This window comes from Primulina eburnea, chromosome 4 (assembly GCF_022965805.1).
Source record: "Primulina eburnea isolate SZY01 chromosome 4, ASM2296580v1, whole genome shotgun sequence".
Lineage (NCBI taxonomy): Eukaryota > Viridiplantae > Streptophyta > Magnoliopsida > Lamiales > Gesneriaceae > Primulina > Primulina eburnea.
Window position 1 is genome coordinate 405,740 of NC_133104.1, and position 71,326 is coordinate 477,065.

At 37.5% G+C, this 71,326-nt stretch overlaps 7 protein-coding genes and 1 long non-coding RNA gene across 8 annotated transcripts in view; 1 reads left to right on the plus strand and 7 right to left on the minus strand.

Annotated features, from left to right (window-relative positions):
* LOC140829575 (uncharacterized) overlaps positions 1-1,012 on the minus strand; it is a 1,366-nt gene extending 354 nt beyond the window's left edge. The window contains exons 1-2 of the mRNA XM_073192888.1: positions 983-1,012; positions 1-356 (exon numbers count right to left, since the gene is read on the minus strand). The exon at positions 1-356 is cut by the window's left edge and continues 354 nt beyond it. Coding sequence (XP_073048989.1) covers positions 1-356; positions 983-1,012 — 386 coding nt within the window. The remainder of the gene's footprint in view (positions 357-982) is intronic.
* Positions 1,013-4,993: 3,981 nt separating this feature from the next.
* On the minus strand, positions 4,994-20,003 carry LOC140830391 (small COPII coat GTPase SAR1A-like). The gene is made up of 3 exons (XM_073193664.1): positions 19,759-20,003; positions 19,532-19,663; positions 4,994-5,593 (listed from the first exon to the last, which is right to left on the minus strand). The coding sequence occupies exons 1-3, from the start codon at positions 19,885-19,887 to the stop codon at positions 5,273-5,275; spliced, it is 582 nt and encodes a 193-aa protein (XP_073049765.1). The 5' UTR covers positions 19,888-20,003; the 3' UTR covers positions 4,994-5,272.
* Positions 20,004-26,734: 6,731 nt separating this feature from the next.
* On the plus strand, positions 26,735-28,918 carry LOC140830393 (uncharacterized). The gene is made up of 7 exons (XM_073193666.1): positions 26,735-27,005; positions 27,092-27,163; positions 27,821-27,891; positions 28,002-28,128; positions 28,209-28,295; positions 28,382-28,480; positions 28,660-28,918. Exons 1-7 carry the CDS (start codon positions 26,868-26,870, stop codon positions 28,735-28,737), a joined length of 672 nt encoding a protein of 223 aa, XP_073049767.1. The 5' UTR covers positions 26,735-26,867; the 3' UTR covers positions 28,738-28,918.
* A 51-nt stretch (positions 28,919-28,969) lies between these two features.
* LOC140830392 (DNA replication licensing factor MCM7-like) lies at positions 28,970-35,106 on the minus strand. The gene is made up of 15 exons (XM_073193665.1): positions 34,948-35,106; positions 34,798-34,865; positions 34,585-34,644; positions 34,276-34,499; positions 33,816-33,993; positions 33,620-33,742; positions 33,451-33,540; positions 32,800-32,942; positions 31,533-31,710; positions 31,097-31,288; positions 30,843-31,015; positions 30,433-30,636; positions 30,010-30,175; positions 29,499-29,720; positions 28,970-29,261 (listed from the first exon to the last, which is right to left on the minus strand). The coding sequence occupies exons 1-15, from the start codon at positions 34,976-34,978 to the stop codon at positions 29,157-29,159; spliced, it is 2,157 nt and encodes a 718-aa protein (XP_073049766.1). The 5' UTR covers positions 34,979-35,106; the 3' UTR covers positions 28,970-29,156.
* Positions 35,107-37,173: 2,067 nt separating this feature from the next.
* Positions 37,174-37,768, minus strand: LOC140830394 (calvin cycle protein CP12-2, chloroplastic-like). The gene is made up of 2 exons (XM_073193667.1): positions 37,316-37,768; positions 37,174-37,220 (listed from the first exon to the last, which is right to left on the minus strand). Exon 1 carries the CDS (start codon positions 37,751-37,753, stop codon positions 37,319-37,321), a length of 435 nt encoding a protein of 144 aa, XP_073049768.1. The 5' UTR covers positions 37,754-37,768; the 3' UTR covers positions 37,174-37,220; positions 37,316-37,318.
* A 4,458-nt stretch (positions 37,769-42,226) lies between these two features.
* On the minus strand, positions 42,227-43,540 carry LOC140830396 (uncharacterized). The gene is made up of 3 exons (XR_012117611.1): positions 43,350-43,540; positions 43,189-43,212; positions 42,227-42,989 (listed from the first exon to the last, which is right to left on the minus strand). It is a non-coding gene; the product is annotated as an uncharacterized lncRNA (long non-coding RNA).
* Positions 43,541-45,292: 1,752 nt separating this feature from the next.
* Positions 45,293-50,352, minus strand: LOC140830395 (uncharacterized). The gene is made up of 3 exons (XM_073193668.1): positions 50,329-50,352; positions 49,252-49,359; positions 45,293-48,702 (listed from the first exon to the last, which is right to left on the minus strand). The coding sequence occupies exon 3, from the start codon at positions 48,699-48,701 to the stop codon at positions 47,211-47,213; it is 1,491 nt and encodes a 496-aa protein (XP_073049769.1). The 5' UTR covers position 48,702; positions 49,252-49,359; positions 50,329-50,352; the 3' UTR covers positions 45,293-47,210.
* A 5,922-nt stretch (positions 50,353-56,274) lies between these two features.
* On the minus strand, positions 56,275-59,028 carry LOC140829639 (protein indeterminate-domain 12-like). Its single transcript, XM_073192945.1, has 3 exons — positions 58,502-59,028; positions 58,004-58,403; positions 56,275-57,119 (listed from the first exon to the last, which is right to left on the minus strand). Exons 1-3 carry the CDS (start codon positions 58,674-58,676, stop codon positions 56,489-56,491), a joined length of 1,206 nt encoding a protein of 401 aa, XP_073049046.1. The 5' UTR covers positions 58,677-59,028; the 3' UTR covers positions 56,275-56,488.
* Between the last annotated feature and the right edge of the window lie 12,298 nt (positions 59,029-71,326).

Below are 71,326 nucleotides of genomic sequence, written 5' to 3' on the forward strand. Positions count from 1 at the left end.
GGCTTTCTTGTATCGGCAAACTCGATTTCCGATAACGGGGAAGCTTTGCGATGCTTAAAGTACTCTCTGTCATCATCAACCGCATCGTCCATCTGTAGTTTACCATCAGCTTTCCGATTTTCGGCTGGCCATGGGCTGCCATCCAACCCGGCGCAGCTCACATCGTCCAACGGAAGGGTGGTGGCGCTGTTGGAGCTCCGCCGCGTTTGTTGTGCGATGGGTTCTTTCCGGGGCCCCACCGCCGGATGTTCCAGCTTAGGTGACGACTCGATTGGTGATTTCGGAGGGGTGTACGTGTCGTTCTCTTTCCTAGGTTCATTTTCGGGTAGGTGGCGAAGTTTTTCATCCCTTGTCGCCTATGTTGCACCTACTTCCTGCGACGAATCATTAATTTATGTGGAAGTACAATATCGAGGAGTATAATATCAATACACCACTCGAATCAAATCTGTTCTGCTCAATACTTAACCTAATTCAATATCGATGGCATAACGGTATAATATCAATATACCCAACAATACCATATCAGTCAGATATTAATTCTAATATCTCATACTCGATAATACTCCAATCCTGATATCAATTCTCAATCAACTCAACTCTAAACATCATAACAATTTCATATGGTATCTGTTCATCGGTCCAATTTCAATTATACGATATCTAACATGCCAAGAACATCATATATGAATCACATCAGATTCTGACAATACCATAATTTCAAATCATATCAAAACGTAGCAAAACTTACGTCCGATTGTAGCCTACGTCGATAGGAACACAATACCGCAGTCAGATTCAAAATCAGATAGACGGATTCCTCACAAAAAGCGTAAGGATTTTTCACACTTTTCTCGGCCCTTTTTTTTCGATTTCCTTCTCGTTCTGATTCTGAAGAATTCGAGCAATTCAATGTGTATATATATATATATATATATATATATATATATATATATATATATATATATATACATACACTTACATGCAGCAAGGCAAATGGCACACCCCGCATGCAACACGTCTCGCGCATATGCGCGACATCATTGGCGCATATGCGCGAGACCTACTGGTCTCCGCTATAAGCTTCTCGGCAGCTCGCGCATATGCGCGACTCATCTCCGCGCATATGCGCGAGGTCCTCTGGACTTCACTTGTACAGTCTCGCGCATATGCGCGACTCACTTCGCGCATATGCGCGAGGTCCTCTGCCCACGTCGCGCATATGCGCGCATCTATGCCGCGCATATGCGCGAGGGCTACTGTTCCTCGCACATGTTCAAGCATTTTCTCGTCTTTCCCGGTCCGATCCGTTCTGTTTATAATCATCTCAATTAATCCAGGAATCATCCCAGATTAATCTCAGATTACGGTAATCCAATTCTCGGGCCTTACATCATTGGGACAAGAATTTGGTTTCATCTATTTTCTAGGATATTTCTTGTTATATCAACTCGGATTGTGGCTGGGTCGATACATATTCTTATTTACAATTTCTCAGAGTTCTGTTGATATATCTGAAATGGAAAAACTATAAAATTTTTTGTACCAACCTTAGATTTTTCCTTGTCGAGTTGAAGTCTAAGGTCGATCTCTCCTTCTTCGATCCCCAATGTGAATAATTGACTTGAAGGCTTGAAATAAAGATCCGGAGCTTCAATTTTTGCTTGGACCGATTCATTTAAAAAATGATCCCGACTTAACACTTGTGGTAGAGGTACTTGAATCCCCTGTTCCAGGTGTAAAGCCCTACACTCGGAAACTCTTCTTTTAAGAAGCCAATGGTTTCTCCACAGCCCGGAAGATCGACTCTTGCCATACAGACCATAGCTAAGTATAATCTTGTAGACAACATGTTATTCGATCAGAGACAATTATCTTATAAACTTGTTGTAGCCTACCCGCAAATTTTGCATTTAGGGAAAATTGTTAAACTCGGTTTGGAACATTCCAATGTGTTCCATCAAAATCTCTCTATTTTAATGATGAAATTATCATTAGTTTTTGCTAGATCATAGTGGATGATGGACATTCATATGGTTGTATCATTATCAGGAAATCTGTTCATGACTCTCAAGTGATTTCCATTAAAAAAAGGTCTTTATTATTTTCCAGGGATGAAGTTTTTACAGATTATTCACCTATGTCAGAATGAGATCAGTTCTCCGCAGGCAGAGAGTGTCCCAACTAGTCCCATAAACTTTTACCAAGTCACATCAAACTCGTCATCGAGGTACATATGCAGAGTGCAGAGTGTCGATTCCCATCATCGTGCGGTGACATCTGCCATCTGGCTGATTTAAGAAAGGCTGCGCTCCTACAATCCGTGCAAATGAAGACATGGCCTGTGGTTGAAGAAAGAGCAGTAATATACCAGGTTGATAATTTCGGCATGGCAGAAGATGAGAAGCAGAAATCTTGAGTAACAGTCATCATGAATTTGAAGGGGAGCTAGGTGAATGATTCTTTAGGGTGGGTCTTAAATGTTTTTAGAATTTGCACCTCGCTTTGTATGTATTAGTGTAATGTGCCACCGAAAATCAAGAACTTGGATACCCGAACCAAAGCAGTAGCACTACCACAGCCCATGGAAAGAAAGTCTTTTGAGACTGACATGAGAGATTTATGTAACGAGAGTATGTCAATTATGTACTTGCATAACAATATTCGATTAATCTTAACAAGGATGGAAAAAAACATGTGGTATCGTCTTCTTTATGACGAATAAAGAAGTGATGCCAGCATGAGAACGACCATTTCTTTAGCAGCAAGAAAATACAAGATGCTTTCTGTAATTATGAAGTTATAAAATTAGGCTGGTGTCAGAAAAAGCATTGCATCTTTCTATTCTAGCTATGTTCAAATTTTACGTGTAATGTTCAGCATGCATTTGATTCTACGTTGTCCTGTTCAGAAGTTTCTAAATTTACTCTTCTTGGTTAAATATATATTTACCGTGTACTGCGCGTGTGTATTTGATTCCTTCCGGATTGACAGAAAATTGATTTATGGGTTGCACGTGAACTGTGAGAAAGCATCTTTCTTTTTCTTCCACAATCCAAACAACGTAACGGTGAATAATCCACACACACATATATTCTATTCATCAAGCATTTTCAACTTATTCCCACTATTTCCAAAGTTGGGTCGTTCCAAAATCTGCGTAAATTCAGGTCATTATTAACACTAACTAAGAATAAGGACCACAAAGAAAACAAATCCTGGGTCTGAATGATATCCCAATGGTATTGTTGCACAAAATCATGAAATTGTACGTCAGAATTCAGATCATCATATTGGGGAGGAGTTGTCACACTGTGGCTGTCCCATAAACATCTTAAGCTACGTTTGGTTGGAAAGATAGGATAAACTAATGATTAGTATGTAAATGATAAAGAAAATGATTGTGGTAGGATGGATTAATATGGGGTAAAATAATATTATGTTTGGTAAGATTTTTAAGTGTAGGATAATTTTGAATTTTTTGATGAAAAGACGAAATTGCCCTTCCTCTTCGCGGCAGCGGCGACGGCCGGCCGGAAATGGTCCGCCGGAAACGGCCGGCGGGGGGCTGCGGCCGGAAACAACCGGCCGGAAATGGTCGGCCGGCGCCGGCGGTCGGCCGTTGCTCGGCGGGCGGCGGGCGGCGGCGGTCGTTGCGGTGAGTTTGAATTTAGGAGAAGGGTAAAATTGGAAAAATATGATGGATTAAGAGGGATAAATAATCCTAGGAGGTGAGGAGATATTATTTTAACATATCTAATATAACCTAATCATTCATAAGAGGGATAAGGTGGGTTAAATAATCACGCGTACCAAACGAGGGATAAAGTAGGTTAAATAATATAAACCTACTTTATCCCTCAAACCAAACGGAGCCTTACAATCAATTAGTCGGAAAAAATCAAATGACAAAATGTGTTGTCTATCTGTCTAATTTCCACATTAAAGCAGAAAGAAAACGCTTGGCAGGTTTTCGATAAAGACAAATCATGCCATACATATATGATATTTGCAATGTTCTAAATTTCGGCCCAGGCGACCGTCTAGGCGGTTAGGTGCCGGCTGACCACACCGAAAATGTGTTAGTCGGCAGTCTAGTCGTAGTCTGGGAAGTTATATATTTAACATGAAAATCATATTTTCCTGACAAATAAACACAGGATTCGGACAGTTATATATTTAACCTAGACTAGATTCAAGTTACAGACCCCAACGACACAAAAACAGAAAATCAATTCCATTTAACAGCAAGCATATTAGACAAAAACAGTATTATAATCAATTCAAAACACAAACAGATCCATCAGGTAACGGAACTTATTAGTTGGCATTGAACAATAAACATATAGAATGTATTAAAATCAGGAATTGGGAAAGTGAAATTACAAAGTGAACGGATGGATTGTTAAAATCGATCCCAAATCATCAAAAAAATCAATAAAAACTAAACTTGAGCAAAAGAAAAAACAAATCCTGACACCGAACACAATGAAGGGATTGACATACATTAGAATGCTTGAATGTGAAACTGAATTTACAAATTGAATAGATGGATTGTTAAATTCCCAAGTTATCGAAAGTTAAAACTTGTAAATAGAATAACGGTTAATTGGAAAATGAAAACTTGACAATAAATACATTAAAAAGAAAGAAAGCCAACGTAAAAATCAAAAACAAAGTAGAATGCTGTTCGATGGAAGAAAGACGCACGTGTAATGTTAATTTCTAATAACATTTGTATCGTTTCCGCATATTTTATTATTTTTTTATAATAAGAATAATATATTAAGTGTCAACAAATACATCATTACGGCCAAACACAATCTTGCTTAACACTAAGAACGTGCCTAGGCTACAGTATGTGCTACCATGTTAGATGAGCGAGGGGTATACTATACTGGATTAAGCCATCAAGATGTTGGCATCGTCTTTCCGCAAACAATCTGGTAGAGAGATTCGTCGTTTATCCTTCCTATGCCACTTTGCTGGAAAATTAAGATTTTCAAAAATCATATTGAAAATGAGAAATGTTTTCAGGAAAAAGAAAACAAACATTACGTGGTCACTTCCAGGGCTCTTCATAAATTTGGCTCGGTCCAGCTAAATTACTTCAGCAGACCGACCAAATTTTCACTTCACATTACAAACCCAAACCACGAAGCATACAAGGTTTTATCAACGACACAACATAAATGAATGATTCTTGTCATCTTGTCACCATATCTTTTTCGTTCTTCAAACAACAATCATAAGCATCCTATGGATAACCATCTTATTTTATGTATTGAGACACCCACTTGAAGCCGTCACCATACCCCATTTTGCGCACAATACTGCACATGAAAACTTCCAATGGCCGTGCGTTAGAATCAGCAAGATTTACCTTCCCTTTTCCTGTGGTTATGCCAGTGAGGCCGAGGTGATATCGCAGCTCATCTTCCGAGGCAGCATATGGTATGTCGATCTTGTTCCCCAAAATGAGAAATGGGACACTGGCAAGGGACTCGTCAGAAAGAAGAGCGTCTAATTCCTTTTTGGATTCTGCAAACCGTTCCTTGTCATAGGCATCCACCAGATACACTACAGCATCAACCTGTAAAATAATCAAGGAAAGAATTTCAATATTTCAAGATGCTCCCGGTGACAGACGTGGGGAAATTTATAGAAACTTGAAATGATAGCAAAAGGTCGGAGCCAAACCAAAAGCAGCAATATTAGGGGACCTCAGGTTTCTATCTCATTGACATTCATACATCAGCAACCCAATAGACACATTTCTTGAAACACGCTCGTATACATACAGGCAAATGCTGGATCATAACTCAGGAAAAAAAACCGGATGGATGCAAGAGTTGGCTAATCCAAAACCATACGGTCATACGGGTTAATAAGTATTTGGATGTGCCACTAGCTGAGTCAACAAAAACATGTCACTGTACATAGATAATATGACAAATATTACACTGATGCAGCCAAACAAGAAAATCAAAATTGCAGCCAACCCCAATGATACCCCTATAAGGGCTCGGGTCCTGGAGGACCCGGGAAATGTCATTGAGTAGCCCCTATAGAAACCGGGAGGGCGATTGTTACCCACGCGACTGGGCGCTTCATGCATGACCGGGTATTTACTTACCTCCCGAGCAACTAGGGACCGGGCTTTCATGCTGAAGCCGAGGGCTCAATACTCGAGTAACTTACTTAGAGAATCTTACAGATTGTAAGGCAGAAAGCGACTGGGCGGGAAGTCAACGTCTTCCGCCTGAACGTATCCCCGAAAATATGGAGAAGAAAGGGACTGGACATGCAGTCAACGTCCCTTATTCTTGGAGTACCCACGAAGCTATCGGATAGAAAAGGACCCGACAGGCCGTCAACGTCCGAGGGTACAGGTAGTAGGTGAGCACGCGCATCAAGGTAACCCTAGCTTCTCTTCAAATAGCAGGTATCGTTGACATTCTACAGGTCTGAAATTTCTTCACTCTCAAGCATCCATACATATTGCTTTAAGTTCCCTCTCGACAACCCTGCTGACTTAAGCATCGGAGTGGTCACGCCGGACACCCTTCCGGCGCCCATTCACGAGTTCCTTTCATTGTTTGCAGGTCACGATCGAAGCCATCTACCTTGCTCATTTTCCTAAACAACACTATAAATTCTTGATTTGACCCGGTGGAGCACCCGACCCTGCTCATCCATTTTACCCGGATCACATCATTGGCGCCGTCTGTGGGAAATTGAAACTAAGGCGTTGATATGGCTCACACGAGGAAAACTAACCAGAACACTTCCCGGGTCCAAGGAGTTGACGCGAATCATTCAAGACAAGAGGACGCCCCTCCCGATCTTATCACTATGACTCCAGCGGAGTTTGATAGACGCATTAACGAAGCCATAGAGAGAGCTATGGCCAGGCGGGAAGCTTCCCACCATGATATACCACTCGAGAAAGAACCAGAAAAAGAGCAGGAGCAGCAGCAAGAATTGAGGGAGGAGGAGAAAAGGGGAGAAGTGGAGGAATCCTCTGCTGGTTCTAAGTCACCAACGATGGTCGAGGAAATGCTGGAGTTAAAACAGAAAATGAAAGTCCTGGAAGGACAGCTGGAAAATCGTGGTTCTTCTCGGACGTCTGTCAAAGGACGCCCGTTTGCTGAGGCTATCGTCCGGGAACCTCTTCCTGGAAACTTTAAATCTGCTAAAGTAATGGCGTATGATGGAAACGAGGACCCGGAAGAACACCTGGCCAGGTTCGAGAATATGGCTATGCTGCACTGTTACACTGATAGGATCAAGTGTAAAGTGTTTTTAACCACGCTGGTGGACTCAGCTCAGAGATGGTTTGATGGATTGGCTCCATTGAGTATTAAATCATTTGAGGATTTTCAGAAAGCCTTCTTACACCATTTCAGCAGCAGTAAGAAGTATAAGAAAACTGCTTTCAGTTTGTTCGAAGTGAGACAGGGACCGGAGGAAAGTTTGAGGATGTATATCAAGAGGTTTAACAAAGTGGCCTTGGATGTGCCAACTTGTGCTGCAGAGACAAAAACTACTGCCTTCACTCAAGGCCTAAAAGAGAGTGAGTTCTTCAAGTCATTAACGAAAAAAGTGCCTGAAGATTTTGAGGATTTGCTGTCTAGGGCAGAGAAGTATATCAATATGGAAGAAGCCTAGAAACAAAAGAGGGAAGCCATCAAGAAGGAAAGAGGGGACCGGGCACCTAAGCCCGAGGAGAGGGGACCACGGCGGGGTAATCCAGGGCACTTTTCCCCGCATGTGCCTTTGAAAATTATCCGAGAAAGAGAAGTGCAGGAATGCAGTAGGGATCCGATTCCCAGTCATCAGCTGTCCCAACCCGGGAAAAGTGGATTTTGCACCAGGCATGGTGTGTGTCAGCATAACACCGAGAATTGTAAGGCTTTGAAAAGAAGTTATGTCCCACCCACCAACCAGGGGTATGACCAGTACACCAAAAGGTCGAGAGGTCCACCTTGGACCCCCCGGCCGCCAGTATCTCATGCTCGAGTAGACTCAAGAAACAACCCGGGAAACCATATGGGTAGGAGGAGGGAGCCAGAACCTGAGAAGAGGAGCCCTTCGTCCCCTGTTGCTGGAGTGATTAAGATGATATCGGGAGGATCCACCGATGGAGATTCAAATCGGGCCAGGAAATCAAGAAGTAGGCGGGAGTGTCTGGAGGTGGAGGGATATAGGAGGAACGAGGCCGTGATCAGTTTTGACCCGGAGGACCTGAAGGGAATAAACATGCCCCACAATGACGCTTTGGTTATCCAAGCCCGGGTGGCCAATTACGACATCCTGAGAGTCTTCGTGGATTCCGACAGTTCAGTCAATGTGATTTTCAAAGATGCCTTAGTACAGATGGATTTGCAAGGGTTTAAGTTGGAAGCTGTGGAGACTGCCCTTTTTGGTTTTGCGGGACATGCAGTTTATCCGGAGGGAGAAATTGTTCTGCCACTCACTCTAGGCTCCCGGGACATCAAGAAAACGGTCATGACCACCTTCACAGTGGTGGACTCCCCATCATCTTACAATATCATTCTGGGGAGGCCGGCCATGAATGAGTTGAGGGCAGTAGCATCTACTTATCATCAAAAGATCAAATTTCCAGTGAGGAACCAGGTGGGAGAAGTTCGTGGAGTCAACCCTCTTCCCGAAAATGTTATGTGGAAGGTATCCGGGCAGATCAGGGCAAATCAAAAAAGGAGGGGAAGAAACCCAGGGTGGAGGAAGTTTGGAAGGGTGGAGTGGAGAAAGGAGAAGTCCACTTTGTGGCAGAGGAAGAACAGGAAGCTGTGGAGATAGGACCAGGCCGACAGATGCGGGTGGCCCGAGACCTCGATATATCCACCCGGGTCAGTTTACTTAACTGTTTAAAGACTAATATTCATGTGTTTGCCTGGTCCCAGCAGGAACTAACAGGGATTTCACCCCTGATATCTGAGCATCAATTAAACATTCTCCCAGGAGCTCACCCGATCAAACAGAAGAAGAGACACTTTGGTCCCGAGAAAGACAAAGTTATTGAGGAGCAGGTGAAAGAGTTGCTGCAAGCCGGCCACATCCGGGAGGTACAATTTCCTACATGGCTCTCGAATGTGGTGCTGGTACCCAAAGCTGCCGGGAAATAGAGGATGTGTGTTGATTTTCGGGACCTCAATAAGGCTTATCCCAAGGATCATTACCCATTGCCCCGGATTGACCAGTTGGTGGATTCCACCTCGGGCTTCGAGCTGCTCAGTTTCATGGACGCCTATCAGGGATATCATCAAATCCCCTTAGCAAAAAATGATCAAGATAAGGCCAGTTTCATCACCTCGGGAGGTACATTTTGTTATGTTGTGATGCCTTTCGGGTTGAAAAATGCAGGGGCCACATATCAGCGTTTAATGGATAAAGTCTTTGAGAAGCAGCTGGGAAGGAATCTGGAGGTTTATGTGGACGTTATTTTGGGAAAGTCAAAAGAGGTGATGAATTTTATCGATGATTTGGAAGAAACCTTTACCACTCTGACATCTTATGGGATCAAGCTCAATCCCGCTAAATGTATTTTCGGAGTCAAAGAGTGGTAAGTTCTTGGGCTTTATAGGACAGAGCGGGGGATCGAGGTCAACCAAGAAAAAGTGAAGTCCGTCTTATGTATGCCTTCTACCCGATCTGTCAAAGAAGTGCAGAAGCTGACCGGGAGGATTGCCTCCCTATCTCGGTTTATATCTCGCTCAGCCCACAGAAGTTATCCTTTTTTTCAGGTTCTCAGAAAAGCCCAAAAATTCGGATGGGATGACAAGTGCGAGCAGGCTTTCCAAGATCTTAAAAAGCATCTAGCTGAGCTTCCAGTTCTGGTAAAGCCTGAGCCCGGGGATAAATTGTTTGTCTATTTATCCACTACTGAATATGCTGTCAGCTCTGTCCTAATAAAGGAAGAAGGCTCGGATCAAAAGCCTGTCTATTATGTCAGTCACGCCCTAAGAGGTCCCGAGCTGCGGTATAGTGAAGTGGAGAAGATGGCCTTGGCTTTAGTTGTGACTGCCCGGAAATTGCGGCCTTATTTTCTATCGCATCCTATTATCGTTCTTACTAACAGCCCGCTTGGAAGAATTATGACACATTCTGAAGTATCCGGGCGGATGATCAAATGGAATGTGGAATTGGGGGAATACGATATTGAGTATAAGCCCCGGTTGGCCATAAAAGCGCAGGCTTTATCCGATTTCCTATCTGAGATGATTCAACCTGCTGAGGAAGAAAGATGGAGGGTGTTTGTAGACGGGGCTTCTTGCCTGGTTGGATGTGGAGTAGGAGTCGTGATAATCTCCCCATCGGGAGAGAAGATTAAATTGGCAGTCAAAATTGGTTCCAGGGTAACAAATAATGAAGCAGAATATGAGGCTGTTCTAGCCGGCGTCCGGGCTGCCCGAGAAATTGGTGCGGCTAGGATTATATTGTATTCCGATTCACAGTTGATTACTCAGCAGATCAAGGGCACGTATGAGGTCAAGGACGACAAAATGCTCAAATATTTGCATCTCATCAAAGCCCAGGCAGTAGTGTTTGTGGATTGGAGCATCGAACAGATACCCCGAGAAGAAAATGGAGAGGCTGATGCCCTAGCAAAAATGGCTGCTTCTTTGTCGGAAGACAGCACCCGGGAGGTTTTATTTGTTTCCCGAGCAGTTTTAACTATTGAAGAAGAAGAAATGTTGACGATACCCGAGGATTCTTGGATGACCCCTCTGATCAAATTCATTCGGGACAATGAATTGCCCGAGGAGAGAGCTCGAGCACAGAAAATAAAAAGACAAGCCCCCAGGTTTGTTCTCTTAAATAATATCTTATACAGGAGATCATTCCAGGGACCATTGTTGAAGTGTTTGAGCGGGAAGGAAGAGATTTATGTTCTTCAAGAGATTCATGAAGGATGCTGTGGTGAGCATTTGGGGGGGACATCTTTAGCTCGGAAAGCGATGCTAGCCGGGTTCTGGTGGCCGACTCTTCACCATGATTCAGCTCGAGTGGTCCGGACTTGTGAAAGCTGTCAACATCATTCCAACTTTCAGCACAGCCCAGCCACTCCTATGAAGCCTATTTGGGCGTCTTGTCCTTTTGATCAGTGGGGTATGGATATAGTCGGCCCATTGCCAGTTGCTCGGGCCCAGAAAAAATTCCTGTTGGTGGCTGTGGATTACTTCTCCAAATGGGTGGAAGCCGAGCCCTTGGCTAAAATCACCGAGCAAGAGGTTTTGAAATTCTTATGGAAGAATATAGTATGTCGCTTCGGCATACCCCGGCGATTGATTTCGGATAATGGGAGACAGTTTCAAGGAAAAGAAATAACGTCTTGGTGCCAGGAAATGAAGATCACCCAGTCCTTCACTTCCGTTGCGTACCCTCAGGCCAATGGGCAGACAAAAGTTGTAAACAGAATCATTGTGCAGGCTTTAAAGACCAGACTGCAAAGCAAAGGGAAGGACTGGGTAGAAGAATTACCCAGCGTACTATGGGCATACAGGACTACTCCTCGGACACCTACCCAAGAAACTCCATTCAGCTTGGTGTATGGATCTGAGGCCATCCTTCCTGTTGAGATCGGTCAAACATCTGCCCGGGTAGAATCTTACCCGAGCAACAATGAGGGTAGCCGTGCATTGGAACTGGATCTATTAGAAGAAAAGAGGGACCAAGCCATGATCCGGATGGAGGCATATCGAAACCGGGTCATGAAATCCTACAACAAAAAGGTCCGAGTTCGAGACTTGCAGATAGGGGACTTGGTGATGAAGAAGGTTAATCCAGCTGGGGACGTGGGCAAGCTCGAAGCTCGATGGGAGGGGCCTTACAAAATCATTAAGAGAGTCAGTTCAGGATCCTTTTACCTAGAATATGCTCAGGGTAAACTTCTTAAGAGACCTTGGAATGTACTTCATTTGAAGAAATATTACGCTTAGCCAATGAACAGCTGTAATTTTCACTTTGAAGAAATAATAAAGGATCGTTTTCCTCATTCTTTTGCCTACTATAAGTGATATTGTGTAAAACTGAGGAGACATAAGCCCAGGGTTCTACTCCCTGGCTCGGGGCTCCGTACCTCGACCATTCCAAAGTCCCGGGACCTGTTCCCCGGCCTAAGGTTCCGTACCTTAGTTCTACATAAGCCCAGGGTTCTACTCCCTGGCTCGGGGCTCCGTACCTCGACCATTCCAAAGTCCCGGGACCTGTTCCCCGGCCTAAGGTTCCGTACCTTAGTTCTACATAAGTCCAGGGTTCTACTCCCTGGCTCGGGGCTCCGTACCTCGACCATTCCAAAGTCCCGGGACCTGTTCCCCGGCCTAAGGTTCCGTACCTTAGTTCTACATAAGCCCAGGGTTCTACTCCCTGGCTCGGGGCTCCGTACCTCGACCATTCCAAAGTCCCGGGACCTGTTCCCCGGCCTAAGGTTCCGTACCTTAGTTCTACATAAGCCCAGGGTTCTACTCCCTGGCTCGGGGCTCCGTACCTCGACCATTCCAAAGTCCCGGGACCTGTTCCCCGGCCTAAGGTTCCGTACCTTAGTTCTACATAAGCCCAGGGTTCTACTCCCTGGCTCGGGGCTCCGTACCTCGACCATTCCAAAGTCCCGGGACCTGTTCCCCGGCCTAAGGTTCCGTACCTTAGTTCTACATAAGCCCAGGGTTCTACTCCCTGGCTCGGGGCTCCGTACCTCGACCATTCCAAAATCCCGGGACCTGTTCCCCGGTCTAAGGTTCCGTACCTTAGTTCTACATAAGCCCAGGGTTCTACTCCCTGGCTCGGAGCTCCGTACCTCGACCATTCCAAAGCCCCGGGACCTGTTCCCCGGCTTAAAGTTCCGCACCTTGGCTCCTCATAAACCCAGAGCACTACATCCTGTTAAGTGTCCGTTCGTTCCAGGCATTCACATCACAGATATCCATTTAAAGTGCGGAAGGCTAATACCCGTTCACATGATTTGGTATCTTAGTTAGTTCTCAACACTTGGAAAATTGTTAGATTTGTTAGAACGAGAATGTCCTGATCATATAAGGAACGAGTACTGAATTTTTGTAAATATTGCGAAGAAGGATAAAAGGAAAGAAAATATTCCATTACTACAAAGCCCGAAGGCAGGGAGTGAACTTAAAAATGAAAAGAGGACAAGCCTATTCTATATCAGCAGAGGGCTGTTTTCTGGCTCTTTCGCCTCCTCTGTCGGCTTCTCTATTTGCCCTGCTTCTCCCTCTCCAGGTTTTTCTTCTTCCTCCCCCTCTACGGACTCCTCCTGTTTCTCCTCCTCTACCGGTTCCTCTCCGTCCTCCTCTTCGGATGTACCCTCGTTGCCTCCCACCCCGGCTCCTGCAAGAGATGCAATGGCTAGCCCGAAGTCTGGAAAGTTGGCTCTATCCTTGGGGATAAGCTCGGCTTCCTGGAATTGTTGAAGGCATTTTTTGAAGCCAGTCTTAAAGAAAGGATAAGCTCGATCCTCAACGGCCGCCTTGAATTCTGAGGATTCCAGGAAGGAAGTCCGCAGTTGCTCTTTTTGGCGCTCAGACTCGGCTAGAGCCTTCTCGGCTCTTTCAGCCCGGGACATTTGTTCTTCTATGACATCTATCAGGGAGGCGTTCTTGCGATCAAGAATCGATTGATGCCTTTGAAGAGTTTCCTCCCTGATATGACTTTCATTTAATTCCTCCCTGGCTTTGGCCAGCTCCGCCTGAGCAGACTCCACAGAGCCTTGAAAGGTTGCCACTGTCTCCGAATGGAATCCCTTCAATTGAGCAAGCTCCGCTTGAATAAGCTCGTTCGTCTCTTGGAAGACCCGGAGTTGGGGAGCCTGGTGGTTGGCTAAGGAGGACACCTCTTCATAGGCTGACATTAACATATGTGCACCCTATTTTTCAGAGAGAAGGCAGGGTTGGCAAGGTCATATAAAAAAAAAAAAAAAAAAAAGGGGGGAGAGAAGATAGGGGAAGAAAGAAGCTTACAGCCAGAAGTTTGTTCAAGCCACCCAGGCATCGAGGGGTTGGCGGCATGCTCTTCAGGAAGGCCTGGTCAGTAGGAAGGAGCATTCGCTTGAGGAAGTCTGCCCCAACCGGGAGGCTCCCTCGGTGGAGAAGACAGACCCGCTGGGCTGCGAAGGGAGGAAGGGCCCCTGGAAAAATTCTGGGAGAGGCCCCTGGAAGGATTCTGGGAGAGGCCCTTGGAGAGGTTCCTGTGAAGGTTCTTGGAGGGGTGCCTGGTCATCGCGCATAAGGGGAGGCGTGTCTGACTGAATCGCTTGAAAGGAAGCCTGGCCTCCCGCTTGATCATCCTCGCTGAGAGTCACCACCGGGATGGTCGTAACTCTTCTTGGCCTTTGGCTAAGGGGGAGGAGGTCCTCATCATCTTCCCTGGATTCAGGCGCCGTTCTCTTAAGTTCAAATTGCACCCGGGCCGTCTCCTTCGCCCGGGCAGCCACATCCTCCGCTCTCTTTTCAGCAGCGGCCTTTCGGGCTGCCTTTTTCTTCTCCTTGGCCGCCTTCTCGGCTGCCCATCTTTTGGCAAAAGCCTCTTCCATTAAATCTGCATAAGGAGCAGGCAAGGGTAAAATCCAAATGCAAATACAAAGTCAGGGAGCAATCGCACAACATGTAAAGGAAAGTTACCAGGTTGATGGCCCGAGCCAGCAACTTCATCAATCACTTGGTCAATCGGGTCCTCAACCCGGGCACTTAAATGATAAGCAACCAGTTGTTCTTAGGCAATAAGGACGGAGGAAGAAAACTTTCTACCCTCTACCAGGGCGAGGCTTCGGATGTAAAATTCTTCAGATTTGTACGCCTGAGGAAGTTCTGGCTGTTGAGGAAGAGAAGGGAGGAACTCGGTTGAACAATCAAGAGAACCCGGGAGACGAATGAAAAAATATCTTCCTTTCCACCCCTTTTGAGAGGAAGGGATGTCATCAAGAAAGCGGGCATTAAGCCGAGCAGAAAGGGAAAAGGCGTTATCTCCTAATCTACAAATAAAGAAATAATGCAGAACTTTGGAATTTATTACCAGATCATGCGTACGGAAGAGAACAAAAACCGAAGCCATGATCCGGAAAGAGTTGGGATGAAATTGATTGATAGGTACACCAAAAAATTTGGCAACCTCGACGTAGAACGGAGCAATGGGAAATCGAAGACCGTTGCGGAGTTGGTCTCGAAAAAAAGTAATATAACCCGAGGGGGGTTGATCCGCCCGGTCAGAAGGTCCGGGTATAAGAATAGGATAAGAAGAAGGAATGACCCCTAGGGTTCGAAGTTCTTTTTCTGCTCCGGGTCGCAGGGAGCTTTACAGAGAAGAGAACCATGGAATCTCGGGGGCCTCGGTTAAAGGGTGGTCGGAAGCCCGGGCTTTACCCTTACCCTTATCCTTTTTTGGGATCCGGGATATGCCCGAAGAAGAAGGTTTAGAAGGTCTCGAGGAAGATTGGGGTTTTAAGATTATAGGTTTTTGGACAGTCTGGGTAGAAGGGCGACGAGAAGTAGGAGAAGGAGACGAATCAGAACGAAGGGCTGCGGATTCATACCCTGACGAACCTCGAGCATTGGCCCCGGAAGTAGAAGAAGTAGAATTAGACATAAGGGAAAGAAAAAACTTACAAATGCGGTGGAAGATCGTCGGAGCAAGGAAACTTTGAATGCCGGAACTGCGAGAAGAGAATTTGCAAGGGCTTCGCCGAGAATGCTGATTTGAAAGTGATTTTTGGGAAAACCTAGGGTCGCTATATATAGGAGATGGGGAATGATCGGAACCGTCGATTGAGTGAACGCGTGTGCGGTTTCGATGCGCCTCGAAAGTTGCGACGGGCAGAACGAAAAGACAGTTACACAGATCGAGATGTCATGATGTTTTATCTCCTCGGAATACGAAACATTACTAGCCGTCGGGATAGATGAACACGTGTCGTTGTAGTAACGTGTGGATAGGCCGGGAGGTTTAGGAGAACTCGGCAAGTTCGTTTCATAGCTCGGGAACCTAGAGACCCAGGACGGAGATTTCTAAGTCCGAATAATCCGAGACCCCGGCATCTTGTTATAGTCAAAAGGTTCGATAGCCCGGGATTATATTTTAAGTTCGGGGGGATCAGGTTATTGCAAATAACTGTAAGTCTATTGATTCGGTCCGCATAAATTCGCACAAGATTTATTTGCAGAAGAGTAAAGCGATAGAAGTCGATAAAATTTCCATTACATAAAATAGCGGCGAAAAGTTATGGGATCCATTATGTTAGATACAGAATCCTGCCACTCCGTTATCCAATTAGTTAATTCGTGAATGCGGAGGTCAATGAAGAATTCATTCTTCATTATCTTGTCCAGGGCATGCCACTCTTTCCACAGCATCATGTGCAGCAGAACTTCATCGTCAAATAGATCGGTCACCCGGTCTACTACAAATTCTCGGATATACTTCCTCGCTCTGGCTCTTTGCGCTCGAGTAGTGGCCAAGCGATTGCGATAAGTATAATCCAAGTCATGAACCTTGTCCCGCACGGCCATGACCTTCGCCCATATATGTTCCTCGATTTCCCTCTTCAGTTCCTCCACATGAGGACGCATCTCCGGGGTCACTAGGACATGTGTACTGCTGCAGGCACTGGAACCGCTTGAATTCGACATTTTGAATTGAGAGTCACTTTACATCTATCCCCCCTTATTTATAGGTGAACGTTTTTAAATGTGGAGGAAATACAAGGGTCCCAGCCAGCGGAATCGTCCCCTCTATGGGTCAAAGGAAAAAGTTAATCGAAGCCATCGAATCTAAACACGTGGGCGGTCAGGATATTCCTTGAAAATTGTACTAAGAAGGTGAAGGGGCATTGACGGTTACCAAGGCGCCCGACTGATACATCTGGGAATACGGAACGTTCTCATTCGGTGAGAGTTTTAATGATGAGCTGTATATCATCCGGATACCACGTGAATAGTCCGGGAGGTTTGAGGCCCCGGCATATTATTCTAAGTCCGGGAGGTTCGAGGCCCCGACATATTATTCTAAGTCCGGGAGGTTTGAGGCCCCGGCATATCATTCTAAGTCCGGGAGGTTTGAGGCCCCGGCATATTATTCTAAGTCCGGGAGGTTTGAGGCCCCGGCATATTATTCTAAGTCCGGGAGGTTTGAGGCCCCGGCATATCATTCTAAGTCCGGGAGGTTTGAGGCCCCGGCATATTATTCTAAGTCCGGGAGGTTTGAGGCCCCGGCATATTATCTTAAGACCGGGAGATTCGAGGTCCCAGCATATTGTTGTAAACCCGAGAAATGCGGAGCTCGGGCGCCCTTTTTGTTTTATTAGTACGAAATCCTCACGTCTCCGTTCGTTACTTATTAGTAGTTAATCTTGTCAGTCGAGTTAGACAGTCCGTGAGATATGCATCAGATAAAATAGTAAAAGACAGTAAACTCGGATGATAATTTTATTTAACGAAATTACTTCGAATTACATCGAAATATGCCTCCTCTACGAAGGCTTTCCACAAGAACATCCAACGTCTCACTTCTCGTGTAGCCCTTCCTTCATAGCCCTTGGCGTCAGTGATATCGTTGAGAGTGTTCCTCTCTTTTCGAAGCATCAGTTCGTACATGCGGTCCTCTTCAAAAGGATCCCCCAACTCGGAAATATTTAGATACTCCCGATACTTCTCCAATTTCGCTAGAAGCCGAGGAGTATTAGCCTCACCGCAGTAGTAGAGAAGATGTAACTCCTGCAGTGCCTCCCAGAAGGCGAGAATTTTGTGAAAGACCTCCTCCTCTATTTCCGTCTTATGCCTCTCTGAGGATGCATTCATGAACTCTTCTGCCAGATCAGGGACGCTGGGATTGCAAGCACCTGCCATTGTATCTTCCTAACAACACTTTGCTGGTATGATGACGGATCGGTAAGGCCCTATTTATAATAAGAACAAATTAATGATGACCGCTGATCTTCAAGATGCCTGAACGGTTGAGATAAGTTTTGGAAATTGTGCCGGGAGGGGGAAAGACGTGCACAGTTGTCGAGGTGTCAGACTTATCCATTTCTCGAGATGTGGAGCGTTTTCTAGTAGGAATTAATTGTGGGTGCATCTCATTATAACGAATGCAACATCCAGAGGGGCTGGATAACAATTCATTAGGGTCCGGGAGACAAATCATCCAGGCGTGACATCTCTTCTACGGGATATTTAAAGGCTCCGATGCTATTATACACCGTGAATTATTTCACACCAATCGGGACAGCGAGTGAGACTCCAGCCCGACTATTTTAGGGATGGGTGGTGATACCCCTATAAGGGCTCGGGTCCTGGAGGACCCGGGAAATGTCATTGAGTAGCCCCTATAGAAACCGGGAGGGCGATTGTTACCCACGCGACTGGGCGCTTCATGCATGACCGGGTATTTACTTACCTCCCGAGCAACTAGGGACCGGGCTTTCATGCTGAAGCCGAGGGCTCAATACTCGAGTAACTTACTCAGAGAATCTTACAGATTGTAAGGCAGAAAGCGACTGGGCGGGAAGTCAACGTCTTCCGCCTGAACGTATCCCCGAAAATATGGAGAAGAAAGGGACTGTACATGCAGTCAACGTCCCTTATTCTTGGAGTACCCACGAAGCTATCGGATAGAAAGGGACCCGACAGGCCGTCAACGTCCGAGGGTACAGGTAGTAGGTGAGCACGCGCATCAAGGTAACCCTAGCTTCTCTTCAAATAGCAGGTATCGTTGACATTCTACAGGTCTGAAATTTCTTCTCTCAAGCATCCATACATATTGCTTTAAGTTCCCTCTTGACAACCCTGCTGACTTAAGCATCGGAGTGGTCACGCCGGACACCCTTCCGGCGCCCATTCACGAGTTCCTTTCATTGTTTGCAGGTCACGATCGAAGCCATCTACCTTGCTCATTTTCCTAAACAACACTATAAATTCTTGATTTGACCCGGTGGAACACCCGACCCTGCTCATCCATTTTACCCGGATCACATCACCCAACAACTGTTCAAACATCCATTTATATTATTTTTGGAATACAGACTGACAGGAGAATAAATACGCCGGATTCCAGGAGCTATATCCCCTTCCATCTTTCAGCCAAAAATGCCAGCAGTACACTACAACTAGGGGTCTAAAAATAAAAGAATATCCAACAATCAAACATATGAAATAAAAATACCACTCCACAAGATGATTACCAACCAATTTAGCACAACCGAATCACTTATTAGAACACGGGAAACATTAGCAAAAGCTGGGAGTATAGCCAAAGTTAAGGCAGGGACGACAGACCCAAATGCACGAGCATTGGAGTCACCTAAAATACACAATCGGTAAGTTAAATTTCAAGTTCTCCCCCTTCCCAGAGCAATCGATTTATGTATACACAATAAAAATAAATTAAAGGCTTTCCTTAAAAGTAAAAATTTCATTAAACTTGATAAACACAAAAATTGAAATTACACAATCACCACAAAACTACAGGACACAACAAATTTCACACATATCATCCATATATGACCTACCTTGGCATAGTAATCCTTCCAAACTCTGCGGGCGATCTGATGCCCTCCCAAATCAAAAGCCTTAAACTTTATCTTCCCAATACTCAGCTCTTCAGATGTCGGATATTGGGTCGGTTGATGCTGCACTAATCTCTGCATCAATCAATCAATCAATGAATCACCGAATCCAATTACTAAGCATAAAGCAACAAAATCATCAATTTTCACAAATCTTGATAGATATATACCTCGTCCTTGAGCATATGGAGCAGGGTGGTTTTGCCGGCATTGTCGAGGCCAAGAAACAAGATCTTCGCCTCTTTCTGCCACAATCCTAGGGATGCCAACACGCCATAAAACCAGTCCAACAGGAACATTTCGCCACGCAAACTAGACCGCGATTCCCACAGATCTGGACTGGATTTTCTCAAGATCGTAGAAATTGTTCGACGTTTTTCAAACGGGATTTTAATTAAAAAATAAAAAATATATATATAAATTTACCAAAATATCAAATAGATTTTCAGAAAATAATTTGTAATAAGATGGGCCGGTTTTTGTTTTTTATTTTATAATTGTTCGAGTTTGAAATCTCTACATTCCCAGAACGAAATTATGCAAGTCTAAGATATAATATGCATAATACATATGAGCCGCAAATGTTAATTCTTGTCTTTTCAATTCCCCTTGGGCTTATGTTTGATAATAAGAGAGAATAATATTAGTTTTGCATCCAAGATTTCTCTCGTCGTTTCTCTCCTAGGGCTTCGACGTGAGTAGTTTTCCTATCAAGGGTAGGTTTCTTCCGGGTTTTCTTATCAGGATCTTTCTACTATGGATGCTGAAGAAATCTCCAGAAGGGTGACCAAGTTGAAATTGTCTGCTAATAGCTCTGAAGACATGATAACAATTCCTGACGAGCTGGAATCTATTGGCCATCTTCGTTTGGAATCTTGCCTTGTGGGTAAGGTTTTCTCCCCCAAATCAATTAATCGGGAGACCTTTAAAACCCAAATGCCTCGAATCCTTCAGGCCAAGAAAAAGGTGCGTATCGAGGTTATAGGAGAGAACATCTTTCTGTTGGATTTTGCTTCACCTATTGACCGTCGTCATGCACTGTTGGACGGGCCTTGGACTTTCTTCAAAGACTTAATTGTGTTCAAAGCTCCTACGGGTCTACAAAAAACTGCTGATATAGTGTTTGATGAAATTCCTATTTGGATTCAATGTCATAATGTTCCACTAGCTTATATGTATTCAGACATTCTGCGCAACATTGGCTCGAAAATAGGACAGGTTATCGAAGTGGATGAGGCTCATGATGGACAATGCACGGGGAGGTATGCTAGAATTCGAGTATTGTTGAATATTACAAAACCTTTGAAACAGGGTATATGGATTCAAGCAGACAACTCCAGGGAAGAAATCTGTATTATTCTTGTCTATGAGAAATTACCTAATTTCTGCTTCAAATGTGGGCTAATTGGTCATGTGAATCGTGATTGTATTGAAAAGGCAGGGGATGACTCAGAGTTCAAATTCGGAAATTGGCTTAGAGCATCATCGGTTGGGGGGGACAGAACATCTTATCCAACGAAATCGAGAAATACTCAAGGTGGGGAATCAAAAGATGATCATGTAACAGACAAAGCTGGCATGATTGAGAATATAGATAAAAATCTTCATAATATGATCTCAGCAGATTCTGACTCTTCTCGAGATAGAAGTGAGACTGATGAAAACTTGGTTTTAACGATAACTCAGCAACAACAGAACACACTTGTTCCTATCGTGAATTCCCCTATTTTGATGATGGAGATAGGAGTTGATGAAGGCAAAAAAAGTGGATCAACCAAGGCAGTGGCCAGTAAAAATCCTAAGAAAAACTGGAAACGGTTGGCAAGGAATTCCAATAATAGTCTTGTCAGTGGGGATGAGATTAACCTTCCATTGATTACTAGTAAACGAGCCTTGAATAACCAAGATGATTCAGCCAATCCAGTGAAGCGATTGAAGACATGTGTTGCGATAGATGCAGTTATCGATGATTTAACAGCGGAGGCTGCGATGCAGCCCCGCCGATCTCAATGAGTTGTTTGATTTGGAATGCACGTGGGCTTGGGAACCCACGTGCAATCCGCAATCTCCAGTGTCTTTTGACAGAAAGAAACCCATCTTTATTTTTCAATTGTGAATCAAAACTTACTTCTTCTCAAAGTCGGTATTGGTCTAGCCGTTTCAAGTTTGATGGTGTCTTTGCTGTTGATAGTAAGAAGCGCAGGGGTGGTCTTATATTATTGTGGCGTGATCCATGTTCAGTCACTATCCATTCCTTTTCTGATGGGCATATTGATTGTACTGTTAAGAATGGTCCAAATTTTTGGCGTTTTACGGGATTCTATGGACATCCGACAGTAGCATTCAGACATCAATCGTGGCAGCTTCTCAGACGTCTTGCAGGCATCAACGAACTCAGTATGCTTCCCTGGTTAGTAGGAGGGGATTTTAACGAAATTTTGTATGATTCGGAGAAGGTTGGAGGGTTATTAAGGGCTATGCCCCAGATGGTGGCTTTTTCTGACGTCTTGGCAGATTGTGGCTTATTCGATATACAAGCTCGTGGGGATCCTTTCACATGGTGCAATCAGAGATTGGGTGCTGAGAACATTGTGGCTAGACTTGATCGTTTTGTGTGTAGTTCGGAATGGCAATCTCAGTTTCCTACAGCAGAGGTTGAACATCTAGCTTACTGTGGGTCTGATCACAGACCAATCTACTTGACTTTTCAATCAGGCCCATTACAAAACTTGAGGAAAAGCCCAAAAAGATTTACTTTTGAACATAAGTGGCTTTTGGAAGAAGACTTTACTGATATCTTTAGTCAGAGTTGGCAAGCTCTCAAAGGTAATCAAAATCTTATCTTTTGTTTAGCTCAATGCAGAGAGGTACTAAAATCTTGGGCTGGCACACGGTTTAATCATTTACATCGGAAGATTGGTACTCTTCGTAAAAAATTGGATTATCTTACGAGATATCAAGAAATCAAGGACAATATCATTTACATTCGGGAGATTGAATCTCAAATTGAAAAATTATCTGAGCAAGAGGAGATACACTGGAACCAACGTGCTAGAGTGAATTGGTTACAACACGGAGATCGAAATACAAAATTCTTCCATGCGACTGCTTCCCAGCGTCGGCGGAATAATTTTATTAAAGGTCTGCTGAATGATAGGGGGGACTGGTGCACTGATGTTCAAGGTATGGCTGACATTACTACAGATTATTTTCGCAAACTATTTTCTTCCTCTAATCCAAATCCTTTGGATATTGAGGAAGTGTTGGATTTGACAGATTCTGTGGTAGGAGATCATTTGAATAGCTTGCTCTGTGCCAAGTTTACTGAAGATGAGGTTCGTAGAGCAGTGTTTGATATGCATCCTTCTAAAGCACCAGGGCCGGACGGATTTACTGCTCTTTTCTATCATAAATTGTGGCCGATTGTTGGAGAAGATGTTACTAAGGAAGTACTAGCCATTTTGAATGATCAGACTGGAATGACTGATTGGAATGAAACACTTATTACACTTATTCCGAAGATTAAAGATCCGGTATCTCTAAAGGATTTTAGACCAATTAGTCTTTGCAATACTTGCTACAAAATTGTTTCTCGTGCAATCACTAACCGGTTTAGACCAGTTCTTGAACAGATAATTGATTCCTTTCAAAGTGCATTTATCCCAGGAAGGCTTATTCTTGACAATGTGATTGTGGGGTTTGAGTGTATGCACTGGATTAGAAATAATCGGAAGGCCAAAGCAGGATTTGCGGCTCTCAAGCTTGACATGAGCAAGGCCTATGATCGAGTGGAATGGATCTTTCTTCAGAAAATGATGCTCAAGATGGGTTTTGCAGAGCCTTGGGTTAATTTGATTATGAGATGTGTTACCTCCGTATCATATTCTGTTAGGCTCAATAATTTCATTTATGGAACTATCTGTCCTTCGAGGGGACTTCGACAGGGGGATCCACTATCCCCGTATTTATTTGTATTATGCGCTCAAGGTTTTTCTCATATCTTTACCAAAGCAGTGGAGCTAAAATTGTTTAGGGGTGTTAAAGTGGCTAACTCATGTCCAGTTATTTCACATCTCTTCTTTGCGGATGACAGTTTAATATTTTTCAGGGCCACCAAGGAGGATAGTGTAAATGTTCGTCGATGTATTCAGATTTATGAGAAAGCTTCGGGACAAATGGTTAATTTTGACAAATCTTCCATTACATTCAGCCCGAGTACATCGGCTCAACAATCGCAAGAAATTGCAGATGTTCTGTCGGTTTCAGTGGTCAAGGAACATGATATTTATTTGGGGCTGCCAACATTCTCGTTACGCAACAAAAGATTACAATTTGGATTTCTACGAGAGAGAATGGAAAATAGAATCAAAAGCTGGTCAACAAAGTTCTTTTCTATGGGAGGGAGAGAAATTCTTATCAAGTCTGTATTACAAGCAATTCTTTCCTATACTATGTCTTGCTTTAGAATCCCAGATAATCTTTGCAAGGAGTTGGAACAATTATGTGCAAAATTTTGGTGGCGGGGCAATATTGATATGAGAGGAATGCACTGGTTAAAATGGGACAGCTTGTGTAAACCGAAGAGCATGGGTGGTTTGGGATTTCGTCGACTCTCCGCTTTTAATAAAGCATTGGTCGCTAAACAAATCTGGCGGATTATTCAAAGGCCTCATTCTTTATTGGCAAGATTTCTAAAGGCAAGGTATTTTAAAGACACAGATGTCATGATGGCTGGGTTGGGGAACAATCCATCTTATGTTTGGCGCTCACTTTTGTGGAGCCGAGAGCTCATTCGAAAGGGACTTTGTTGGCGGGTAGGTAACGGCCAAAGCATTTTAGCAAAACAAGATCCTTGGATCCCGACCCTTCCATCTTTTCATTGCCAAGGGAATGATCTGCTGGATGTTAATGCAAAGGTGGGGAATTTCATTACAAGCTCAGGATCATGGAATGAGACATTAGTGAGACAACATTTTCCATCTTATGAAGCTGAAGACATTCTTAATGTTCCTTTAAACAGAAAGGGTAGTGTGGATACCAGATTTTGGGTTGGCAACAAAAGTGGTAAATACACCGTTAAAGATGGTTATCATAGGGAAAGAAGCAGTTTGGCTCCTCATCCTTTTCAATCATCACAGCCAAATCAATCTTGGTGGAATTTTCTTTGGAAGCTGCGTATCCTGCCCAAAATCCGCATTTTTCTGTGGCGTGCCTCTCATGATTTACTGCCTACACCGGTCAATCTAGCATTGCATCACATCCCCACAGAGGGTACTTGTCTTCTTTGTAAATATTTTCATGCTTCTACGAGTCACTGCTTATTATTTTGCCCGATTGTTCGGTTTGTGTGGAAGAACACCCAATTTTGGCAGTGTTTAAAATTGCATCGTGAAGCCCCATTTCTAGATTGTGCTTTATTTCTTTTGGCTACCTTCAAGCAAGAGGATTTTGAATATTTTGCTACTCTCTGTTGGGCAATCTGGCATGAAATTTGCAAGATCAACCATGAAATGGCCAGGAAGAAATTTACGATAAATGTGGACTGGGCTTATGCTATGATGGAAAATTTTCGAAAATACAGTTTGGCTGTTTCTTCTGGGAATAATGATGCTCAAATTTCTTTGGAAGATAATTGGGTTCCACCACTACCAAACTATTTTAGATTGGATGTTGATGCAGGCTTTGATATTAGAAACAACAAATTTAGTGTGGGGGCGGTGGTGCGTAATACATTGGGACAGGTTTGTGGTGCGCATGCTAGCCCTATCAGATATCCAGGTTCAGTTGCTTGTGCGGAGTTGTTAGCAATCAGAAATGGAATGGACTTATGTCTCCGGGTTGGGCTAACAAATGTTTGTATATTTTCTGATTCATTGGAAGCTGTTAGGATGGTCCTTTCACACGTAGAAGATCTTGGATCTGCTGGGGTTCTTGCTATGGAAATCCAATCAATGTTAGAGCTTCCAAACTTTCATTCCATCAAACATGTGCGACGAAGGGCTGTCGAAGTCGCTCACATTTTAGCTCGCAAAGCTTTATCTTGTAATAGATCCATTAATTGTGTTAATGACGACCTACCTTTGTGGTTGGTAAACATTGTATCTCGGGATTTTCCGAATTAATGTTATTATAGTTCAAAAAAAAATTCCCCTTGGGCTTCTTCTTAACATCTTTTATCGAGTTTGATGAAGTTTTTTATTTTAATAGAGGCCGATATTATATTAGATCCTTCTGAATTAAGCATTTTAGTGTACGCAAAAATATGAATCTCAAAAATATTATTTTTTATTATGAATATGAATATGAATAGTTCCGTCTATCATTTTTTTTTATTTGATATCTCTTAATAGCTAGGTAATAAATAAAATAATAAGATGTTATCAATGTATATATAAAAAGGAAATGTTGAGTAAGCTGGCGTCGTGTCAAAATGTGTGTAATTGGCGGCGTCAAAATAACATGAGGTGTGAAAAGATGGACAGGCAAGCAAAGTGGATATGCACATTAGAATTTATGCCATGCTGTCATGTCTTTTCTCAAACACGTGGAACTTCTAAACTGCATTAAACAATATTTAAAGTTTTGGAATCTTCTTTCTAACAAAAAAATGTTGTTTATTATTGTATGTTAATGTCAAGGCATCAAAATTCTTATTTTCTCTCAAAAAAAAAAAAAATTGAAATTTCAAACCATTTCCTTTTCGTTTATAGCTTGATTAGTTTGGACATGGACCCACAAGATCGGGGCCGACGGGAGAGCGGGCTCTATGATGGGCCCACTTTTTAAAATATCCATCAGGTCCGTTGATCAGCAATCATAATTCATACACCCCACAATTCAAATTCTTGTTTGTTACCTGTAAAAGACTTGCACAAAAATTGAACTTAATTCAATTTGAAATCCCTTCTTATTCAAATAAAATTTATATGAAATCTCTTCCGACAAACCCCACCCGAAAATTTATTCAGACGACTTGGGGTCAAAGGCTTAGAGCATTTGGCTCTTTCACGAGGTCTTTAAAGCTTCAAATTAAAGAAGCGAAGCGCGTGTTGTGATATCAGGTCCTAAGCAAGTGGGTACGTGTAACATAATAGTTGGAAGCACCGGATAAATAAATGGATCCTATTCAGAGCCTAATCTGGTCATTTGCATTCTAATTTTCTTTAATTTAACCTCCCAAAGAACTCCACAAAGCTCAGCTACAGAAAGCAGAAACATTTTTTTAAGTCACGTATTCCTCAGTTCAGGAAAAAAGTTATATTTCAGCAGAAGGAAAATCATGGGTGCTGATGTTTTGGTCAATATAGAAGATTTAAGATCATGTTCTGTAAAATCTATATGCAGAATATGCCACGATGAAGAGTCCGAAAGCTGTAAAAGCTTGGAGGCTCCTTGCGCTTGTACCGGAACTGTCAAGGTTTGTCTTTCGTGATAATTATTATTACTGGGAAATTTATGTCCATTTTATTGAGTATGTTTGTTCTTTTTCTGCTCTGTTTTTAGTTTGCTCACAGAGATTGCATACAGAGATGGTGCAATGAAAAGGGAAACGCTATCTGTGAAATTTGCTTGCAGGTGAAAATTTTCTTCTGTCAAATCAAGAATATGATCACTAGGGTTTTCTGTATTTTTTTTTTATCGATCATCAGCAATATTGATTGTTCTCTTGTTGTTTTCTAGTATTAAATTCTTGGATTTGTTTACCCTTAGTTGTTGTTTGTGGGTGTTTTTTGCCCCTATAAGAGAAAGCTGGAGCCTCTTCCTGAAGTTGTTTTTTGTCCGGAAAAGAACTCGTAAATTCCGTTTTTGTATCTTCTTTTTCTTTAACTAATTCTCTCTCTCTCTGTGTGTGTGTGTATATATAATAAACAAATTATCATGTTTTTTTTATTCACATTCTTTTAAAACTCCTCTCCTGATTTATTTAATTTTCAATTTATGTGTTTATTCCACGGGTTAGTTTTTTTGGAAGGCAACTCAGCTGTATTTCTTTGACTATATTTTTAAATATAAAAAAATTATTAGCCCCCACCTCTTTTTCCGTATAGTAGGTATAACTGTATTAGAATCTATCTTCTTCTTATCTACTTGTGTAGCTTCTCTTGCACTTGAGGTTCCATATCACCACCCTGATGTGAGATTATTTTGAGTAATAGTTAAAGAACAGTGAAAAGGGTTTAGGTGTCGAGCATCAATTTTTTTTGTTGTGTCCTAATTTGATATTGGTTGCAGAAGTTTGAACCGGGGTACACATCACAACCCAAGAAGGCACACTTAATCGACACGACGACAGTAACCATAAGGTAGTATTCTCAGTTCCGGGATTCTTGTTTGAAATGGAATTTGCTGAGCTGATTATTTGCGTTATTGTTCATGGAAAATATGTAAAGTCAATGTTTTAAAATTTTGTCAGGGGAAGTTTGGAAATCCCAAGAATTAATCCAGAACAGAACGTGGGAGAAATTCTTGAAACTGAATACTCGGAGTGTGCCTCAGCAGCTGACAGAAGTGCTGCTTGCTGCAGATCAGTGGCTCTCATTGTGAGTCTTTTTTTACTTTGACATTATTAAACTCTAAATTTGAGTATTTGTTTGTTAATTTTTGTTTCCTGAATTTGCAGTTAACTGCATTGCTTCTGATCCGACATCTTTTTGATGTGTTTAACTCTGGAGCAGGGTCGGGAAGTTACCCATTGTCACTCCCTACAGTAAATTCCCTACCATTTCTTAGTATAATTCATTCGTATGCGTTATCAAAAGAACCCGTAATAAAATTCTTGAAATAACTGTGCAGCTTCTTATTGTTAAAGCTAGTGGAATACTTCTTCCCATGTACGTGATACTACGGGTTATTGCAGCAATTCACAACAGCATCAGGCATCATCATCAACAGGTATACTTGTTTGACTTCATTCAGGGGAAGACGGAAATTGGTTGCATTATGGATGGAATAAATTTCTACATATATGTAGACGTAAACAAAATTTTAGTCCATTAAGATTTTCAATATTTACCCTGTTGAGATATGTCAGTAACATAAATAAATCACTTCTTTTTTACCTCTAATTTCAGAGATCTATCACTAACATGCTGAGTTCTGACGATGAAGATGACGAAGGGCAGGACAATAGCGTCGTATCACAACCATAATAAAGCTCAACTGTTCATTCCTCGTGTATATGTGGTATGCAATGTTCTTTTTTTATTCCCTCCGTAGGTTAAAGGTTTAGCAATTTCTTCCACTGGTAGAGATATAGAATAATAAACTGAAGCAAATGTATCTTCTTTTAACGAAGAGTAACAGCAGTGGAATTTTTGCAATTGTTTGGAATTCATGATCGAACTTACTTGAATCTCGTGGCATGGAGGCTAAAAATAGAAAGAAAGAGAACGGACAATGAAAATTTAGAAATGGTGTTCTAAAAACATTTACATCGTCAAGTCTATAAGTTAACAAACGGAAGATCAACAACATATGAAGCCATTACATAATGTCACTTAACTTGCCATCCGACAACAAGGCTATAGCGAGAGCTGCTTTGCTCCATTATGCAGCAAGAGCGGAATGCTTAAGCATCGATAAAGCGGATGTCAAAGGTGGTTGGATGGATCTGCCAGACATTTAAGGCTGCATATTCTTCTAAACATTCTTTAAGCTGGGCTTCACTGTACCCCTGTTAAAACCAAGAGCAAGTCTCAGACAAGCGATAAAAACGAATATATTGTCTCATTAAAAGAAAAACAATTTGACCAACATGGTTTTCTTGATAACGGGTAAGCATCCACCCTTCAGTACTTAGCATTCCCCACTCGAAGGAGTTAATTTACATCTCAGTAACAGTATAAACTCTATCTGGTACTGCTTCCACAGTGTCAGATAACATGTATTTCAATATTTTTCAGAATCTAACCTTTCTTGAAATCCAGTTAAGAGCATGGGCATAGCTTATATCCATCCTGTTAATCCGAGCAGCTTCATCCCGTAAGATTGAATATATATCAGAAATCGCATCCAGCCCTGATCTTTGGCGGTCATCAGAATACAAAGAGAACTTTGACATTTGCATTAATCTAAGTGCCTCATCCACGTCACTCTGGGCAACGTAATCCGAGAATCTTAGCCTTGCTAAAGCCTGCAAAGATTAATATAAGTTTCCATCCCACTTAAAGTTCGGTAGAAAGAGTCCTGCTAACTAATCGTTTCTCCATCCAAAACAAAGGTTTTTAATCTGCAGTCCATCTAAAGAGAATGCTGTTGGGATACGTGGCCTTGGCTACTGTTAACTGATGGGCCGAAAAATATAAATAATTCGATGAAACGCTTGAAGAAAATCATTTTATCATGAGAATGCTGCTGACCAATGTACGACACGATTAAAGAGTGTTAATTGATCAACACTGAGTGATTAATAAAGTACTAACCCCCGATATCCTCAGAATGCTGAGTAGAGTTCTAATAGTTGTATAAGAGTGGGGGGTACTTGATTGTGCTTCCTCCTGCCTGATGCTTGAATATGCGCTGGCTATATATTCTTCCAGCTCCTTTGGCACTGCTGGGGACAATTTTCTTGCGGCGGATATATATGCCCTAGCAATCATGATAAAAATTTAGTTCAAACAAGTGCAGATTTTCGATCACAGGGAATTTGTGCAGCAAGCACCATGTTATGCATTTAAGGCTACTGGGTTCTTTAACCTTTGTTAATTACAACATTACTAAACGATTCTCCTACAAAGAGTTGGCCACAAATCAATGAACCACCACAGAACTTTACATCCCACATTCTTGGAGTTCTAATAGAAAAGACAAAGTCGATAAAAATGAAATATTCGTTGATGGATTACCTAAGGACTGATGGTTCAAGAGGAGTGAATCCAAGGTCAGGCGATTCTTTCGCCTGGTGAACGTGGAGAACATGCCGAGCCATTTCAAGATCCTTATCCATATCTGCTCGGTCTAGGATCAACCACAGGAGATCGAACCTTGACAGAAGAGCAGGGGGAAGATTGATATTCTCAGCTGGTGTTCTCCTAAGATCGTATCTTCCCCTTAACATAAACATGGAAACTGAAAAATATCAGAGCAAGCAATGAAAGTAATTGATTGATTTATAATTAGATGTAGCTTGGTCGAATTAATCTAGCCTTTCATCTGGATTATGGTCCAGATAAGTATAAAAATGCAAACGTGATTGGAGTTCCATATTAAAACACAAACCAAGAACAAATACATTGAGTTTTTATGATAAGTATACCAGGCTGGATTGGCAGCAGCAAGGACAGCAGTCCGTGCATTCAGAGATGTAGTGATGCCAGCTTTAGCAATACTAACAGTTTGCTGCTCCATTACTTCATGTATTGCTGTACGATCAGATTCGTCCATCTTGTCGAATTCATCAATGGCACATATACCCATATCTGCAAGTACCTAATGCGAGCAACAGTTCTTATTAATACTCAATTTTTTTTTGGGAAGATAGAAAAAGACACCATAAATTAGCGCTCTCACCAGAGCACCACCCTCCAAAACCATTTCATTTGTCACTGGATCCTTCTGAACAGCAGCAGTCAAACCAACTCCACTGCTTCCTTTACCAGTTGTGTAAACTCCCCTTGGGGCAACGTTGATTATGTGTTTGAGAAGCTGACTTTTTGCAACTCCTGGATCACCCATCAGACATATGTGTAGGTCTCCTCTAATCTGCATTTTGATAAAGTGAATATATCATGTCAAAAAACTTGGAGGCCCAATAAGATTCTCAAATGAAAGATAGATGCTTTCCAAGGAGGAACTGATAGAAAGCCAGGCAGTATCAGCAAAAAAAAAGGCTCTGATATAGCAATAAAACAGAAACAAAGAGAAAGGGTGTCAACCATCAACTTTCAAATTCAGATTCTTCAAGGGTGAAAAAGGTATTGTTCACAAAATAAAACATCAATAGTACCCTCATTCCATCCTTCAATTTTCGATGAGGAGCGCCAACTAGGAGAAGAAGAAGGGCCTTTTTAATATCTTCATGCCCAAATATCTCGGGAGCCAATGACTGAGCCAGTTTGTTATAGATGTCACCATCCTCAGCTAAGCGAGCAATTTGCTCTTCCTCATCTCGTCTAAGTTCATACCTGCAAACAGCAACAATCGTTTAGTCCCACTAATAAGCTTTTTGTCACAGTTCATATGCATACCTTGGACAGGTTACCATAAAGAATACCCTGACAATGAATTGTCACCGTGCTCATGGATATTGAGGATATTTTTTCTCTACAGAGTTCAAGAAAGATGAAAAACATAGATATGGGGTTTGTTATTACCAGCGGAGTACATCTGTCGTACTGCTCTCTTATTGTGTCTCTAGTCTATCCAAATAAAAGAGAGATTATACCAGTTTCACTAGGAAACGAATCTTAGACAAAGGGCATAATAAAACCTAGTATATTTCCCTTTCCTCCCGGTCAAGGTAAGATGGCAGAACATGGCATCCTCATTCTATCTCTATGACCACTTATTTTTATATATCTGTTGTGCCTAAAAAATAATCGAGAAGCCCACAAAAGCTTGAAAGCCGATAAACAAAAGCCCAACAGATGAAAGCCCAAGAGAGTTGCAGTTGGCCCAGAAAAAGCACGACGCAACGAGTCAAAGCCACTACCCAACATTCGTGGAGAGATCGTTAAATACAGTCTAAACTAGCATGCGGAATGTGACAAAAAACAAGGAAAAGAATCAGAGAGGAAACAACAAATCAATACAAAATCTATAGCAAAGCAGAATTCTCTCAATTCTATGTCTGTTTATTTCAATTTCCAGCAGTCAAGTTTCTTGAATTTTTTACATATTCCTTCAACTTTATTTTAAAATATCGTTAATGTTCATAATGTAGTTAAATTGATGTTGTTCATGGATTTTTTCTATGATTTCATTATATTTTTCGGTTTATATTTTTTGCTTTGAAGCCATACTAAAGAAATTAGAACTAACGATCGAATCGGGACACATAACGTTTGACAAAGAAGTCAGATAATTTCTATAGTTGATACGATCACGTGAATGGCACGCTCCACAAGTTTCGTGAGAAACAATATCATATCAGTAACTACACTGTAGCACTCTCCAGAACTGCAGAATTGGTAAAACTTGCTGAGGATCTCCACAACATTTTATTCCTTCGTAGCAGAAAAAAAACACGTACAAGAAATATTTAAATGTCTTACTCTTCATATTTTTTTTTGAAATGGTTGACAGACATGGCTTCCAAGTATGTATCCGCAATCAATCCAGCTCGCATAGCCCTAAATCCAGTGTACGGCATTGGAAGAAATATCCCTGACAACTCAATAATATCACCTGGAGCCACCTGCAATAACGAGAATGGTTTAGGTTGAATGCTAGGAAAGAAATATAAATTACTCATATATGAGACAAAAGTTTACCTGGGTAATAAATACAAAAAGGAAAAAACTCAGCATTACTAATTTACATTTAGCATCTTGGTATGTTTGAGCCTTTTATTAACTATTAAAATCTAATCTTTTATGTTGATCATCACTTGTCAGGTTTGAAACATAAATCAAAGAGTTCTAATTATATATTTAAACCATTTCAAGAAGGTAAATCAATTTGATTACTGATTTTTTTTTTCAAAAAAAACTTTTCCAAGCTTGCATAATAATTTGAGTTTACCTAACTTATCAAGGTTCCACGACCAGAGGTCCTAGGCTCCTAGTCGAAGTGACATGTGATATTAAGACTTGTCATAAACACTCATTTGCAAGGAGCACAGGTCATCTACCAACAGCGTGTAGACGTGCATCGATTTTATGCAGTTTTTGAAAAACATTTGAAAGACAACAGAGACCACCAACCTTTCGCGTAAGCTCTCCCCTAAAATGAACAGTCATTGATCGAGGAATGTGACCTTTTGGAACATGTTCAGCTAGCTCTTGAAGTTTTGCCTGCAATAAATTTAAAATTCTATGAAAAAGGAACTCACATACGTTGATTGAATTGTCACTCATAAATTTAAGTTCTAACCTCCTGAAACTTCAAAAATTTAGATGCCCTGAGCTGGGGAATAAGATTTCCTTTGACTCTATTTGTTTTGCATTGAACAGATGGACAATCGAATAGAGGCATGAATACTCGAGCAGTGACCTCCTGAGAGAGAAAATCACAGATTATTGAGCATACGAAGTCAAGGATAAAGTGGAGCACATAGTAAATACAGCACCTGGTAGATTTCAAATCCACACTCTTCGCATGTATAGACAGCCACCTGCATTAATGGTTTGACATCCGAACAACGTGTCACAATACCAGATATCCTTACAAGCTGACCGATATATGCAGCTTTAACCTCCCTAATGGTGAAAGCTCGGCCTTTTGGAGATGCTTTAATGTAAACTTCACTGGTTTTCACCAAACAAGTCTGTTAATTTCCCCTTCCTTTCTTAAGAAGGTTAGCAGATAATCGTGATCACGATTCTTATACTGCCTCTAGTTCAAGAAAAATGTAGAGTCAAACTTGAGACAATGACATTAGCACAGTCAACGAAATATATTTTTGCCTTTTCTTTTCGCTATCTCCAATAAATAGTGAATTCACAAAATCAGTTGTACAACTAAACATCAAGCATTTTATGACAATCAAATAAAAATTTAAAATTCCAACTTTCTTGAATAAATCTTACAATTGTCGCTTAATATCGATAGGCATCTTTTGCTGTGGATCAGAGCGATCAGAACTTTCATTCCCTTCCTCAGATCTCTGAGTCAGCAAAATATCGTGGTCGTCATCCATAAAGACCTCTGTTGGCTCCGGCAAAAGCTCGTCAATTGCACTCGCAAATACTCCGACGTATCTCCGCGTGTTTTCGGTGACCCGCTTAAAAAATTCTTCGTCCAAGTCCTTGTACTAATTTTTAAAAAATACAACAAAAACTCTAAATCAAAAATATTTACTTCGTTGGCATTCGACAAGGGAAGAAAAGAAACGTCACATTAGATAGGTCTTCAAGCTCGATCTGGATGGCCTTAATTTTGCGATTCGCTACATCTTGCTGAAAATCAACAAATCAGAAAGATAATAAAAAAAAACGAACAATCTCTGAAGATGAAAAAGGCACCAAATATCTCCACTAAGCTCATATTATACTCTGGTGACCCGTATCCATAATGAGAGAGAAAAGGGAAGCAAAATTATGGAAACTCACAAGGATGTTGATGTATTTTGCTTCACCATTCGGATCTGCAAAGTTGGAGAGAAAATCCTTGGCGATTTCTGAAACAAGTAACACAAAATCCAGTAAATAACATGTGCAAACACACAAAAAGGGGTAATGAACACCGGAGAGATAGATTACCTATGTCTCGCTTGAAGTTGAGATCATCCATGGCGCCGCTCCTTGAGTTGGCGGCAAAAAGGAAGTGCTAAAGAAGAAGTGATTGGTTTTTTTGGCGGGAAACAAGTGCCTCCGACCAAGAAATGGAGCGGGTATCCGGATTTGGACGTTTGACCCGTCAAACATTTGGAAAATTACTCCGAAATCTGGGTTGTGGGGTCTTATTATTTATAGTTGGGTGAATTTGATTTGCAAATGTGCTGGTAAATTAGGAAAGAAGACTATTCGCTCTAGTTAATACTTTTTTAAAATTTTTATTATTTTTTGTAGTTTCGTAAATTGGAAAATACACGTGGTTATTTAATTATATAAAAAAAATCTTTCAATTCATCACAACAATACATAATTTTATTTTAATTTTTATATACAAATAATGGGTATTGAAAATTAGGTCAAGTGGCGAACTTTAATCACGATATCAATATACACACTCCAAATCCCATTGTTTCGAGTGGCTCAGTTTTCAGCGCTGACTAATCGTCTTCAATCACTCAGATAAGTTCTTCATATAATTATCCCAGCTTCTGTTGATTGATTATCCCAACATCGCTTTGCGTCTATTGGTCAAACTTTTATTGATATTTATGTTGTTGTGATTGGCATGTTTTCGCTGTGATCCTATCGGGACCCTTGGGCTTTCTTTGTTAACTTGAAAAGTTTCTAGTTCCTTTATTAGAAATTGATGATGACGTGCTTGTTATATATATATATAGTGTCTTTTAAAAGCTTTTAAAAAAGAAAACCAGCGAACAGTGGTGAAGAAAAACAATAGACAAAAATTAAAATGAATCAAACCGAAGGCTGTACGAAATACAGTGTCTTTAAAATAGATTTGTCCTCTCCGGTATGTACGTAGACGTCTGTTTCCCAAGATACAATGGACCAACTAGCAGTAACCTAGCACAAACACCACTACGGCGAACTGAAAAAGGTACCTGAAGTTTATTACGAGGGCAGAAGAACAGCAGCCGGAAAAAGGAGCAGGATCCGAGACAACAAATAAGAGTGTCGAAGGGAATATAATGCAGGAGAGTGTGTTTTTTTGTGCTAGTGAAAAACTTGAGGCTGCCTCTTAATATAAGAACTCGTGTTTCATATGGACAATCACTGCTGGCCATCCGAAAGGCCAAAGGTCAGTCCAGCTAGAAAACCAAATGTCAGTCCATCTGTAGCACCAACAGGCAGGCCATATGGAGAGTTAGACAGATGGAATGTCATCCATAATAGAATTTTCGAAAATAAAAAATAGCAAAAGCCATGTGTGGGAAATTTTGCATTGATCGGTCTAACAATCGACACACTCAGATCGCGCTCGTACGCCTTCACACCAGCCAATATTTTTTCCATTGCAAATCGGGCCCAAGATTTGCACCCCCTGCGCCGGCGTGTGCGAGAGAGAGCTTCTTGACCAATATTTTCTACGCCTTCATAAAGTGTAACTTATAAGCTCGTAAATGCTATTATTATTTTCTTATGTGAGACATTTCTCAATTACCATCTATTTATCTCCTTTCTTGTCCAATTTTTCATTAAAAAGAACAAATTCAATAGACCAAACGCTATAAAACGCTCCAACTCCAACTGTGCTTTTTGTACGTAAGTTTTCTGGTGCCAAAGTTATTTGTTTTCTTTAGAATCAGTGATCATTTTCATTTCTCTTTGCTCGGAGCTCATAGTCATTGTCAGTGAATTATCATGTTTTAGTGAGGCCGATATTATCTATGCCTGATCTATGTTTTCTCGTTACTTTCTAACATTTATTAACGTTGCATTAGCACATACGGAACTTATCATAATTGATCTACCAAGGGCGTAAGTACGGATCGATCTGGGGATTATATCTAAAATTCGTTTAGTACCTCATGTGCTGTTAAGCTAGCTGCTTGGAAGTAATGATGATCCTAGCTAGGCCCTGATCAGAAATTTGATGTCATTACAACACTCACAAATAAGAATGAAATAGGAAATTTAGTTATGCAATTCTTCTTTTTGCGTGAAATGATAAACAAACTTGTATATCTGGGAAACAAGTATAAATCTCTAGATCTTTTCTGCAGCTATAATTACATTATTCCTTCTTCTTGGCAAGTTTGTACATACATATTCAGTGAATTTCTCCGGATCCACGAATCAAGTATCTCTCGTACTTTGGAATTTGACAACCGTTGAGATTCTTACATCAAGCCAGAATCGGAATAATACTTAATTTATTTTGATGGCTCAACACCAAGATCCTGAAAAACAAACTAAGTTGAATCCCAGAAAGTAGACCACACAAAGGCTTTAACCAAACCAAATATTAGAAAAGGAGCAAACCCATACAACCAACCAATTAATTATCATAAGTGCGGCACTCCTCCGTCTCCGGATTATCCTTACAGAATTCCTCCAACGCATCGGTTTCCTTCTTCCTGTCCCTGGCGTGGCTCGCCGCCGCGCTCAACTCCTCCACCTCGTCCCAAGCCGCCGCGCACTCGCCGCTCACTGGATCATCGGAACAGGTCTCCTGGGCTTTTTTGATACTCTCCTCCACCTTCCCCGATATACGATCCGGAGCCGCCGCCACGGGACGGACGTACATCCGCCTGAACTGGGTGGTGTTTCCCCTCTTCCATGAGCTGTTTAGTATTGAAAACTTGAGGATGTTAGGTTCCTGGGACGCTGTTGCCTTGCCAAATACTTTAGGGGTTGAAAGACTAACCGCTGCCATTGGAACAACGAGGTAATGCTGATTGAGTAGCAATCCTATTAATTTAGAATGTAGCATATTAGAACTTGAACTTTTATGGACACAGATTTCTTATCTTTTGTCCGCCTCTCGGAGTCTTCCACGTCAGTCGATCGAATAGATATTTTGTAGGTTTTTCCTTTTGTTTTTTCAAAGTGTTGGATAATACCAGTTGCTTAAACTTACTTATAAAACATCATTTAATTTGTACCATATCGTCTAAGTTGACGTTATCGAGATAAATTATTTCTTTTTTGCATGATAAATTATTAAGTTTATAAACAAAATCAATTATATTAAAAATTTGATTTCTAAGTTTTTTAAACACAAAAAATCTCTCCCGATTGATATATAGATCACTTTTCTTGGTATCACAGACTGCGCTCATCTTCATGGGAAAATCTAAAAATTTTAGTTATTTGATATAATCGTAGAAATAGAATGTGAGGTCACTTGAATAGGGATATATGCACGTAATGTTATTAATATGGAGTAATTCGGATCAATAATTATTTATGACACGTACGATAATTTTGGGTCAATGAATTTATCTTTAATAGTCTTTTCGGTTATGTCCAATAATAATAATAATAAATGCTAAAAATACGTGATAAAGAAGAGACTGATGCCTGTATTTTTTATTTTTTTTTTGGCGAGAAAGTATGACTTACTCATATATCTTGATATATTTTCTTAGAAAGTATCTTAATATTTATATGTGTGCATCACTTTCCACGACCACTCCACAAAGAATTGATTAAAAAATTACAATAAGAAATTTTCTTAAAATTCGTACCTACTCCCAAAGTCAAACCTTTTCGTCGTTCGGAGTTGGCTTCCTCCTAGGATTACAAACCAAAAACATCCACACCCCGATCAAACCCTTCACAACTCTAACCATTCCAACTGTCACCGTTATGTAAAACAGCCACCACCCCACAAAGTCCGCCACCCCAATCCCCATCATTAGCTCCCTCCTCATCTCAGCCGCCAGCGCCAGCGCCTCCACCTCATCTCTCACGCGCCACCACCAAAGCCACCCGAAGCCCATCCCCATCGCCACCTTCACCACCCATCCTTCCTCCTCCCTGTAAACTCCCAACACCGTGTCATCAACCACTGGCTTCACCACGGTTCTCCACCAGAACCGCGTCGTTTCATGCAGCCCTAAGAAGAACAACACTCTGCAGAGCAGACCCTTTTCTTGACCGAAGCTCGATCCCTCGACACCGGCGGCTATACTCCCTTCAATACCTAAGCCGACGCATAGCTGTAACACGCAGAGGAGAATCCACGCCGCGTACAAACGATGTCTTGTCAAGGAGGGCTGCTGATTCAGGAATGTGGTTTTTCCGGTCAGTCCTTGGGCCAGAGTGGCTGCACTGATTACAGAGACTAGTAGATGGAGAATCGTGAGTCTCTTGTTCAAGAAAAGGGAACATAACAAAGAAGTGGGATTCTGAGTGGGGTAGTTATCAGATGCGGATTGGAAATAGTTAGCGGTGGCGAGGCGGGCGAGGAGGAGGAACGAGAGAGGGAGGAGGAGACTGAGGAGGGTGTTGGTGAGTATATGGAAAGTCTCCCGAATGGCGGCGCCGCCCCCGTTTTTCTTGCCGTGACTCACATGATTAGTTTGTGATAAATTTATCGTCAACTCCATCATAATCCCAGCTAAGAGACAGCTGCGAATCGAAAATGAATATGTTTTTGAACAAGATCATGATATGGGCTTGCATATGCATATATATATGTATATGCATGGAGGTTAAACGTGGATGTCACGACCTCGTTTGGTCGTTGAGCGAGTTGCCATAGGACATGGTCGCCATTCAATTACATTACAAATGTACACTATTTTAATATGTTTATTAATATTTATGTATAATATAGTACTGCTTATTCTGACATGGAGATGTACAGACGAGATTCTCTCTCTTTTTTCTCCCCGAATGGAAATAATAGACGGAACCGATTTATTTCACGATTTAGTTCGATTTGCTGGTATTTTGAAGCTTCATCTTGAAAATATTGGTTTAGTTGGATCGATGTCAATTAACCAAACTGGTCCGACTTGTAAATGGAATTTTCGACATACTTTTTTTTAAAAAAAAAAATTGTGTTGGTATATTTTTACATGTTGATTATGATGATTTTGAATACGTTTATTTTATTAATTTCATGGTTGATTTATTAGAAAATATCTCTTTATTTTTTTAAATAGAATTATTTTCAAGATTTCATTATTTTTCTAAGAAGAAGGTATCAGTTAACCCCCATGATTAAGCGCGTTTCATTGTTGTTGTTAATATTATTATATTTGTATGTGTTGGATAATTTGACTTAATCAGAATATATGTAGTTTCTAATTCTTCCCAAGACGTTGCCAACCAAAATAATTGTTTAAAAATAATAATATTACTAAAATAATTCTTATTTGTTTATACATTAAAAAACAATTCTTAACGTAACTTAAAAATAGACAATTGATCATATTCTATATAATTAGGTACGTAGTATTATTATCCTTTCTCTCTAACACCCGACATATTTGATCTATTTTATGAGCTTTCCAAAAATACCAGTGGAGTACTTGTATTTCTTCGCTTATTCTCAAATATTTGTATTAATATATAATTTGTATGCATGAAATACTTGGATATTGTTATTACTTTTCAATGATGCAGACTGAGGAATATCAATGCACTTATGTAGTTTATTTTGCTTTATGCAATCTTAAATTATGTTCTAACAATTAACTTAGAGACTTAAGATCATAGAAAGTTTAAGTCTCAAAGTTAATTTTTAAGTTTTTATCTTGAGACGATTTATCATATGTTTATTCGAATATGAGGCTATCTAGCTTCAACTTGTAACTCTATTTCGCGCCATTTTAGTGTAGGGTTGGTGTTGCCCTGAATATAGCACATTCATCAATTATATTGGTACTGATATAGATAGAGCAATTGCTTTCCTAAATTTCAATTATTTAGAACGTCTTGAATTTTTTTTATATTGTGTTTATTTTCATAAACTTTAAAATAACTGTGTGATAAGGTTTGGTTCAATCAGTCTTTGAAATATAAGATGCAACGCGCAAAAATTCTAATCAAGGACCAGTTGAGAAAATGAACATGGCGGTCTCTTGCCCTTGCCAAGATTGCCTTTGAATCCTAGAAAGCGTTAATTCTTTTGTTGCGGTTATTGAAATTCAAGTCAAAGCAAAAACAATGAATTTTAGTTCAATAGTAAAATTAATTATTGTTTCCTTGAAATCTAAAAGGATATGAAAGAACGAAAGCTTGTAATTATGTGAATACTTTCGGATATTAATTGTTGGTGCATATTTATTGTATTCACCTTTCTTATCAAACTTATCTTTGCTAGAGTACTGATTTAATGCATAAGAAATGCACCAAAAAAGTTTCAAGTGATCGACTTGTGGTTTTCTCTTACTCCATACCTCAATTGATGTTTTTATTCAAAACCGCCTTCGTGGGTGAACGATTAAGTATATACACTGCCGTATTAACAACTTATGCCCATAATTTACCGTATTAACAACTTCTGCCCATGATTTTTTTGGCAAACCTTTTTGTTCAAGCATGCTTCGAGCCATTTCAGCAATTGTTCTATTTTTCCTTTCTGCGACACTGTTCTGCTGTGGAGTGTATTTCACTGTGAGTTGCCTTGGAATTCCATTCTCCTTATAGTGATTCATGAATGCATTGTAGATAAATTCTCCACCACGATATGTTCTTAGAGTCTTTATTAAATAACCACTCTGACGTTCAACAAGAGCCTTAAACTGAAGGAAAACTGAGAAAGCCTCTGATTTTTCACTCAAGAAATATATCCACATCATCCGAGTAAAATCATCGACAAACAATAAGAAATACCTCTTGTTGCTTACCGAACTAGTCTGAGTAGGACCAGCATGAACCAGTTCTAATAGAGCTTTTGCACGCCAAGCAGATTTGGGAAATGGAAACCTGTGCAATTTCCCATATATACACCCTTTGTGAGGCCCATTTACACTAACGACAATTAATGATCAAACAATAATGGTTTGATTTAAAACTGCAGCGGAAAAAGGTTTAAAATAATTTAAAACGGACCTCAGGGCCTAGAAAAATTTCGGCATGACCTCCCCGTAAATAGGACATCCCGAAAACTCAAACAGCAGTTTATATCAAAATATACTCCAACTAGAGTCAACAACCTATAGCCGCACTGGCCAGGACTAAACAGAATTTAAAACTTATCAAATACACACCAGATAATGAAAATCACAGAGTCGCCTCAGCACATAACAAGAACAACCAAATACTAATACAAATACACGAGGCATCTCCCCGGCAAATAAACTACAATACAAGACTGAGACAACTCAAGACATACATATAGACTAACTGGGAGACTCCACTGAACAGAACCAAGCAATCCAACCTCAATCCCGATCTCCACTGGCGGAACCTCGGCCTGATGCTGAAAAACGACTCGGGAGATCTACCATGGTGCCCAAAAGCAACCACAGCAGCCCCCCCCAGTAAACAACTGAGATTAGGATTCTGGTATGAAACAGTTCAACAATAACAACAATAACATAAATCATGCATAATCATATAATGAAATGTAATATGCAATGCATGAAAGGCTCAACGAATAATCGGGATAACAAGAGCCAACAAACGGTACGATAACAACTGGAATAATGCTCGAGAAACAACACAGGGGAGCTACATCGTCATGCAGCTAAACCGCCCTGCCAAGTATGCGAGGTATGCCAAGCTGTGCTGAATAACACCCCTGACTCGGCCTCCATACAGCTGATACGATATAACAGGATGGCACAACAGAACGAACTAGATGACACAATCCCAACGCTCACCTCAAAAGGCTGCACTAACCATGGGATTGTTCAATCACATCTACAGTATCATGTGTATAGGCCTATCAGCCACACAATGTTCCCGAGATAAACAACAGTGCCAGATAACAACGGATATCAACAATGGGCTAACAAAAACGATAGGGCTCAACATGAATGTTATAACTGTATGCCCAATTCTAAATGCCAATAATATGTCATAATAATAAACATAGATCATAACGAAGGCATTTAACAATTTATAACAGTCAACAATTCATAACACGATCAATGTAACACAGAATGACAATTAAACATAATTTATGTTTTACCGTCGTATGTTACCGAACTGTAACATACCTAAACCGACTCTAAAATCACAACAAGCTCAACTTTAATCTCCTCGACCTAACAATGATAAAAATAGGTCGAATAATTCACAATTCGCCAATAAAACTAAATTAATCCAACTTATTGATTTTTAATTATCAAAACTTAATTCCCAAATCAATTTCAACAATTCTGAAATTTCAATTAAATAACCGTAATTCTCCAAAATAATCAAACGATTAACTCGATACTAATACACAAACTCCTCGATTTATACCTCAAAGCTCTCCAACGATCGAACCTACAATATAAACCCAATATATACGTCAATATAATGCATTAAAATCGACAAGGCGAAATTAAATCGAAGCGAGTCAAATTACACTTCGGGGCAGCCTACTTATGCACCGAAAAATCTGGAATTGGATCCAAAATTACCAAGATCGAAGTATAAACTAGTCGCTAGCGGTCCAATGTTGCTACTCGCCGGAAAAGACGTCGGAAAACACTATTCACGACCAAAAACCGAACTGAAAACTAGCTGGAAAATGCAGGAACAGCAAGGTAAGATTTAAGCTTCAAATCCTTGCTCAATATACTCCAAAGAACCAAGAAAAAACCAAGCAATAGCTCACCTAAAATCGAACAAGAAATTCGAAAAAGAGCAGTCCCGAAACAGGGCTCGATTGGGGCAGAAACGAGCATCAAAAGTGGCGATTCATGGTTCAAAATGAAGCTACCGATGTAAGGAAGACAACCCCTCAAACCGTTCGTGATTTGGACGCCGGAGGGAGGAGATATCGCGACTTTCCCACAGCTGCTACATGAGTGACGAGAATTGGGTTGAGGGAAATGGGTTTGGGGAGAAGTTTCTCTCCCTTCACGTAAATGATGTGTGTATGTATATGCATATTTGTATATATATCTTGTGTATTTGGTTACTCAAATAGTAACTCAAGCCCATTTATCCCGGTCTGTATTTATTTTGCTCTCGTGTGTTATTTAAACTCTATATGTATTTTATATCGTTAAATTCTCCGATATTCTCAAATACATATTTTTAACACACTTCTTGAATTTATTTGGCATAAATAATTATTTTAATTTACAACTCAATAATTATTCTAATTATGCCAAAAATTACCGGATAATAAATTACAGGGCCTTACACTTCTCCACCCCTTAAAACAAATTTCGTCCTCGAAATTTCTGCTTATACACATACATCTTACACACAATAGAAAACCAACAATACAATACTAAGAATCAAACAGATATGGATAAGATGCTCTCATCTTCTCTTCTGTTTCCCATGTTGATTCTTCTATCCCATGCCTCGACCACTGAACACGTACAAGTGGTATAACTTTATTGCGTAAAACTTTATCTTTACAATCCAAGATACAAACAGGATACTCAGTATACGATAGAGACGGATCAAGTTCAACCTCATCAGGCTGAATCACATGAGATGGATCGGGCTCATACTTACGCAACATAGAAACATGGAAAATATCATGGATGCCAGAAAAAGACTGAGGCAAATCCAAACGATAAGCGCAAGTCCCAATACGCTCAACAATCTCGTAGGGGCCAACGAAACGAGGTGACAACTTACCTCTCATACCAAAACGAACAACACCTCTAAACGGAGAGATTCTCAGAAACACAAAATCTCCCACTTGAAACTCTAGAGGTCGACGGCGTCTGTTAGCATAACTAGCTTGACGATCTTGGGCAGCTTTCATTCTTTGACGAATCAACTGGACTTTATCATGCATTTCCTGAACAATCTCAGGTCCAGTCAACTGCTTCTCACCAAATTCATCCTAACAAAGAGGTGATCGACATCGTCTGCCGTACAAAGCTTCAAAAGGAGCCATACCAATAGTCACCTGGAAACTGTTGTTATATGAAAATTCTACAAGTGGTAAAGCTTCCTGCCAACTGTCTTTAAAATCCATGACTACAGCTCGAAGTAGATCCTCGAGTGTCTGAATTGTACGCTCTGTTTGACCATCTGTCTGAGGATGGTACGCAGTACTCATCGCAAGTCGTGTACCCATTTCTTTTTGGAAACTAGTCCAAAACTTTGATGTGAATCTAGGGTCACGATCTGAGACTATTGCAACTGGAACTCCATGAAGTCTCACAACATTTTCAATATACAGACGAGCCATCTTCTTGTACGAATACGTCCTCTCATACGGAATAAAATGTGCCGACTTAGATAATCTGTCGACAATCACCCAAATGGCATCGAAATGACGAGAAGTACGTGGCAAATGCGTGACAAAATCCCTAGCCACGTGCTCCCAGTTCCATTGAGGAACCTCAAGGCTAGGCAATAATCCTCCCGGTCTCATTCGTTCCGCTTTGACTTGATGACAGATCATACAACGAGACACAAACTCAGCCACATCCTTTTTCATATTCTTCCACCAAAACTGAGGCCGTAGAATATGATACATTTTCCTTCCTCCTGGGTGGATACTATATCGAGCACAATGAGCTTCTTTAAGGATGGCTGTACGCAATTCAGGAATATCTGGGACAACCAATCTACCATTCAACCGAAGAGAATCATCTGAATGAATTGAGAAACCAGATTGGTGTCCTTGAGATACTAACTAATAAGATTTCAGAACTCGATCATCAGTTTTCTGAGCTGACTTTACAATCTGAATCAACTCTGGCTCAACAGAAATCTGAGATACACAAACAGCATTACCTTGGATTTGAAAATCCAACCCAGAAGTACAAATATCCTCTCGTAACTTAGAAACATGAATTGAGGATAAATTAACGTCAACAACCTTACGACTCAAAGCATCGGCAATGACATTCACTTTTCCCGGATGATACTGGATCTCACAATCATAATCTTTCAAAAGATCCATCCAACGTCTCTGTCTCATATTCAGATCTGACTGAGAGAACAAATACTTCAAACTCTTGTGATCAGAATAGATTACAAATTGTTCTCCAAACAAATAATGCCTCCAAATCTTTAGAGCAAAAACGATAGCAGCTAACTCCAAGTCATGAACAGGATACTTAGACTCATGCGGTTTCAACTGACGAGAACCATAGGCCACAACTCTGCCATGCTGCATCAGAACACAACCTAATCCTCTATTTGATGCGTCGGTACAGACAACGAATCCTCCAGAACCATTTGGAATGGTAAGAACTGGTGCAGAAGTCGGTCTTTTCTTCAACTCGACAAAACTTGACTCACATTCATCAGACCAAATGAATATCTAATTTTTCTGAGTCAGTTGAGTGATAGGTCTAGCAATCTTTGAGAAATTTTCGATAAATTTCCGGTAATAACCAGCTAAACCCATGAAACTACGAATCTCTGGCACATTGGTCGGTCGTGCCCAGTTCAGAACTGCTTCCATTTTACTTGGATCGACTGAAATACCATGTTGAGATATGACATGGCCCAGAAACACAACTCTATCTAACCAAAACTCGCACTTGGATAGCTTGGCGTACAACTGCTTCTTTTGAAGAATTCGAAGAACTATCCTCAAGTGTTTGGCATGCTCTTTCTCAGACTTGGAATAGACAAGAATATCATCGATGAATACAATCACAAAACGATCGAGATATTTACGAAATACTCGATTCATCAAGTCCATAAACACAGCAGGAGCATTGGTCAAACCAAAAGGCATAACCAAAAATTCAAAGTGTCCGTATCTCGTGCGAAAAGCTGTTTTCGGGACATCTTCTTGTCTGACTCGCATTTGATGTTACCCAGAACGAAGATCAATCTTAGAATACACCGAAGTACCTTGCAACTGATCTAATAAGTCATCAATCCTAGGAAGTGGATATTTATTCTTGACAGTAGACTTATTCAGTTGTCGATAATCAATACACATCCACATCGTACCATCTTTCTTCTTGACAAATAGAATCGGTGCACCCCACGGTGAAGAACTCGGACGAATATAACCTTTACTCAACAAATCCTGTAATTGTTCTTTCAGCTCTTTTAGCTCAACAGGAGCTAAACGATACGGTGCTCGAGATATGGGTTCAGTTCCTGTCATTAATTCGATACTGAACTCAACTTCTCGTTCTGGTGGAAAACCAGGAATCTCTTCTGGAAACACATCAGGAAACTCACGGACTACAGGAATATCAGAAATCTGTCGCTCATCTTGCGATAGATCCACAGCATAAACCAGAAAACCTTCATGACCATAATCTAAAAATCGATTCATTTCAATGGCAGAAACTAGAGGAATCTTGGCTTGAGAACCACGACCATAGAAATTCCATTTAGGAGAAAAAGCTAGGTCTGAAACAAACTATTCCTCGATAACAGTCAACAGTGGCACGATTTGCAGTCAAAACATCCATACCAACGATGCAATCAAAGTCATGCATAGGTAGAACTATGAGATTCAGATATAGAACATTTTCATCGTGAAACAAAACCGCATTGAACACCACATTATCAGTGATAATAATTTTGCCCATCGGAGTAGCAACAGATAGATTGGAATTCATACCAGTGGATCGAAGATCATGCGAAACAACAAATGCATGAGAAACAAAGGAATGAGACGCTCCAGTATCAAATAATACTCGTGCTATAAAACCACATAGAGTGCAGTTACCAGAAATGACAGTACCTGGAGCTGCCTGAGCCTCATCCTCAGTCAAGGCAAATACATGAGCAGATGACTGATTCTGTTGACCACCTTGGCCTCTGCTCTGATGCGAAGGACGACTAGGCTGATGGGAAGACTGGGACGCAACTGGAATTCTATTACCTTGAGCTCCAGTACCTGCCTGGGCTGATTTCCCCGTCTTATTAGGACAAACTCTAGCAAAATGGCCCGGCCGACCACAAACATTACAAACCCCTTGAACTCCAACACACTGATTACTGGAATGCTTGCCTCCACAGTGATCACAGTAAGGTCCACTATAGCGATATCCCCCACGGTTCCCCGAACTCCCTGAACTCGAAGAACTAGAACCAGGCTTCTTAAATTGTTTCCCACGTGGACGAAGAGATGCAGAACCAGATGAACTGAATTGTTGTCTCCCCGACTGATGATGTTGGGTAGGAACTCGATTGCCACTCCTCTTAAGACTAGCTTCAGCCCTTTTTGCTATTTCCACTGCTTCAAGATAATTCATTGGCTTACCGGTAGAAACAAAAGAGTGCAGATGATCGTTCAACCCTTCAATGAAACTTTCGACGACAGCAACCTGACTCGCGGCCACATGAGGAGCATATCTCAGCATAGCATAAAAAGTATCCGCATAATCCGCAACTGACATATCGCCTTGTTTCAGGTTATGAAACTCAGAAGCCTTAGAACTGTAGAATGATGGAGGACAATAACTTTCCTTAAACTTCAGCTTGAATATATCCCATGATGGAATGATCCTCTGAGCATTTAAAGTCATTAATGTAGTAGACCACCACATTTTGGCACGATCCTTCAACTGATGCACAACTAATCTCAATCGACACTCTGGAGGATACTCAATCAAATCAAACAATTCCTCAATCTCAGAAATCCATAACTCAGCTTTCTCAGCTCCCTCTGAACCACTGAATCGAGGAGGATGCATAGAATGGAAACGCGCAACTAACTCATCCATCCTAAGCTGCTCTAGATGATCAGCAGCTTGCTCAACAAAAGTATCATCAACAACACGGACACGAGGTCTACCACGTCCACGACCTCGACCACGACCTCGACCTCGAGCTAAAGGAATCTCATCAACAGGAATTTCTCCACCTCCTTCCATTCTATACGATAAAACACCAAAATAATTAGAATGGAAGTAAACAAATCATATAATCACATAAGCATGTTGTCAAGTAGCATACACATGCGCAACAACCATTTTAGTGCCAAGACTCAAGTGTCCTAGACTCTAGTTCGAGCGTATCCCAGTTTACGCTCTGATACCAAGATGTGAGGCTCATTTACTCTAACGACAATTAATGATCAAACAATAATGGTTTGCTTTAAAACTGCGGCGGAAAAAGGTTTAAAATAATTTAAAACGGACCTCAGGGCCTAGAAAAATTTCGGCATGATCTCCCCGTAAATAGGACATCCCGAAAACTCAAACAGCAGGTTATATCAAAATATACTCCAACTAGAGTCAACAACCTATAGCCGCACTGGCCAGGACTAAACAGAATTTAAAACTTATCAAATACACACCAGATAATGAAAATCACAGAGTCGCCTCAGCACATAACAAGAACAACCAAATACTAATACAAATACACGAGGCATCTCCCCGGCAAATAAACTACAATACAAGACTGAGACAACTCAAGACATACATATAGACTAACTGGGAGACTCCACTGAACAGAACCAAGCAATCCAACCTCAATCCCGATCTCCACTGGCGGAACCTCGGCCTGATGCTGCAAAACGACTCGGGAGATCTACCATGGTGCCCAAAAAGCAACCACAGCAGCCCCCCCCAGTAAACAACTGAGGTTAGGATTCTGGTATGAAACAGTTCAACAATAACAACAATAACATAAATCATGCATAATCATATAATGAAATGTAATATGCAGTGCATGAAAGGCTCAACGAATAATCGGGATAACAGGAGCCAACAAACGGTACGATAACAACTGGAATAATGCTCGAGAAACAACACAGGGGAGCTACATCGTCATGCAGCTAAACCGCCCTGCCAAGTATGCGAGGTATGCCAAGCTGTGCTGAATAACACCCCTGACTCGGCCTCCATACAGCTGATACGATATAACAGGATGGCACAACAGAACGAACTAGATGACACAATCCCAGCGCTCACCTCAAAAGGCTGCACTAACCATGGGATTGTTCAATCACATCTACAGTATCATGTGTATAGGCCTATCAGCCACACAATGATCCCGAGATAAACAACAGTGCCAGATAACAACGGATATCAACAATGGGCTAACAAAAACGATAGGGCTCAACATGAATGTTATAACTGTATGCCCAATTCTAAATGCCAATAATATGTCATAATAATAAACATAGATCATAACGAAGGCATTTAACAATTTATAACAGTCAACAATTCATAACACGATCAATGTAACACAGAATGACAATTAAACATAATTTATGTTTTACCGTCGTATGTTACCGAACTGTAACATACCTAAACCGACTCTAAAATCACAACAAGCTCAACTTTAATCTCCTCGACCTAACAATGATAAAAATAGGTCGAATAATTCACAATTCGCCAATAAAACTAAATTAATCCAACTTATTGATTTTTAATTATCAAAACTTAATTCCCAAATCAATTTCAACAATTCTGAAATTTCAATTAAATAACCGTAATTCTCCAAAATAATCAAACGATTAACTCGATACTAATACACAAACTCCTCGATTTATACCTCAAAGCTCTCCAACGATCGAACCTACAATATAAACCCAATATATACGTCAATATAATGCATTAAAATCGACAAGGCGAAATTAAATCGAAGCGAGTCAAATTACACTTCGGGGCAACCTACTTATGCACCGAAAAATAAATCTGGAATTGGATCCAAAATTACCAAGATCGAAGTATAAACTAGTCGCTAGCGGTCCAATGTTGCTACTCGCCGGAAAAGACGCAGAAAAACACTATTCACGACCAAAAACCGAACTGAAAACTAGCTGGAAAATGCAGGAACAGCAAGGTAAGATTTAAGCTTCAAATCCTTGCTCAATATACTCCAAAGAACCAAGAAAAAACCAAGCAATAGATCACCTAAAATCGAACAAGAAATTCGAAAAAGAGCAGTCCCGAAACAGGGCTCGATTGGGGCTGAAACGAGCATCAAAAGTGGCGATTCATGGTTCAAAATGAAGCTACCGATGTAAGGAAGACAACCCCTCAAACCGTTCGTGATTTGGACGCCGGACGGAGGAGATATCGCGACTTTCCCACAGCTGCTACATGAGTGACGAGAATTGGGTTGAGGGAAATGGGTTTGGGGAAAAGTTTCTCTCTCTTCACGTAAATGATGTGTGTATGTATATGCATATTTGTATATATATCTTGTGTATTTGGTTACTCAAATAGTAACTCAAGCCCATTTATCCCGGTCTGTATTTATTTTGCTCTCGTGTGTTATTTAAACTCTATATGTATTTTATATCGTTAAATTCTCCGATATTCTCAAATACATATTTTTAACACACTTCTTGAATTTATTTGGCATAAATAATTATTTTAATTTACAACTCAATAATTATTCTAATTATGCCAAAAATTACCGGATAATAAATTACAGGGCCTTACACCCTTCACAGATTTAGTTGTCTTTCTCAACACTCGGAAATCCAACAACCATATTTTTTGACTTTAACAAATGCAGTCCCTTATAACTCAAGTGTCCATATCTCAAATGCCACAAATAAGAATCATGACATGTTTCATGCTCAAGTGCAAAACTCTTATCAAAAGGCACGATGAGACGAAAAACTTTGTTGCTAGCCATGTCAATCTTAGCAACAGTCCAATTTTGCTTCTTATCAATAATCATGCATGCATCGTCACCAAAATGAACCAAATAACCCTTTTGAATAAGTTGACCAACACTTAGCAAATTCTGAGCTAGATTTGCCACATAAAGAACATCTGATATGTGTTTTTTGTTACTTTACTTGAAGTAAACCTCGATGGTGTCTTTTCCTTCCACCTTTTGTATCTTGCCATCTCCAAGATTTACCTCAGAAGAATTTTTTTTGCCAAGTTCCACAAAGCTGTCAGGCTTACTCGTCATGTGGTTACTACAACCATTGTCAATATACCAAACATTTTGATTTTCAGTTTCAGCACTCATGCAAGTGTATAACATGAGATCTTCTTTTTCTTTCCTTCGAAATGTTGGCACGCTCTTTTCCTTGTTTCTTTTGATGCCAACAATCTCTTTGAGAATTATTAAAAATCTGGCATCTTGTACACTCGAAACGACAATCTTTCGAATTGTGATTATCCTTCTTACATATGATGCAATAAGGACCATCATGAGAATATTTTCGCACCCCATTTCTTTGTTCATCTTTTCCTCGATCATTTCTCTCCAACTTTACTTTGTCACTTTGATTTTTATTCTGCCTGAATTCTTTAAAGTCCCAAAATTATCCGGTTTCTTATCAGAAAATCCAAGTTTGGATTGAAATACCTGCTCCATAGGTTGTTTTGATGGCCGATTAATTATGTCTTCATGTGCTTGAAGAGAGCTCATTAATTCAAACATCAACAAGTTGGAAAGATCTTTCGATTCTTCGATTGCTGCAACACAATGATCGAACTTTGGTGGTAAACTTCGCAAGATTTTCTCGACCACTCGTTGTCTTGAATATTATCTCCAAGGCTTTGAATATTATTCACAATTTCTGCAACTCTAGAGAAAAAGCTTCTGATATTTTCGCTTTCTTTCATGAAGAGATTATCGAAATCTCTCCATAGAGATTGAAGCTTGATAGACACAACTTTATCATTTTCATGAAAATTTTGTTGCAAGACTTCCCATGCTTCTTTTGTTGAATATCCTAGGGTAGATAGATTTTACTAACCCCTTGTTTTAAATACCGAAGTGCAGTAGCATTTTTCTTCTGATCTTGTTTGTATTTATTTTGTTGACCTTCACTCCAATCTGCACCATCTTCGGTAGGTGGTTCTGGATAATCATTTTCAATGATATCCCATAAATCTTCAGAGATGAAGAAATCCATCATTTCGGTGCTCCAATAATCATAATGCTCTCCTTCAAGTATGGGTACCTCTGTCGAAGAATATTTAAACATTGTGATCTGCAAATTTCCAGTCATTGCAATATACCGTATTGCTACTGTAATGAAAGAGAATAAAGTGGAATTATAATTTCTTCTCTGCAGGATCCGTGTCAGGAGGCAACCAATTGCAAGCAAATTGATGGAAAGTGCTCTTGCTTGAAGAATTCGGCAACTTCCTGGAAAGTGGCTGCCACTTATTACGGCCAACACAACTTTCTAAACTTGCTTTCAATTATCCAATTGACAAGGTTGCGTACTATAGTCTGGGACGATGGTGCTGCAATGCTTACTTTTGAAGCTCTGATACCAAATTTGAAGGGACACAACAGAATAAATTTGAAGTAGGAATTGAAGTGATGCAATACACTTGATTGTATTTTTTGGATTGCTAATATGTAGATTACATAAGCATATTTATAAACCAAGTCTCACAATTTTCAGAGTTGATTAACCTACTCTTTGACTAGTTATTCAAACTTCTAGATGACTTTCAAAGTACTAGTAAATATTTTAGAAAATAGCTCTAGAAATTACAAATTATTTTAACATCTTCTTCATACAGCAATATGCACTTATAGTTTTGTTCCAGACTATTAGGCATGTTCTTCTGATGTGGAATTGGTGAAATATTGTTCTCAAAAATTTAAATGTTGAACCGCCGGTTTGGCACGGAAATGATAATTTCTAATTTATACTGACAAAACTTTAACGGAAGTGCATGTGAACATCAGTTCCTCCTGGTGATATTCTGAATTCAGCAGTGATTGTATTCTGCAAGCTGGAGGCAGACATATTGTATTGAAAAACAGTAATTAAGATTTTTTTGTCCATGAGGGGAAATCTGTTTTTAATAGTGTGTATGCTAATGCTACCCTGATAAAATTTCACATCAGATCAGTCAAATGTCGCTTTGGCTTCTGGGTTGCTGGACGGTAATGCAGGACAAAATTGTAGAAGTTTGCTAGCTATTTCGTTTTTTTTTTTCTATTTTTAACTTCTTCCTCACTTTTGGTCCATAAAGTTTTTGGTTGCTTGTTCAAATCTTACCTGCTGTATTTATGAGGTGTTTTGCCAGACTCTCTGATCGGGTTGGGAGGGTTCCCGTCTCGTATCTTTCATCAGAACTGGTTCTGTTTCTTACCCTGCTTTAATGATTCTGTTGCAGAAAGATCTGTTGTTCTCTTTTCGATCTCCCTGGATCTTCTTTCTTTTCCCCTCACTCGGTTACTAACTATGCTAAGGAGAATATTATTGCTGCAGAAGATTTTTGCGTGTTATTTTTTAGCTTGTTTTTGTCCTTGCACTGAAGAGTTTGATTTCAATTTTCAAATTATTGGCATTCTTCTGGTAGAATTCATGCGACATAGTAAAACATGTTTGATAACCAGTTTGTCAGTCATGAAGCATTCTTCTGAACAAGGTATATCTTAGTTTTTTACTAGTTTGTTCACTCAATTCTTGTAATAGCTAAAAATAAGAAAGAAAATTGTTCTTTCTCCACACCCATATTTAATCTTTTTTTTTACCTTCCCGAGTGCTTTAGGTTGAGGTCGGGACTGAATCAGGGATACATCATCCATCTGTTATAAAAACCTAGTAATTTTGAGAATGCTCCTCAAATATTTTAACAACCCTGCTGGTTTTTTCCACACATTAATATTTCATTATTTAACCAAGGAACTGCTAATAGTCTGACCTTTTCCTGTTAACTACTGCATTGCATCTAATGAACTATGTAAATATTATTGTCACTGACGTTATCGTTTTAGATCTGTTCGTTTATCCTCTTCAACTTTTTAGCTCAAGAATTTGCTTTATTCGTTACAAACTTGTAAAAGAATGGTAAAAGGTAAAAGAATATACATCTCTTGTGGGTGGAGCCAAGATTGATTCAAAATTATCTTGAACTGGGATTTGAATTATTGGGATATCTGCCTGGATCTTACTCTTGATTCATTGCCTTGGTGACACTCAAGAGTTATCTGAAAAAAAGGGAGTACTAATGAAGTTGCATTGGGATTTGCAGCAAAGGGGAAAAGGTTTAAAAGCAAGGAAAAGAAGGCTTGATAATTATGGGATTTGGAAGAAAGAAGGAAAAGAATGAAAGGTTTGGTCAGTGGGGGATGATATTCTCTTATGAAGTACTGACATATGCAAAGTCTTTTGAGACTAAAGGGAGAGAGGGAATAGAATAGAAGCTTTTGGCTTGTCTGCTTGTGCTCCACAAAGATGGAAAGAATGTCTTTTCTATGAGGCAAATGGTATTTATTTGTACCTAAACTTGGGGATGGATTAAGAGACTAGGGCAGTCGGCAAGTTCAAACAAAAAATTCTTAAAAACTCAAGTCTCCAAAAATATATTGATTGATTCATTGGATCTTCCGTTGCTTTAACTTGCAAGTTAATTACGTGTATTGTTTTCTACAAGATTGGAGATGCCACCATTACAGCATATATAGCAACTCTTGCTTCTTCTTTTTTCTTTTTGCTTTTCATTATTGATTCTCATTTTATTTTATTTTTTTCTGAAATAATTGTGGGATGTTGAATGTAGCTCTTAACTCTGGCGTGCTTATCCAAATTCATATTTCTTTCACGTGGTTGGTGAATATACTTTTTAAAGGTGGTGATACTCGTTCTTTTTGGACTTGCGTACTTTTTCATTTGACTTGAAACACTATTACAACACAATTTATGTGAAAATTTATGATTTCGATGGTTTGTAACATATTTGACATCAAGATTTTAAGGTTTGATACGAGGTATTAAGGTGGAAGCCTAACTGTAGCAACCATCTCTCAATATATATACAGTATTTTAATTTGAAACCACGTGTTAAGATTGTTAATATAAATTGAAATAATTATGTAATATGATCTGGGCATGAAAACAATGCACACAGGGGAGCAAAGTCATTTGTTTTGCCTCAACCGCGGGACTTTCCACGCAATTTGAGAATGGTAAATTTGTAGAACCCGTTGACATTTAGATTTTACATATTATATTTTTTGAATATTTTTCTTATCTTTTTCTTTTTGATGGAAGCACTAATTCTCGGACCACCACCAACCAAAGAGAGACATCTCCTTTTTAACTCACGCTTACTGCATTTTTTTACAACTTCATCTTCTTCTTTACATAAAGACCACACCCTATATATATTCCTTTTATTTTTCTTAGTAACACAAAAAAATTAAAGGGATGTATGTATAAAGACATTTTTATGAGAGTAGATTTTCGAAATTAAAACAGGATATCATGTAAGATCAATTAATCGAAGGAGCTTACACTTCTTTAAAAATTCTAGTTTCTTTCAGACTTTTTTATAATTTACATGATATTTTCATTAAACTTGTGCTTTTTCCTTTTTCTTTTACTCACCTATGTAGAAAACAGATACAAGATCTAACATATATACATGATTTTCGACGCAAGAGCGGAAACGGAAGTGGGATTTTGAGTTAAAATTACATATTTACTTGTTTTTTACTAATATTATTTCATTATTGCTAAATGGTATCAAAGATTTTGAACATTATATATGATTTCATGCAAAAACTCTTAATTATACGAGAGTTACAAAAATATTTGATTGAACTAATTTATGTCCGACAGCAATATCACATTTGTATTCTAGCTCGAAAACGAAGCACTAGTGATCGTTCACGTCTGACGGCGATGAAAATTACAACAGTAGTAATAGTAATTCATTATTATGTTTTTTCGTCTCTCCTGAATTTTGTAAAGATCAATAGCTAGCCATCTTCAACAATTTCCCCATGTTCCCGAGTAGGTCTCAGAAAATCCGAATCCTTGATTCTTCAACAATGCACGATCGTGATCGTATGCCAGTAGTTCTCCACCGCCACATTGATCTTCCTTCAGCCCCAGAAAATCCCTTGTCGTATTATCACTGTTCTTCCAAATCCCTGGTGCTGTCCCGGCGTGATGCATATGCATCATGTCCAGGTGAGCCATGTTGGAGCCCGTATGACCCTCGGCCACGCTCATTGTGGCCGCCTTCTGGAGGAGTGCGGTGGCTGAGAGGCTGCCGGAGAAGCTGACATGAAGGTTCTCCAATGGGGACGTCATAACATTTTGTTCTTGGTACAGTGTTGAAAAAGAGAAGGGAATGTAGAGGGTTTCGGGTTTGATGAAATGAGTGGACTCGGGGTTATGGGGTGGTGGATCCCAGGAGTTGAGGGGAATATTGTGGCAGTGGTGGGAGGCCAATGGGAGGAGAGGCGGGTGCGGCAGTGGCGTTTCGTAGTGGTCCAAATTACGGAAAGGTAAGGCATTGTTGGGACTTGGTGGTGGCAGGGTGGCTGCAGAGAGCCTGGCGCTTTCTTGAGCTAAAGCATCACAGAATGCCCTGTGGGTGATAAAACCATCCTTCCTGCAAAATTTTAACGATAAAATAAATTCTTTTGACGTTGAAATTACATTGAGGCTTGCTATGGGGAAAAAAGCAAAATATTCAATGAAAATTTATAGAATACACGCAAGATGTTTGACTTAATGATGTTTTGTATGATATCTCACCGCATTGGTTGACAAAAAATATTATTTCACCTGTTTTCCAACACAACCATAAGAATTTGTTTTCTTAATGAAATATATATATATATATATATATATATATGCTAAGCTTAACATGCGCGTATATATTTAAAATTACTCTCATACTTCAAATAATTTTGAGGCCATGAAAAAAATTAATTAATTCGAGGCAATAATATGATGATTTTGTTTTTGAGAGAGAGATTTGAATGGTATTTGCATGAAATAAGCAGGTATCGAATCCAAATCCCTTTACGTGTAGCTGAAACAAGAATACAAGAAGGAACCGACATGACTGTGTACGTATGCATGACTTCAGCAGATTTTAATATGAGGTTCAAATTTTTACAGCTCCTCTGACAGTACAAAAAAAGGAAAAAAATATGGAAAGAAAAAGAAACTTACAGGGATTTGTGAGAATTTTTCCAGCAATTTTCTACCACATTAACCACGCAAAAGCAAACACGCAGAACACATCGTTGGTCGTGGAGTTCCTTTTAATCACACCAAGTACACGCACTAGAAAAAGTTCAAAAAGACTGTTGCATGCAAACCTTAATTTGCATCGTATTGTTCACCATGATTCTTGAGTTCAGGCGATAAAGTCTGAGTTAACCTACTTTTCGCAGTGGTTAAAGTAATATTTTTCTAAAAAATCACGCATAAGATTTGAATTTTCCAAGAAACTACATGTGTGGTTAAAAAGATTAATTAAAATACCTGGAGAAAATGGTTCCACAATCACACTTGTATTCTCTAGTTCCACAAGTTTTAGAATGTGCTTTCCAATCTGATTGAACAGCATAGATCTTGGAACATTTGTCACATTTCCATTTCTTCTCCCCATGTTTCCTGGAATAATGTTTTTTGATTCCTGTTAAATCACCTAAAGCCCTTGAAGGATGGTGATGAACACATGAGATCTCAGGGCAAACATAGGCTTTCTTCCTGTTAGCTTCTTTGCTGTTTCTCTGCTTCAGTTTCCATGGAAGATTGTGTCCTCTTCTGTGAAGCTGGAGATTTTGATCTCTCTGAAAACCCTTTTTGCACACCTCACAAACATATCTGTTTGTAGCCAAAAGGGCTCTTGGAGATAATGCAATTACTTCCGCATCAGGATCTAAAATATAAAAATAAAATAAATGAAGATCCCAGAAATGAGATATGAATTCTTGCCACATATAACTGAGAACAAATTAAATAAATGTTTTTGGTCACCTGGATTTCCCGGAAGGTTTCTTTTCTTCTTCATTTTCAGTGGTTCTTGATTGGTCAGAATAGAATTACTCATGAGCACTGAATTTGAGAAACCAAAATTTTGAACCCTATGACCAGATGAAACACTAGCTTCCTCAGAAACACAGATTGAATTGGACATCACTGCCGGAAACATGACTTTCAAGAAGTTGAAGGAAGAAAGAAATCAAATGGAACAAGAAAATTAAAAAAAGGAGCCCACTAATCCAATTTACTTTGGAAATCTTCTTTTATTGTTACCAACCTTATTAAAAGCTCTTAAACTGAAATCAACAGGTGTGAATAAAAACAATGCAAGATAGCTGAATCCCACCTGTATTATACACAACAAAGATTTAAAACAGGTGACCGTAAAATTCAGCAATTGAAATCCGAAATAATTCGAATGGGATGGAAAAATATTTAATTTTACTTTCTTGGAATTAATTATGTAAAGCAAGAGAAAAAATAAATAATTTCTAATTCCTCCACACACCCAAAATTAATTAGCATGGGAAGAACATATGCTTGTTTGTAGCTATCGGTGTCTCTCTATATATACATGCAAGGATAGGTGGTAGGGTACACGTACAGTGAAAGTGAGAACTAAATATAGATGATTATTATGTATATTTTATATTGATGCACTTTCTGTCGCGTTGTTAATTTGAAATGTCATGATTGAAAAAGTTATTATGCATGATACATGCAGATTAATAAAAAAGGTTATCCATTTTAAATAATCTTAGTTACTGCTCCATTAATATATATTTCTATATAACTTTATGCATAATTAATGTATGTATACAACATACATGCACATACAAAATGCAAACGATGTATAATTAGACACATCGATCGAGATCTTAAGATTGAAAATATTTAAATCACAAAGCTGAAGGGATATGAATCCAAAGAATATTAATATCTAATACTCACGCACAAGTCGTAGTTATAATGAATAAAATTACTGGTGAAAAAGGCAAACTAAAAGAAAAGGAATTGACACTTTCTGTCATTTCTTTCGCTACTGTCATAAAAACCCAAATTCTTAAAAAGGGTATTTGATTTGAATGGAATGAGTTTGTATTAAAAGGAGGAATTGCTAACAAAGAATTGATTGCGTGGCTCAAAAAAACTTGTAAAATATAAAGGCAAAGCGCCTATGCATTTGCTTAAGTAGGCCCACCTCATCATCATTATTGAATTATTACACTGCTGTTACATGTATATCAATCATAAACCAAAAAGGCTAGCGCAACCCCTGAATTACAGAGAAAGAAGAATTTAAATTTTGGAACTATATATGCATACTCTCATGAAGAATGTAGAACTCATGATATTAATGTATGCATGCATATGGAATGTTAGGCACTGATAGGGGAGGTATATATATATATATATATATATATATATATATATATATATATCTATTATCTATATCTATATAAATATATGGATTGAATTGTGATTTTACTCTATTGTCCTCATTAATTAGTTGTCATCATTAAATTTGTATCATGGTGGTACTTTCTCTTCCTCATCTTTAATTGGTTATCCTTGTATTTATTTAATTGACTATTTCACTCATTTTCATGTATGTACACTCTCTTTCACTCACTTTTATATATACACACTCTCTTTCACTCACTTTTATATATACATATTTGACCACCTCAATTTTTTCGTCAAATTGTTGCACAACAGTAAATAACTGTTAAACATCTCAACTTCTTTTTTATCCAATAAAAACAAAAAAAACATTTCCAGTGACATATGTTATAGTGCCTATTGCTTATATTATGTTTTCTACATGTTTGATCGATTATGGTCACTTGGAAGTTGGAAGCAGTATGCATTTTAACTCTGTATACCACACTTCATTGATATTTTTCAGCGACAATTTATTAAAAAAACTTTTTGTTAGTTGATGAAAATGACAATTTAAAAATTAGAATAATAGTTTGATTTCTGAAGTTGAAAACCTACATACACATATGATATTAAAGTTGTGTGTTTTAAAAGTAGATATCTTTTGTTCATATAATTTTATCATTCGAACAATCTACTCTAGAAACGATGTCATCTTCATTAATTGAAATATTACGCCAATGATTTATTATTATATCTTTTTTATGTAAAACTGCATAACACAAATTATCACAAATTTTATTTTATTCTTTTAATCTTTCTTTTAAAATTCCCGAATTATTATTTAATCAATTTGATTAAATTACTACTTCAACCAGTTTTTCATAAAAAAAACATTCGATTATAATTTGATAATTAACGTTTCTTCAAGAAAATATCAACTAAATCAGATCGACCAAATTATTTTTCCCTAAGCAAATTTGATGTTCAAACTAATTTATAATATTTTTATTTAACATAGAGTACGCTCATTTAAAATTATCTTATATTACTATTTTTTTCTCATAAATGTTGAACCACTGTTAAAAAATTAATAATTGATTCTTCATTTAATTATCTTACATATAAATTAATTTATATATGAAGCACAAAAAGTGATAAAAAAATTTAAATTTTGAGTTAGCAAAAAATTTCTATGTGAAAAATATTTTAGGTGCAACATATTTATTTTTTGTTTTCGTTATAATACCAGATACGATATAGTTCAAAATATATCAGCAAGTCACTGATTTTGATATATGGGTGTTAACTTTAATGTGACTCGAAAAAACCATAAATCCAAACTGAAAAAGTTGAAAAGAAATTGAACCAAAATGAGATGCAAATCATTTTTTTATTCGCATATAAATATTAAAAATAAAGTTTATATTGTTCAGATAGGGATATATTTGTCAAAACAAAACCAAAAAATAATAATCTATATCTATATACAGATTGAATTGTGATTTTACTCTATTGTCTTCATTAATTAGGTGTCATCATTAAATTTGTACCATGGTGGCACTTTCTCTTCCTCATCTTTAATTGGTTATCCTTGTATTTATTTAATTGACTCTTTCATTCATTTTCATGCATGTACACTCTCTTTCACTCACTTTATATATACATATTTGATCACCTCAATTTTTTTATCAAATTGTTGCACAACAGTAAATAACTGTTAAACATCTCAACTTCTTTTTCATCCAATAAAAACAAAAAAAACATTTCCAGTGACATATGTTATAGTGCCTATTGCTTATATTATGTTTTCTACATGTTTGATCGATTATGGTCACTTGGAAGTTGGAAGCAGTATGCATTTTGACTCTGTATACACACTTCGTTGATTTTTTTCAAGCGACAATTTATTAAAAAAAACTTTTTGTTAGTTGATGAAAATGATTTAAAAATTAGAATAATAGTTTGATTTCTGAAGTTGAAAACCTACATACACATATGATATTAAAGTTGTGTGTTTTAAAAGTAGATATCTTCTGTTCATATAATTTTTATCATTCGAACAATCTACTCTAGAAACGATGTCATCCTCATTAATTGAAATATTACGCCGATAATTTATTATTATATCTTTTTATGTAAAACTGCATAACAAAAATTATCACAAATTTTATTTTATTCTTTTACTCTTTCTTTAAAAATTCCCGAATTATTATTTAATCAATTCATAAAAAACATTTAATTATAATTTGATAATTAAAGTTTCTTCAAGAAAATATCAATTAAATCAGATCGACCAAATTATTTTTCCCTAAGCAAATTTGATGTTCAAACTAATTTATAATATTTTTATTTAACATAGAATACGATCATTTAAAATTATCTTATATTACCATTTTTGTCTCATAAACGTTGAACCATTGTTAAAAAAATAATAATTTATTCTTCATTTAATTATCTTACATATAAATTAATTTATATATGAAGCACAAAAAGTGATAAAAAAAATTTAAATTTTGAGTTAGCAAAAAATTTATATGTGAAAAATATTTTAGGCGCAACATATTTATTTTTTGTTTTCGTTATAAAACCAGATACGACATAGTTCAAAATGTATCAGCAAGTCATTGATGTTGATATAGTGGTGTTAACTTTAATGTGACTCGAAAATACCATAAATCCAAACTGAAAAGGTTGAAAAGAATTGAACCAAAATGAGATGCAAATCATTTTTTCATTCGCATATAAATATTAAAAATAAAGTTTATATTATTGAGTTAGGGATATATTTGTCAAAACAAAACCAACAAAATAAAAAATTAAATGAGATAATAAATAATTTCATTTTATTTTTGTGATATTATATATTTCATAGGAAAATAATTAACCTTTATATTTCTTTTTTTTATATAATTATTAGCTTTTATATTTCTAAGTTTTACTATAGATATATATATATATATATACCGCAAAACGATGTAAAAACATAATTCCACCGTCAGAGTAATAAAAAAAAATTATTTCTCAGCATAGGCTCCTTTCTTTAACTTTGAAAAAAAATTAAACAGACATATTTAAGTTTACTTTTGCCTCAAGTTTAATATTCACACTCGCGTATTTTACCATAAAATTAATATTTCTTACTTTTTTTTTTTGTTGCAAAAAACAGTATACAATGATTCATGGATTGATTTTCTCAAATGTCAATGAATATTTTCGCAAGTTATTGGAAACCAATAAATGGTATACAATATACAACCTTCTTATCAAATGCATAGACTTTAGATATTCAAATATCAACCCCCAAATTTGAGCTGAATTTACAAAAGAATACCATAGTTTCAGAGCTACCTCGGATGCTAAAGAAGCCACACCTGACATTTAAATTCAAGGAATTTGACGAACTCGCCAATATAATAAATGCAAAAAAACTTCTGCGTAAGTTCCCTTATCTTGAATAAATAATTTTTCCAGCTGAAAATAGAAGTCATATTTATATTCATAACATCAATGAAATGTGTATAGATGTGATCGGTATACCAAATAAAATCATGTCATTAAGCAATTTCACCATACCAGATAAAACAGAAGGTCAAATGAGACAAGTTATGCTTCTCAACATGAGGTAAATTTAAATTAAAAAAATGCCACATTTAAGCATGCATATCTTAAAATCTGTAACATAGAATGGAAACTATTTCTGTCACTATGTAGGACGACTTGGAAATACACGAAGGGCAATTGATGAAGTGCATTGAGTATGAACATCCTATTGTTGAATTTTCCAATCTGACCATGCAAATATTTCTCAGTATGTTATAAAATAAACCTTATTTCTTCATTTCTTAAATGTTTTTTTAAGCAAAAATGACTAACGTGTGGTGTAAATCGAAAAAATGAAACAGACGCACAATATTTACAAACTACGTTGAATTGCAATGATTCTTAACCCACTATGTGACACCGCCAAAGAAATACAAACATGGTACATATTTCTGAATTTTTAACTCTTCGTATTTGTGAGTTATACATTTCATTATATAAATTGTATGAACTTACTTATTTTTTTACAAAAATTCTAGCATGACAACTTTCTTTTTAAATATATAAAATGATATTAGAAACTAGATAAAAAAAATTGGACATTTTGTTTATAATAATATATGAATGCTTAAAGACTATTATTTATAATAAATTTGTATGTTGGATGCAGACCAAAAACAAGATAAGTTAAAAGAACTTTGGGTTGCGAGGACACTCACAGATGCCAAATAAGTGACATTAGATGATGTAACAAAAAACCGAGCTATGTTGACGGAGGTATTGCAATATTTACTGTTTATGAATCTTAATAGTTTTAATTATTAAAATGATACAAAACAAAAACCAGATAATTTGTCCATGCTAAATATTAAAAATTTTAACAACTAACATTCAAACTAAACTAAGATTTGAAATGCTTTTTATTTAACATAGAACAACTACTATTTGATACGGAGGAAGATAAAGGAAATCGAAAACAAAGCTACTCCATGGTATGAAGCATGTGATCATTGTTTCCAAGCTGCTACAAAAACAAAAAACAAAGCAATTTGTGCCAACTGCTTCAACTATCTAATTAAGATCATTCCAAGGTAATAAAAAATACCAATACCAAACCCAAGTTTTAGACCACGGTAAAAAAAAAAAAAAAAAAAGATGATCACTACTTTACTTCTTTGTGTTGCAGGTATAGAATAACAATCACAATTGAAGATTGTAATGAGACGTTAAGAAAAACATTATTTGAAAAAGTTGCAGCATCTTTTGTTGGATATTCTATTGAAGATTTCATTCAAATTCATGACCAGATATAAGATAAAACAAACAAATGATTTTATATCTACATAAATAGAATATTTAGATTTTCAATCTAACAATAAAAATTTGCAATGCAAAATTTACCAAAGAACCCATATAAAGATTTGTTAAGTCAACCAAGATCCACACATTCTTGTTCAAGTTGGATAATTCAGTAGAAATGCGTGATGGAGTGTTAAAGATTGTAGCAAAAGCTATTGAGATACATGACAATTATCCAACAACAAATGTCAATATCAGGAAACGGAGATCTCGGAAGATTATCAAGCAAACTAAACAAAGCAATGTACCGCCAAAGGTAGAAAAATCAAATGAATTAAGCATCAAAAGAAACATAAAGATCCATGAAGATGAAGATGAAATAGAGATTCCAGATGACGAACCAGTTGCCGCCTATAAAAAAAGAGCTAAGAAGATAAAAATCGATGGGTACAAAAAGATTTCAGGGAGTCTTCAAATCAAAGTCAAGAAAATATGATGATTTTATTTGTAACCAAATAATTATTTGTTAATCTATTAATAGTTATTCTTATTGCAAAAATAATTCGAACATATTTAAATAAGATTATCATGTACAAATTATTGCTATTTCTCTACGTGCAACGCACGTGCATTTATCTAGTATATATAAATATGTGACTTTATATGTGAATTTCCCATTTACCCCTTATTAATTACTTGTGTTACATTAATTTCTTATTTAAATTTGTCTTTTTTTCCCTCTCCTTATTAATTACCCCTTTATTAATTACTTGTGTTACATTAATTTTTTATTTAAATTTGTCTTTTTTTATCTCCTTATTAATTACTTGTTTTACCATGTGCTTTCCCACTTATTTATCTTATTAAGTGAGTGTCTTTTTTTCCTCCTTATTCATATTTTAAACATGCGTGATTATTAATATTTAATTTTTTATGTCTACACACATTATAATATTTTATTTTTATCCGATGATATCTTTTCATTATTAATTGAGTGTCTTTTTTTCCTCCTTATTCATATTTTAAATCTTATTAAGTGAGTGTCTTTTTTTCCTCCTTATTCATATTTTAAATATGCGTGATTATTAATATTTAATTTTTTATGTCTACACACATTATAATATTTTATTTTTATCCGATGATATCTTTTCATTATTAATTGAGTGTCTTTTTTTCCTCCTTATTCATATTTTAAATATGTGTGATTATTAATATTTAATTTTTTTTTATATCTACACACATTATAATGTTTTATTTTTATCCAATGATATATTTTCATTATGTGAATTAGTATTTGAGGTTTTTTGTGCCTACCCGCATTATAATATACTATTTTTAATCCAATGATTTAGATTTTTAATGCACATTAATTTCTTATTTAAATTTGTCTTTTTTTTCTCTCCTTATTAATAACTTGTTTTACAATGTGCATTCTCACTTATCTCCTTATTAATTGAGTGTATGTTTTTCCTCCTTATTCATATTTTAAACATATGTGATTGTTAATATTTAATTTTTTTATGTCTACACACATTATAATATGTTATTTTTATTCTATGATATCTTTTCATTATGTGAATAGGTATGTAGTTTTTTTTGTGCCTACCCACATTCTAATATGTTATTTTTAATACAATTATTTAGATTTTTTATTTATCTTTTCATTATGTAAATTAAATTAATTAAAGTTTAAAAATAACTCATTATCGTTTGTGACGTGGACTATAACTTATGCGTTTAAAAAAATATTTTTAGCAAAGGTTTATATTAAAAAATATTTTAACAAAATATGGTCAAAAAATTTATTATGATATAATTTTTTTATAAAAATATTTTTAAATTTTTAAATCTATTTACTTGTGACAATTCGTTATAATTTATGTGTTTAATTAAATTTTTTTGCAACCGAAATTTTTTTACGGTTTATATTTATAAATTATTTAAAGAAAACATGTAAAAGATCATTGTGATTTGAGCCGTCGATTTGTGTTGAAATTTTGTCAACTCATTTAAAGGTGAGCCTAAATGAGCTCGCACGAGTTTATATTAAATATCTATATATCTAATATTATCGATTTTGAATCATGAATTATTGATATAAAATGGAAAATATCATTTTGATTTTAAAATTGTGATATTACTGTGTTGTCTAAAAATTGTGGGTTGTCGAGACATTTTGGCAGTCACTCAAGAGTGCCAAAGTTGACATTTGAGTTTTATTTTTGGATTCCTGACAATATGTTCGTCAACATATTATTTTTAAGTTCGTTTTATCAGTATCGTGAGGAGTAAATTTGTTTATTACAATAAATAAATATTATCATCTCTTTAAATTAATATTCACTTTCATGTATGTGTCTTGGTAAAATGAGGAACAATAAATTCAAGAAAATGAATACACAAAAGTCTGGGGCGAAACCAACATTATATGGTAGCGGGAATTAATATATAATTTTTTGTGAATTTATCGATATTAAGACGATGTATAACAAATCTTATATCATAATATATAAAATTTCAAACTTATAAATGAAATAAATCGAACATATATGAAATATATAAAATTTCATTACATATACGATCAAGTAATTATTTATAATTGTATTTTATTATACAAGAGTTCTTGTCAAACTCAGTGATTGTGGATCTAACATCTATTAAATCAGCAAACTAAAGAGCGAGTCAATTAAACTAATCGAGTAACCATATATTCTTGAATTTCTTAATTAATTTTTTATCTTGATAATTTGTTTCATTTAATATTTTAAGATACCGTCACTATAACTAAAGACATATTTTTTTAAAATGTTCATGAAGACTCAATCACTAACTCATATGGAAAAACATTTATCTATATATTGTATTGAAAATATTCTAATTAATTCAGCGCATGTGCTGAAAATTTTATAATTAATTAATAAAAATTCATTTACAATAATCATATTTAATCTTTTTAGACTAACATCATTTATTTCATAAGATATTCATCGCAATTATTTATTTATATGTTAATCTTTAAATCTGAATTATGATGTCTATTGTTTTTCTAAAAGTTCTTAAATAATGATTTAATACATTTATTCAACACTTCAATATTAACATTATAAAATATATTAAGTTTATATTGTATGTGTGCAACATTTGTGATCATGATTATAAAAATTCAAAAAAAATATCTAAAAATGAATTAGGTAGAATATAAAAAATTACACAATTAATCAAAAGAGAGAAAATAAAAACTAAATAATAACATAATAAACTACTAATACCGACTTCTAAAGATTGAAGTCGATGAGAGTGGAAGCACTATGTACTTAAAAATAAAAAGCTAATGCTTGAATGAGTCATACTGCAAAGTTAGTGAAGTAAAAACGAAGGACAAAATGAGTTAATAAAAATATTATAACGGGCTAACTTGAATGAATCTCGTATATATAAGTATCTCACTTGGTCCCACCTTATGTTTTGTCACTGTACAAAGCGAAAGTTCATCAGTATTCTACATTTTCTTATTTTTCTCTTGATTTCAAATTTAATTTCATCATCTATTGATCTTTAGAGATATATTAGAATTTTTTCTAAACATCTAATCTTAAATTTGATCAATTAAAAAAATAATTATTATACTTTGTATATAATAATAAATAGATTAATATATTTGAAGATAGAAAAAGTAACGAATTGAGAAGAATAAAAAATGATGTTAGAATTAATACTATAATTATCTAATTTCGATATTAAATTTAACATCCTACATTCGAAAATATGTTTATTGAGGTAAAGACTATGATGATAAACTAAAAACAATATTTTATTTATCATTGTAATGTAATCATAATATGATCATTATTCGGAATCAGAAACTGATGTACTTTGACTTTTTAATTAAATTGTATAAACAATTCTTTCATTATTTTTAGTGGATATACATGTTAAATTTATTAAAATTAAATAGTAAAATTTAATGATGAATATGAATGTATTAATTCAACTTTCAATTTGGGTTTTGGGATTTTTTGAAATATATATATATATATATATATATATATATATATATATATATATATATATATATATTTATATATTTTTTTCTTCTGATTTTTCGTTTATTTTAAATATAAATTTTCAAATAGATGAAAAATGATTTTTGTTCTCTATTACTTATGTAGAATATCAAGTATATATTCTACTCAAATGTCTTATAAATTCATATGATTTAGTAAAAGGTTATTTGCATAAACCTATTTGTTGGATACAATAATTGATCATGTTGGGTAGAGTAATTGAAATTTTGCGCTTGAGTTGTTGCACTATTTAAATGATTTGATTTGCATTGTTACCATAATCTATAGGTTTTGATAAAACAGTAAACGCTTGAGCCAACAATTGGTATCAGAGCCAAGATCGCGACTTTGATTTTCATTGATTGCAATTGATGCAATTATTAGGAGATAGATTGTTGGGTACAATAATTGTCCACGATGGATAGGCACTTGAGCTGTTATACGATTTAAAGATTTGACTTGCATCGTTAGTATCAGTTATAGCTTTTGGTAAAACGACAAACGCTCGATCCTACATTATTCAATTGTAAAGCTAGCAGAAACATGTTGCATCAATTTTTTGTTTTGAATTGGTCCCTTACATGTTACTCGATTTTTACATTTAGAAGCATTCTACAGTTTTCAAATATTATTATATATTGAATTATAATAAATCCATTTCAAATTGGATAAATATAGAGTAAAAGTCATGTAAATATTATTAACAAAAACATTTATATGAAATACTGGCTTGGTCGATAATCAAAATAAGAAATAAACAAATTTTGATCTTTGAGTGAGAAATAAGATGTTTAAAGAAAGTTATAATTGACACAATAAAATAGTGCACTTACATGCATTTGTCACTGTATTTTGCAACTAAAATGTCAAAAATGTTTCCACATATTATTTTTATATCATAATTAAAATAATTATGAATCCTGATTTTTATTATTTTGAGTTGACCTTTGTTACGAAAAATCATTGTGAATAAATTGTTGAAAATTCTTATATCTATGTATATCACATATTAATATATCAACCTAAGTTCAGGTATTAAAAAACTACAAAATGAACTTATTCATCTTCAATGTACACAAATTATATTGTAAATATATATGACAATTAAGACAATGAAGTAGAATATATATATATGTTCACATATAACAAAATATATAGACAAGAAAAACAATAAAAAATATTTTTCTAGATATAAATATTTTTTAATAACTTTTTACATTGAGTTAGAGAAGATAAAAGAGAAAAAATATTAACTCTTTTGGGTTACACAAAAAATAGAAATGGAAGAAGTGTTTGTCATACAATGAATTAATTTTTCAAATTAAATGTATACTATAAAGTTATATTTACTACTCAAACCTTATAAATGCAATGAATTTTTCTCAAGATAAGGGTACACAAATGATCCCGTGAAGATATTTAAACAATTAAAAAAATTAAATATATTATTTTTTTGGATGTAATACCAATATGACATTAGTAATTTAATTGTGCTAATTATACTTATGAGTTAATATGAAATATTAAAATAAGTATAATAAGAGTCAGTAAAAAGATGATTTATTGTAAAAAAAATATCATTATTATAAATTACAAACAAATGACAACATTTAATCAATATTTTTTTAAATCGGTCCATCAGTACTTTTTATTTGATGATAAATTATTATAATAATATGTAGTTTATAAGTTATCAAGTATAATTGGGTGTATTCAATTCAGTGTTTTGATGACTTTTAATGTCTTTTTTAAATGATAGACTTTTATGGATTTGATAAATTTTTATTGACTTTTATAGAATCTCACAGATTTATAAACAGATTTATGTAGACTTTTTTGCAAGATTTTTATAGACTTTTGTGGATTTTTTTTTATAAAATTTTATAAATTTTGTACTTAACTATAACATGTGATTTTTTTATTGATTTCTTTGAACCAATAATTAATTGACATATATATTATATTCAGTTTGAAATTATTTTCAATATTTATATTAATAAATAAATTTACTTATTTAAAAGTTAAATCGTTTAATCCTTACATGTGTATATATGTGGGTTTATATGCAAGTTTGTAAATTTTTTAAAATACATCAATTAATTAACATGTAACATTCTTTTTAAATTGATAAAATACATGTGAAAATATTATTATTTATTATTGTGTGAATATAATTTTGTATAAAAATATTATAGCTTACATATTAATTGAAAATACTAAAATGAATTTAAAAAATCATGGTTGTTACCAGACTATTTAATTATTAAGTATTAAGCAACATTTTTTTGATCATCTTTTATTATTATTGAATATTACATTAATTTGTATAAATAATAAATTAAAACTCACAAAATCAATTCTATAATTCAAAATTTCCCGTGAACAATCAGCCAAAAAATGAAAATTTTAAAAAGGAAAGATGAAAATATATATAGGGGGGTGTATTCAACTTGGGAAATTTATTGACTTTTAATGACTTTTGTAGATTTTAAAAATCTAGAGGTATTCAATCAAGACTTTTGCATACTCT

Excerpts from the sequence above, each read along its gene's own strand:
- LOC140830391 (XM_073193664.1), bottom strand. The coding sequence starts at position 19,887 with ATGTTCCTGTTGGACTGGTTTTATGGCGTGTTGGCATCCCTAGGATTG. Across the intron at positions 19,664-19,758 it reads TCCATATGCTCAAGGACGAG|AGATTAGTGCAGCATCAACC; the intron begins GTATATATCTAT and ends TGATTGATGCAG. Across the intron at positions 5,594-19,531 it reads GGAAGGATTACTATGCCAAG|GTTGATGCTGTAGTGTATCT; the intron begins GTAGGTCATATA and ends ATTATTTTACAG.
- LOC140830393 (XM_073193666.1), top strand. The coding sequence starts at position 26,868 with ATGGGTGCTGATGTTTTGGTCAATATAGAAGATTTAAGATCATGTTCT. Across the intron at positions 27,006-27,091 it reads CTTGTACCGGAACTGTCAAG|TTTGCTCACAGAGATTGCAT; the intron begins GTTTGTCTTTCG and ends CTCTGTTTTTAG. Across the intron at positions 27,164-27,820 it reads TCTGTGAAATTTGCTTGCAG|AAGTTTGAACCGGGGTACAC; the intron begins GTGAAAATTTTC and ends TATTGGTTGCAG.
- LOC140830392 (XM_073193665.1), bottom strand. The coding sequence starts at position 34,978 with ATGGATGATCTCAACTTCAAGCGAGACATAG. Across the intron at positions 34,645-34,797 it reads CAAAATACATCAACATCCTT|CAAGATGTAGCGAATCGCAA; the intron begins GTGAGTTTCCAT and ends GTTGATTTTCAG. Across the intron at positions 32,943-33,450 it reads GGGGAGAGCTTACGCGAAAG|GTGGCTCCAGGTGATATTAT; the intron begins GTTGGTGGTCTC and ends TCGTTATTGCAG.
- LOC140830394 (XM_073193667.1), bottom strand. The coding sequence starts at position 37,753 with ATGCTACATTCTAAATTAATAGGATTGCTACTCAATCAGCATTACCTC.
- LOC140830395 (XM_073193668.1), bottom strand. The coding sequence starts at position 48,701 with ATGGAAGGAGGTGGAGAAATTCCTGTTGATGAGATTCCTTTAGCTCGA.
- LOC140829639 (XM_073192945.1), bottom strand. The coding sequence starts at position 58,676 with ATGTTTCCGGCAGTGATGTCCAATTCAATCTGTGTTTCTGAGGAAGCT. Across the intron at positions 58,404-58,501 it reads AAACCTTCCGGGAAATCCAG|ATCCTGATGCGGAAGTAATT; the intron begins GTGACCAAAAAC and ends TTTATATTTTAG. Across the intron at positions 57,120-58,003 it reads TGTGGAACCATTTTCTCCAG|GAAGGATGGTTTTATCACCC; the intron begins GTATTTTAATTA and ends AAAATTTTGCAG.